This window comes from Molossus molossus, unplaced genomic scaffold, assembly GCF_014108415.1.
Source record: "Molossus molossus isolate mMolMol1 unplaced genomic scaffold, mMolMol1.p scaffold_m16_p_10, whole genome shotgun sequence".
Lineage (NCBI taxonomy): Eukaryota > Metazoa > Chordata > Mammalia > Chiroptera > Molossidae > Molossus > Molossus molossus.
In genome coordinates this window covers 97,833,073-97,905,161 of record NW_023425345.1, presented here as the reverse complement: position 1 = coordinate 97,905,161, position 72,089 = coordinate 97,833,073, and the positions used below count along the sequence as shown (strand labels likewise).

The following is a 72,089-nucleotide window of genomic DNA, read 5'->3' as shown; positions in this document are numbered from 1 at the left end:
CCACACCGGCCAGGCCAGGTCCACGATGTTTGGCTGCCAGTTCCTGTCTCTCGGCACTCCGAATGCTGTTGCCCGGCCCATTCCCTGGCTTTTGTGGAGGTTGTTGAGAAGTCTGCCGGCATTTCAAGTTTTCCTTTCTGGGTGATCTTTTTTCTCTGGTTCCTTTTGAAGCTTTCTCTGCATAGTTGATATTATGCCAATTCAATACAAAATGTCCAAATGTGGACTTATTTTTATTTGTACTGTGCACTAGAAATTTTCTTCAAATTTGTAAATTTTATATTTCATCATTTCTAGAAAATTCACAGTTGTTATCTCCTCAGATAGTGTCTCATCCTCATTCTCACTATTCTCTCCCCTTGGGACTCTAATTAGCTGTATGTGAAACTTTCTTGTTTTTCTGTGAACTTCCTTAATTCTTCTCATTTCCTTTTTATCTATATTACCTTCTGACTAATTTCTTCAGCTCTTTATTCTAGTTTAAAACTTTTTCCTTCACCGTGTCTTAACAACTATTTTATCTAGCTGTTGAGTCCTTCAACTCCACAAATATGTTGTTTGTTTCTAAAAATCCTCTTTGGTTCTTTTGAATGGTTCCTTACTTCTGACTCATTTTTGGGACTCCGTGTGGTTCTGTAAACATTTTATATTCCGTAAGTGAAAATTTTAATAGTTGAAGTTCTTGGGCTTCTAATCTGTTGTTTTTATTTCTGCTGATTCTCACCCAAGTGCGCTTGGTTAATTTCTGATAATGAGCCAATGTTTGGTGACTGCTAATCTGGGTGAAACTAAGGATCTAAACTGAGGCTGTTTCCTACCAAGTTCGCACCTCCTTTGCGTGGTGCTGGAGGTGCCTCTGTGGACAGCGCTCCCCTTAACCCTTTGGGAGGCGGAGCCTGAACCTCCCCGAGTTGCCACTCAGCCACTCACCGAGGAGAGGCTTGGTCGCACGCTGCAGGGCTGCTCTCTGCCTTTGTTTGCTGCGAGTCTTGGCCTGTTATACGTGTTCACTGCTCTCCGTTGCCATGTCAGTATTTTGTTTTGGTTTTGTCTCACGTTGTCTCTTTGACTTAAGTCCCCTCATTTTGAAGACTGCAGAAATGCAGTGAAAATTGTGTTATGCAGGAGCTATCATTTTCAACCAAGAAGGCCTTTCGGGGTATCTCACCTGCAAACAGCCCGCAGTGGATGTCTTGGTGATGTTTTGTTCTCTGGGTTCATAGCTATGCTCCTCATCACTGGGCTTGCCAAGAATCGAAATTCCCAGAGAAATGGAGGGTAATGTAAATTATTTTAAATGTAGAACATCTGGGTTAGAACATTTAAGTTACACTTTCTTGCTTAGAATGGACCCTCTGTATTTCAGAACTGGTTTGCTAACTGACTGATACACTATGCTGCTGAGACCGTGGGATCCAGTCAGGTTTGTTCTGCCTGAAGAGTGCGGAGAAACCTGTTACTGCTGCTGAGAAAGTTGCTCAAAATATCAATCATATTGAATGATGAGTTCATGATATAATCTCATGTAGAAAAGCTAACAATTGTAATCACAAGTCCTTCACTGATACGGCTGAATTGCTAAGGTTTTGCGACAACTGTGCTGTAGTAAACATCGCCATGGTTGACCTGCTAGCATGAGCTTGGGATTCTCATATTTATTACTCTGTAACTTCTCTCTCTGGGGCGAGATTGTATCCATTAATAGAATTCATTCACTGGATAGCACTCTTTTTCCCACAACACAGAACGTGATACCAAACAGCTGATGGGTCAGGTTTTGATAAAAGACTGGCTCGGCGGTCAAAGTGACAGATGTTTATAAGCCTATAACTGAGTCGAAAAGAATGAGTGTTGAGTGAATGTCTTGACTGAAAACATTAATTTGGATAGGAAATTATAGCCCATATGAAAAACAATCACACAAGTCTGAAAGTGTGTTAAAATCAGGTGTTCTGACCATATTTAAATACATTATTTTCTGAATTTCAGAACTTTATACTTCAGTAACAGCTTCTAAGATGTGAATACACGTTACAGCGGAAGCTACGAAAATGACCACTCCAACGCTGGAGCCAAGTAATTAGTACTTTCAGTTAATAAACTCCCTAGAATTAGCCAGAATTATATTGACTTATGTCATCTAGTAAATAGGATATTTATGTGAGCTTTTATACAGTTATTGCCAAAAGTCTGAGTGCTACCCACAGGAGACTGGAGAGAAGAAATGAGTTGGTTTAGCCAAGGATCAATAAAATACACATGCGTGAATCTGAAGTTAATGTCCAGGGATGAATCGGTTTGTACAAGTCTCCTTCCCAGCTCTGCAAGGGGCACCCCCTGGAGCTTCCTTCCCGTGACACTAAGAAAAAAGTAAATTCATTCGTCCTTATTTAAACACAGACATTATATCCTCCCGCACCTTTCAGTCATGTCAGCTTCAATTCCAAAGGCTGCAGAGTCGCACTAGATAAATCAAAGGTAAAACACACTGAATAAACTGTTTCAATCCTCTCCCTTTCTGCCTTTAGACACCAATAATGAACCAAGGATGCTGTTAACTGTTATTTATAATTATTAAGTTCTGAATTTTTTGTGTTAATATTTCAGAGTAATTTTGAAAAGCCTGACACAGAGGGATGATGATTCAACCTCTTAGCAATTTAAATCTGTTCTTAAGGCTTAATATTCCCACAGAAATCTAAACTGAGTTCTTTGAAATCTTGACATCTCCTCTTTCTCCAAAAATTATACTTTCATAGAACACATATTTAAACTTCAAATAAAGTTGCGATGGGCAATTCATGGTATCTAATTGTGCTTAAAATTCATGTTCAGAGTTTCAGGACTAGAGACTAGCATCCATCATCTTGACAGGAGAACACAAACTGTAAGAAAAAAATCATCACCCTGATTTTTATTTAAACGAAGTAAGACAATTTTGATCTAAAAGATTTGAAGGTTAGTGAAGAAAACAAAAAGATGTTTGAAATGTAAAAAAGATCTTGAAATACTTCTCATCTTTACTTCGTTCTCTTTGTTGCTCTCTTTTGGTTTGAAAAATACCATGAGAACACATCTAAATGTATCTGGAAAGTCTTGGGGAATTGAGCTCACTTGTTAAAAGAGAAAATAAATAACTACATAAAGTGATAAATAAAATATTTTCTATTCAAATTCCTTTTGAGTCTTTATTCCATCAAAGTTTGGAACGGAAGAGAGTACAATGAAAACCCCATCTCTTACAATTTGTGATGTAACAGCCTGTCATCACGAGACAGTTTTCCCATCAGTGTGGTTACGACACGACTAGTGAGAACATCTAAGAGGATCTGTATCATTCACTTACCAAATTCTCTTTCTAACTGTGTGTTCAGATCAGAACTATATCCTGTTTCATATGTCTAAACAGACATTTCACAACTAGTGATATATGTACTTTGACAACAAAATTCTCCAGTGTCCCTTTGTTGGAGTTTTTATGTTGATACTGGGAATTCTAGCTAACGTCCTTTTATGTACTTGAACGTGCACTAATTATGCTGTTTAGAAGCTGGTTTCAGGATGTAAGAACGCAATTAAGATTACATTTTTTCTAATAGGTGTGCAACACAGAATTGAAAGCAAGAATAAAATTTTCCACTTTGAAAAAAATATATAATTATGGAAGAAGTCAGGGAGCTTTATGATATTGTGGAAATGTCTCACAGTCAATAACTATTAAACATAAGGCCATATATTTTAATTCTATCTTTCTGTGTGTCATTTGAAAACATTTAAATGAATTTGAGTAGAAGTGTATTTGTCAGTAAACAGCTTTTTGTCACTTGCTTATTGCATAAAAAATAAGCTTGCAAAGAGTTTCGTCACCTAGTCAGTGTAAATCTATATCCCGTCATAGTTTAAGAACCCGTGTGTACGTTTGGATTTAAATAAGAGCAAATTGAACTACATGCTTGGAGGAGAGGAAATGTAATGTGATTTTTAAAACTAAAGCGTGTCTCATCTAAGACTACCAAAGTCTTATCTATGTCCCTCTGTACACACTATTGTGAAATGATAACCAAAAATACAACTGACGATTTAAATTAAAATGAAAGAAAAGCCACAAAAAGACAGTGACAAAACACTGTCTCCCCTTACGCCAGTGAAGTGAGCATGCTCAGCTCGTGGGGAGGCACCGAAGTTGCTCTCAGAACTCCTTCGGAGGTAGAAGGAGGACACGTCTAATAACTCAAGTGCTGTGAGCCTATTGCTGTTATTCTGGTACCAAGCCTCTCTTCCACCGCAGATTGATTGCAATGTTCCTTCTACTTCATTTCGTCGTTTTGCTAGACGTCAAAGGTAAGGCTGCCGCGTTCTCGCTGACACGAGTGCAAATGCAAAAAATCTAACCTTTTATCCAGTTTTATTATATTTGTAACACTCTCATTTCGGTGTTTGGTAATAGCCATGGGGTCTGCATGGTCGTGTTCATTGTCATTATCTCTAACTGTTCACAGTCTCGTCTCTGCACTTTCCACGTGCAGCACATCTTCCATGAAAGCTTGCCCTTGGATGTTATTGAAATTGTAGATAAATTGTTTTAAAAACAACGTTGAATATATCAATTATAATGGAGGAAAAAAATTTGTTGTGTGAGAAAAGAATGACAAATTAACAAGTTAAAATTGTTTTATGAAACTTCAACCTGTTGAAGTGTGTTCATAACATGTATGTAATTGTTAGTTGCTGTTTTATTGTAAATGTAGTTAAACTGAGAGCTACGAAGTCGCAGCCAAATCAAAGCTCAGTAGCTCTCCCAAAGAGCAAACCTATCTAAAATAAAATCATTAAAAACATATAAAAGTATACCATTTACATCATTCTCTTTTCTGTTTTTAACATTTTTATTTCAGCCAAACTGCTAATTTTCAAGTTAGTGGCATTTTAATTGTAAAGCTGAGAAAAAAATAACATTTAATCTTTACTTGGTTTAAAAATATAGAGAGACTTATTTTTATTTTCTGAGAAATTTATTTTAGGTTTTTTAAATATTCGATTTTAGTAAATGAATTCAATGGAATAATATTAATCAAAACAAAATGCAGTATTTATGATAAATTATTTGAGAACTTCAAACAAATAAAATATTTTAAAAATATTTACATTTTAGTTTGAATTTAAAATACTAAAACCATGTTTATAATTATTTTAAAACATTATTTTAATATACTTAGCACAATTTTTGTTTAGTATTTTCATCTCTCTTCCATGAAAATGTGTGTTATCCAAGGAGAAAAAAATACATGAACACCTTTAGTATGAAATACAGTTGTACAAAGCTGTCTATTTCTTTGAATTAAGGTCTTCCCTCAGAAGTTCATGTCCTATGCACATTTGTAATATTCCATTTTTTATTACTTTTTAAGAATAAATAGTTTAAAGATAACTTCTTGAATTCAACACAGTTTGTAGAGGTTATCTGTGCCCTTAAGAAAGTATTTAAAGTACAGGAATGCAATTATAGTTAACCAATTTTACTATAGTACTCTTTTACTAGTGGTAATATATATAACTGATTTGGCTTAGACAAACTAAAATTTTTATGAGATGAAAATATCTATTACTAAAATAATGTCCTAAGATTTACCACACTGTAATGGTGTTGTTTAAACTAAAAGGAAGGAAAAGAAATTTTAAACATAGATAAAATTTTTAGATAAAAATTTACTTTTTATCTAAGTAAATGCCATATTTCAGATTCATAGTACCAAACTGATAAGTATTGATTAATTGTAATCCCCTGGAAAATTTTACTTTCTAATTTTACATTACTTTTGTTTGCTAATTTAAACATTTATGTTTTAAATTATTTATTTGCAAAGTAGGCACATTAATCAATGTTTTGATATCTCACTCCTACTTACATAAATATAGTCATAATTTGCTATATAATTAGCAAAACATTTTACTTTCTTACAATAAAATTATGGATAATTAAGGCAGTGATACAATTTGTAATAAACAAATAAAAATAATTTAGAATTATGTAAGCTAAATTTAAATTAATATTTCTAATAGATTTTTAGGCTATATCTAAACAGAAAGAAATGTTAGAAATGGTATGATTTTTTTTCCCCCAGGCATAGATGACCCTTGAGTGCCTAAGGGGTGGATAATGTTGACTATTGCAAGGTATAGACACTAATTGATACGTAAAGATAAAATATTTTATCACTGTTTAACACGTATTTTATCATCAATTTATTCATTGAGTGAGTATCCTTGCTAACCAGCCTCAAGATGCCTCCAAAAAGAATTTTCTTGTGTGTGTGGACTAATTATGGACAATATTACAAACCAAAACATAGGCTTATATGGGAAATTAAAGCATGAAGTATGGAGAATGCTACTTGGTGACTAACAATTGCTACTTATTAAAATAATAGTTAACCTTGAAAAATGCAGTCATCCAGAAGGTCCTGAGCAGCGTTTGAAGTGAGCAGTATGTGACTGCCCCCTACTGGACAAGTTCAAACTTTCACTCTGGGACTTGATAAAACGTTTTCCAACTAAATTTTAATTTCACACAATTACATACATGCTGCTGATAGCTGTGAAAATCAATTATAACGCTGGTCCGTCATACTGAGAGGTCGAAGCGGCACCAGTAATGAAAAAGAAACTGTCCTGCTCGAGGTTGCATGGAGCCCGCTGTGAGGGAGGAAGAGACCGACCAGATACCCAGAAGTTAAAGCTATTGAGATGCACTCTCCAGAAGGCACTAACCAGCCACATCTCACAGCAGATGTTCATTCATTTGTTCATCTTATTGTGAATAAGTGTGACCACATGTAATAAAAGAGCTTAGGGACTCTTACTTGAAGTGACAAAATTGGCTGTTACTAGAATTTTAGAGACAAAATTGGGATGCTACTTTCAAATAACTTGATATTGAAATATCCCATTTTTATTCTAGAAAATTGTGCCTGAATAAAATTCAACTGAGAGTGGTTTTTGTGTACATAGTTATGTAATCATAGATGCACCGAGTTTTTAGGCGTACAATACATACATTTGAGAAGCCAGAATGATTGGGTTTCTTTGCTTGGAAAACATGAGTGTGCTTGTTTCACATGAGAAATAATAGTGGAATCAGAGACACAATTATTGGAAAATAAAAAATAACTCTCTTCCATGCTTTATCCACACGCAACCGTTTCTCAGCCATGTACTTCCAGTTGTTTGGTAGATACAGATAAAAATTAAGCCCTGGCCAGTTTGCCTCAGGCATTAGAGCATCCACTGCAGACCAGAGAGTCACGGGTTCAGTTCCCGCCAAGGGCACCTACCTCAGTTGCAGTTTGTCCCCGGCCCCAGTTGGGGTCATGTGGATGACAACCAGTTGATGTGTCTCTCTCACATCGATGTTTCTCTCTTTCTCCTCCTCCCTTTCTCCCTCCCACTCCATCTGAAAACAAAAATGCAAATATGTCCTCAGGTGAATTAAAAAAAAAAAATTGAACTTGCAGTAAACATTTTCTCACCAGGGCTGTATGGCTATTTTCTTTGCCCAGGAAAGTTCTGTGTAAATAAAATAGATGCTTAATAAGGAAAAGATAAATTTAATTCTCCCTTTCTCTAATTCCAGTTTATTTTATTTTTTAAATCCTCACCTGAAGATATTTTTCCATTTATCTTCAGATAGAGTGGGAGGAAGAAAGAGAGAGAGGTAAACATGGATGTGAGAGAGACACATCGACTGGTTGCCTCTCGCAAAACCCAGACCAGGGCTGAGGACCAAACCTGCAAACGAGGTACGTGCCCTGGACAAGAATCGATCCCCTAAGTCTTTGGTCTGTGGGCTGACCCTCCAATGGCTGAGCCAAATCAGCTAGGGCATATTTTTATTTTGTTATTAATCTTCACCTGAAGATATTTTTTTCCATTTATTTTTTTTTTTAGAGAATGTGGGAGGTGGGGAGAGACAGAGAAACATCCACGCAGAGAGACACATCCATCAGCTGCCTCCCACATGCACCCCAACAGGGGCCTGGGATTGAACCTGCAACCCAGTTACATGCCCTTGACCTGGAATCGAACCCATGGGCCAAGGCTCTAACCACTGAACCACGCCAACCAAGCCTCCAATTTATTTTTATTCAATCTATAAAGTTTTAAACTTTTTTTTTCAGTGATTATATTTTTCATTCCCATAATTTCAACAGATTTTAAAATTGTCATTCTGGCTTTATAAACTTCCATTCTTACTTAATTCATGATGTTCTTCCCTCCACTATTTCTTTGAGAATTTAGCCATCCAGATTTTAAACTGCTTTTGAAAGGCCCCCGGGGTCAGTTCTAACTTGGGAGGAGCCCAGACACTCCCGTGAAGCTGGAGGAATTTCTCTCTAGCATCTCCCTGGGAGTGATCTCTTAATTCCTCAACCGAGCCTGTTGGACTCTTCAGAACTGAGCCGTTAGTTTACATTAGCATCTCAGGGATTTTACGCTGTGGGCGATCAGTTCCAAAGCTCATGCCCAATCTGCTGGCCGTGGGCAAGGCGCAAGATTCGAATCGCAATCTTGGGGTCAGGCGCTGCTCCTTCACCCCACTCCTGCTCAGGGCTCAGTCAGCCTCTGCAGTGGGGCTGCAGGTGGGCCCTTGCTCAACAGGCGTGAGCCTAGCCCACGGCGCTCACCCAGCGTCAGCTCTGCCAGCAAGCGGGTCGCCTCCGCTCACAGCCGCAGCCTTTCCTGTGTTCTGTGCAGAGTTCTTCCAACGGTGAGCACAAAAAGCATAATATCAATCTTTCCTGGGTCTACGGAGAAGATATGTTGTGGGGAACATATTCAGGACTTGCTCACAGTACATCATCTTGACCCAGAAGCTAAGAAAAGGTAGATTTTATTCTTCAGCTTTTGCTTGATCAGAGACAAACATGAGAGGCCAGATACCTGGAACTGTGGAGTAAAGAGCTGTAACCTAAGCAGTTGGGGCAGGAGAAGCAGCAGAGAGGCAGGGAGGCTCCATTTAGGGGCTAGCAGACCTGTGTTCAAGTCGTGCATGCAATCGTCGAGTTTCTGAGAACCGCTTGTGCTGATGTTGAAAAACAGATTCTAAGACCCCAATCCCCAGAGTGGGCCATGGGACCCTGTACCCCAGGTGACCTGATGAACCTGTCTTACAGATCACACCTCTGTAAACACTGGTAGTGCAGTTAGCACATCAAAATATAAGCAGGCTTCTTTTCTATGAGTGCTGCCAATTAATTCCTTGTTACACTCTTTAGGTGTACCCGGCTTGCTAATGAAGTTCACCTGGATTGCTTAACATTAGTTCTACCTGAAAAGTTTCTTTTTCTTTTTTTAAATTTGGGGACAAGGCTCGGCTGGTGTGGCTCAGTGGTTGAGCATCAACTCATACACCAAGCGGTCACTGGTTCAATTCCAGGTCAGGGCACATGCCCAGGTTGTGGGCCCAATCCCCAGTCGGGGGCATGCAGGAGGCAGCCAATCGATGTTTCTCTCTCATCAATATTTCTGTCTCTCTCTCCCTCTCTCTTCCTCTCTTTCAAAAATCAATATAAATAAATAAATAAATAAATAAATAAATAAATAAATTTGAGGACAAATTAAGTATTTAGTGAGGGAATCACTGAAGTTACATTGTCTAATAATCAGAATACAGCCTCCTGATGGAGAATAGAATTTTTAAAAAGTATAATTAATATGCAAGCTATAAGATGTCTTGATGTTAATTCCCATTCCCTCCTTGAGAAATAAGAAGAAATTAGTAAAACTGTGACACCAATAGCTGGGAAAGAGTCTCTTCTGATTTGGAGCAAGATTCTCTTTCTCATATGTCAATTGTTTTCATTATCCACTATTTTGTTAAATTACGGTCCAGCTAGTGGACACTGGACTAGTCATTTGCCTATAGCGAGAGAACAGTGATAATTCAGGGTGCTCTCCCTTCCTCTCCCCCTCTCTATGTGTCTCTTTCTTATTTACATCTTGCCTGAGACTGTCTGTCCTAACCACACTGGCAAAACATAGAATACATATTGTTACAGATACGTCTACTCTAAATTTCTTTTTATGCAAATTTATAAAATACAAGAATCTTTCATTGTGCCTTTGAAGGCCACTGTAAACATATTCCTTCAAAAGCCTCAAATTCTGTCTAAAGATGAGATAAGTGAGTCTTTATGTGAACTTCCTCCTAGACAGGCAACCCATGCTGAATGTTACTGAGAAACTATTGCCTTGTTCCAAAGTCATTCCTTTATAGTTGTTTTCTTTGTTTAAAAAAATCATTTTACATTTTTAAATTACAGTTGACATACAATATTATATTAGTTTCAGGTGTACACCTCAGTGATTAGATATTATATAACTTATTAAGGGATCACCCCAATAAACCTCGTGCCCATCTGACACCATACTTAGTTATTAGAATATTATTGACTATTTTCCCTATGCTGTATTTTACATCCCCATGATTATTCTCTTACTACCAGTCTGTACTTCTTAATCCCTTCACTTTTTCACCCAACTTCCCAATCCCCCTCTCATCTAGCAACCATTAAAATTTTCTCTGTATCGATGAGTTTGTTTCTGTTCTGCTTGTTCATTTATTTTGTTTTGCTTTGTTTTTCAGATTCAATTGTTGATAAGTATGTATCTATTGCCATTTTATTGTTAATATTACTTACCTTTTTTTAATTTTTCTTCTTAAAGAAGATCATTTAACATTTCATGTAATACTGGTTTGGTTGTGATGAACTCCTTCAGCTTTTTATCATTTGGGAAGCTCTTCATCTGTCCTTTGATTTTAAATATATCTTTGCTGGGTAGAGTAATCTTGGTTATAGGTACTTGCTTTTCAACACTTTGAGTATTTCTTGTTACTCCCTTCTGGCCTGCAAAGTTTCTGTTGAGAAATCAGCTGACAGTCTTATGGGAGCTCCCTTGTAGGTAACTAATTGCTTGTCTCTTGCTGCTTTTAAGATTCTCTCTTTGTGTTTAAACTTTTGCATTTTAACTATGATGTATCTTGATGTGAGCCTCTTTGGGGTCATCTTGTTGGAACGTTATACTTCCTGGACTTGTATGTCTATTTCCTTCACTAGGTTAGGCAAGTTTACCATCACTATTTTTTCAGATAAATTTTCAATGTCTTGCTCTCTTGTCCTTTTGGCATCCCCATGATGCAAATGTTGGTATGCTTAAAGTTGTCCAAAAGGCTCCTTGCACTATCCTTATTTTTATAAATTTTTTGTTGTTGTTGGTCTTATTGGGTCTTTTTGCTTCCTTATATTCCAAATCACTGTTTTGATTCTTAGCTTTATCTACTCTACTGTTGATTCTCTGTAAATTATCTTTCATTTCAGTTAGTTTATCCTTAATTCTGACTGGGTTTTTTTTTATGGTTTTCATGTCCTTTCTTATGCTGTTGAAATTCTCTCTAAGTCCATCTACTCTTCCCCTAAATTCATTGAGCATCCTTATAACTAGTGTTTGAACTCTGCATCTAATAGATCACTTGTCTCCATTTTGTTTATTTTTTTTCCTGGAGTTTTGTTCTGTTCTTTCATTTGGGACACATTTCTTTGTCTCCTTATTTTGGTAGCCTCCCTGTGTTTATTTTTTATCTAGAGCTGCTGAATTCCTGGACTTGGTAGAGTGGCCTAATATAGTAGGTATCCTTCAAGGTCCAGTGGGACAGACTCCCCATTCACCTGAGCTGGGCATTCCAGGTGCACATGCCCAGTGGTCTGTGTACACCTTCATGTTGTAGTTGAGCCTTGATTACTGTTGGTATGACTATGAGAGGGATTTACCCTCAGGCTGATCCACTACAAGGACTGGTTGCAACCACCATGGAGGATAAGCTGTGCAGGGGCCCACCCCATGAAGCAGCTCTGATGCCTGCTGAATCCTCCCCTTGAGTCTGTCACTTGTGGAGGTGGTTGAGTGGTAAATGGTCTGAAGCTGTCCACCAGGAGCACTGTTTCTGGGGTCTCTCAGGAGGTGCAGGCCAAGGTCATCCGCTGTCTGTGTTCTGTCCAGGACCACCCAGCATGAGCTACAAAGCAATATGCAGTTGGCTGCTACTTGTGCTGGGCTTAAAGGTGCCCAGGAGGGGCCAAACTGTGAACCAAGGCCAGCTGCCACTAGCGCCTGTCCTAGAGTCACTTAGCAAGAGATACGGGCACACTAAAGCCAGGTGCTGCTTGTTTGAGAGGTTTTAGGAAGTCTGAAGCATGAGGCAAGAGAGGCTATTCCTATGAAAAAGCTATTAAAAATGGCTTGGATGGGCCCAAAAGTTGGTGTGGTGGGGTCTCAGGGAATCACCAAGGGAAAGTGAAGAGTGATAGCAAGATTGGTGGAGACTCAGATATGGTCCCCACCTGCTGGCTATGCCCACCTGCTGGCTATGCCCACCTGCTGGCTATGTTAGGGGGTAGTCTCAGAAAAGGAACAATGCCCTCTGTCAGCACATTTGTCTAGCAGAAAGCTTCCCTCCAGCTCTCACCCTAATGTTAGATGGCTCAGTTCCTCCCCATATGTCCCTGGTGCCTTTCAAGATGCTTTCCATCTCTGGAGCTCAGAGTGAGTGAGTCTGAGCAAGTCCATCTGCTGGCCCTTTAAGAGGAGCTGCTTGGGATTCCAGCAGCCCTCCATCTCACTCAGCCACAATTATCACTGGTTTTTACAGCCAAAAGTTATGGGGACTTGTCTTCTTGCCACTGTAACCCTGGGCTGGAGGGCTTGGTGTGTGGGGCTGGGACCCCTCGCTCCTCAGGGAGCAGCGCAGCCGCGATATCCCTCCTGATTTTTATCCACCACATGTGGGTGTGGGACCAGCCCGCTCTGGGTCTCCACCCCTCCTACCAGTCTCCATGGGCTGCCTCTTTATATCCTTAGTTGTAGGATTTTTGTTCAGCTAGATTTCAGGTGGCTGTTCTGTAGTTTAGTTGTATTTTTGATGTGGTTGTGGGAAGATGCGAGACTGCATTTACTTAGGCTGCCATCTTGTCCAGAAGCTTCTATGGTTGTTTTCTATTTCCCACTTAAAAATGCCACTCTTACTACAATAACGAAAGCAAAAATTATCTTCTGGGAGATGTAAGTTGCCCTTCCTAAGAGCACAGGATTTTGAAATGCTGTTTTTTAACCCATTATTTGTGTGAATTGCAAGATTTGTGCAAAGAGTAATGCTTGAGAAAATTACCTGTGGACACAGAGCACACAGTGTGATAAGCCAGTGCGGGCCACTTGACCACAGCCTACATGGAGTCCACCTGGGTTTTGGAAGACGCCTAACCACCTCTCCTCTCTAATGGTAGATAGCTTCAAGCAAAAATCTCAACATAAGAAACGGAAGCACTAATATAAGATAAAGGGGAAGAGGGAAGTGACTATAGAGCTCCTCTGTGTACCTACCACACTGACATCATATCCAATGTGTACACCCACAAGGGGCCTTTGATTCTGACATGGATTAGCACTGAAGTACCCATGTTCTCCCCACCTCCACACACAAGGATGTAGGTATATGTAGCCCAGTTATGGAAGCAACATTGCTATCTCTGAAAATGTTAATTAAGCTTAGATAACAATTTTGAGGCATATGGCATGTGCTAAAAATTGAGAACTTTTCCAGGCATTGGGAGAGCCAAAATTAATAACTTTCCTTCTATAAGTGGGACACAGTAAATTATGAGAAAAAGAAAAATATCTAAAATTATGCCCTGGCCAGTGTGGCTCAGCAGTAGAGCATTGACTGGCAGACCAATGAGTCTTGGGTTTGATTCCAGCCAAGGGTATGTACCTTGGTTGCAGTTCGTCCCCAGCCCTGGTCGGGGTCGTGCGGGAGGCAACCAGTCGATGAGTCCCTCTCATGTCGAGGTTTCTCTCTCTCCCTCTCTCTTTACCTAAACAGAAATAAAAAAATATCCTTAGGTGAGAGTTAAATATATTATATTTATTATATATATATTTTTTAGAGAATGTGGGAGGCGGGGAGAGAGAGACAGAGAAATATATATATATATATATATATATATATATATATATATATATTGCCATAACTACAACAATAGGAGGTATGTGCAAGACGCGTTGGAAAGAAAAAAGAATTGTTTTGGAGGGGATCAGAAAAATGTTCACAGAAATGACTTCTGAGATAAATAACAAAAAAAGGATGACGTGGGAAAGAAGGGCAATTGCATTTCACATGAAGAAATCAGCACAAGCTGAGTCTCGACGTCTTAGTACCGCAGATAGCAGGGCTGCCAGGAGTGCTCTGAAGACAGCAATCAATGTAAATGGCAAAGGAGAACTGCCCGTTGGCGATGGTTGATCTGAACGACTGTTCATTTTCAGTACTTTGTACTATGCCTTTGATGAAGAAACCACACTTTCTTCCCATTTGATTTTTCAAGGACATTTGTACTGTTTACAGTTTGGGACTGTTATAAATAATGCCTCTGTGCATATTCTTGTCTGCGTCACTTGGTGCTAATGTGCAGACATTTCTATGGACATGTCCTAGAAGGAAAACTGCTGACTCAGGAGGTTTGCAAGCTTCACATCTGGGTAATAATGACCAACCACTTGCCAAAGCAGTTGTTCCAATGAATGCTCAAACCACAACTTCACATCCTCACCACACAGTGTAGGATTGGTTGCTTTTAAATTCTTTCCATTCTGGTAATCTGTAGTGATAGTTCATTATAGTTTTAATTAGCATTTCTCTAATTATTAATTAGATGTAATACTTTTCAGATATTATTTGCTCATTTCAATATCTTCTTTTGTTTAATTTCTATGTAAGTCTCTTGCCTATTTTTCTATATACTATTCATCTTTTTATTATTAATTTGTAGAATGTATATGTTAATTAATGACCTTTTTTGCAAATGTCTTCTATTCTGAAACATGCCTTTGTACTTTTTTTTTTTAATCCTTTCCCGAGGATATTTTTCCATTCATTTTTAGATAGTAGAAGGGAGAGAGAGAGAAACATTGATGTGAGAGAAACACATCGATTGGTTGCCTCCTGTACAACTCTGACCTGGGCTGGGGATAGAAGCTGCAACCCAGGTATGTGCCTTGACCACAAATAAAACCTGTGACCCTTTGGTCCATGTGCTGACACTCTAACAGCTGAGCCAAACCAGCCAGGGCTAGTTTTTCTTTTTTAAACAAAAGTTCTTAATTTTAATACAGCCTAATTTAGCTCTTTTCCATTATAATTAATGCTGTTGTTTTTTGGTTTTTGTATTCTCCTTAAAATGTCTATCCCAAAGCAATAAAATATTCTCCTATAATATCTTACAGAAACTCTGTCGTATATCTCATATTTAGGTCTATAATCCTCCTAACATCAACTGTCCCTCACTGTTGTCAATTGATCATAAATCAGATATTTGTATGTGTGTCTGTCTTTTTCTGGACTTCCTATTCAGTTCCATTGGTCTATTTTTTCTTATCTTTGCACCAATAGCATATGGTCTGAATTATTGTTCCTTAATAGTAAAGTCTCAATATACAGACAGGGTCTCTCACATTGTTCTCATCTTTAAGCCGGACCTGGCTCTTTGACCACTTGCCATTTTTAGAAACAATTTATCCATTTCTACACACTCATGTGCACTCCTGGATTTTACTGTGATTGCTTTCAACTGAGAGATCTCTTTAGAGGAAGAATGACCATCTTTAAAATATTAAGTCTACATTTATTTCTCTTTAATATAAAAAATAATTTTATATACTTTGCATAAATCTCTTGCAGATTTTTATCAGATTTTTTCCTAAATATCTGACACTGTTGATGATACAGAAAAAGTGTGTTTTAAATTGATTTCATAGAAACTTGGCTAAACTCACTAATTCTAATAACTTGTTAGCTTGGATTTTTATGTCACAATCATATCATTCATGAACAATGATGGTTTTGCTTCTTCTCTTCTAACATGTATACCATTGATTGACTTGCCTTGCCTTACTGTGTGTGCTAAGTTCTCCAAGTGGCATGTTGAGAAGATGCAATAGAAGTGGCATTGCTGGTCCCGTTCCCAGTCTTAGCCAGAGCGCCTTAAAAAATGTCACTGTCAGGTGCACTATATGCTATGGTTTTATGGATATCATTAATTAAATCTAGTAAATTACCTTCTATTGTTAGTTTGCATGGTTATTTTTTGTTGTTGTTGACAGTATTACAGATGCCCCCCTTTTTCCTCCCCATTACATGGTTATTTAAAAGTCAAGGTCTGATAGTTCCATCTCTGGAGCCCCTGTCATAAGCAAAGGTAAAGACAAGTGACAAAATGTGAGAAGATATTTGTGAGTTATAGAACACAGGACTAAACTCCTTAAAGAATTCTGTTAACAGCCCTGGCTGGTGTGCACAGTGGTTGGAGCATTGTTCCGTGCACCAAAGGGTCTCGGGTTTGATTCCTGGGTTTCGGGTTTTATCCCTGGCCCTGGCTGGGGGGGTGAACAGGAGGCAACCAACTGATGTGTATCTCTTGCATCAATGTTTCTCTCTCTCTTCCTCTCTCTCTTTCCTCTCTCTCTCTTTCTCTTCCCCTCTCTCCCTCCCTTCTACTTTCTCTAAAAAAATCAGAGGAAAAAGTATCCTTGGGTAAGAATTAACAACAACAACAACAACACACACACACACACATACACACACACAGAGAACTCTGGTAATGTTGCCAGGTCCAGTTTTCTCACACACCTTTCCAAACACTGTGCCCCAGGCATGGCTGTCAGGAACAAAAGTTGACCAGCCTGTGAGCATGAATGAGTGTGTGAGCTCTTCATAAAGCTAAATGTACTCTTTTCAAGGACTATCTTTTCTTTGGTGGACATGCTCTCTCTATTTTAACAATAATATTTTTCTAATAAATTGTTATAATACATGGTAAAAGTTTTTTAATGCTCTTATTTGACAATCTTAAATATTAGTAACTTTTTGCTAGTCCCTCTAAATTCTTTAATTGATTTGATTGTTCTAAGAAACCTCTGACCTAATGTATATGGGTGACATTCAGGGTAATGACAGAGAAAAAAAAAGCCAGTGCATTAAGGAGATAAGCAGAAGGTGGACCTTTATTTTTATTTAGTTTTTTAAATATATATTTTCATAGATACATTTTTTGTTTATTTTTAAAATATGTTTTTATTGGGTTTTCAGAGAGAGAGGAAGGGAGAGAGAGAGATAGAAACATCAATGTGAGAAAGAAACATCTATCGGCTGCCTCCTGCACGCCCCCTACCGGGGATCCAGCCCACAACCCGGGCATGTGCCCTGACCAGGAGTCAAACTGGGACCTCTCAGTCCATGGGACGACGCTCAATCCACTGAGCCACACTGACGGGGCAGGAGGGGGACCTTTAGAAAATATGGAGAAGGAAGAAGTAAATCCGGCAGTGAGGTACCACAAAGCCAAGGGAAAAAGAGGTTTCAACTTGGCAACCGGCTGATTCAAATGCGGCCGAGAACTGAGTGAAATAGAGACTATAGAACACCTATTGCATTTAGTAACAGAGAGATCGGCGGCTCTGGGTGAAGAATGTGAGCGGAGCAGCAAGGCCAAGGCTGAATGCTGTGAATTGAGGAGGGAAAGGGTGGGAGGAGGTGCAGACCAAGGTACATTTTTTCAAAATTTGACTTTGAAGGGAGAAATGTGTTTCGGTTCTAGTGCAGATATAGGATTTGCGTTGATTCGTTGCTTAGTTGGTTGGTTGCTTGGTTTGTTTGTTTTGAAGATGGGAGCAAATTGAATAAGATTAATGCTAATAGAAAACCCGGTGGAGGGACAGGGATTTTGGAAATGTAAGAGATAAAGGAAATGATTAATGGAGAGGGATTCTGAGAAGAGGGAGTTAAATGGGATTCTGTAGAATACAGATGGAAGGCTTCGCTGCAGCAGGAAGGTGACCTTCACACTTTGTGCAGCTTGAGGGATGGGTCAGGGCCCCAGTCAGGGACTGTGTGGCTTCCGCACAGCTCCGCATCAGTAGTCTCTGTGAGTCGTGCCCACTTCTGAGAGGCACACCCTTCCCAGTCGCAAGCATGCAGGTCAATTCGGAAGGCAATGGGACTAGAATTTGAAAGAACTACCATCAATCAGAAGAACAGCCAGGGAAAGTCCGTTGAGACAGAGCAGTTAATGAATCAGATTAGGAGAGAGGGGGCCAAGGGACAAAGGTAGCACCCTCTCTGCTCTCCACATCTCCTGTGCCAAGGTCCCATCAGGCTTCACCTGTCTCTTTCCTGGTCACCCTTCCCAAGTTCTTCTTCCTTCACCCACCAGAGCGTTCGTTCTCTGAGCTCATTGTGCTAGGGCAGATTTTAGGAAGAAGGTAGTCTCTCAAACTCATGCAGAACAAGATAGGCTCTAAATGCTAAGATAAAAACAACAACAAGATTTTAGCCTGAATGAGTGCTTTCTTCAGCTTTGTGCAGCACTGGTAGAGAACCAGAGAAAGAGAGAGAGACTTGCACAGCTCCGAGGATTCTCGAACTCAGACCTAAAAGGTAGTTCTCAGCTGTTATTTTCCAATAACACAAGGAAGGGACTGGTAGACAGTACAAGTTCTTGAGCAGCAGTCTGGTTGGCTTCAAAGGCTATAAAAGAGTCATTTTAAAATCCCTTTGCAGAGACATGTCCAGAATGCTGATCAGAAGAAAGAAGAAGAAAGACTATATTACTGAGCAATTTTTTTTCATGTGTTCCAACCCTCCCTTAGCTGTGTGTTTGGCAGGGGTCCCATAGACATCACTGCAAAAGCTATCAACCTAGCTTTTATGAAGGCTCTTCCATGTTTATAATCCCCAAGATTCCATAAAACAATTTCTTTCCACGTTCACAGACAGCAGGAAGCATGGACAGCAGATCATGCTTTCTATAGATGACTATGATTTCATTTTCAGTAAGGCTAAATGCAGCAGGGGTTCTTAATTATTTTTTTAAGTTATATAATGACTGAACAGATGAGAGTATACAGACCAAACAATGCCTAGTTATCAACATAAATACATAAGCCTGCAACTTTGGGAAGTTTACATCTTGAAAGAGGCTCTTTTTTCAATTCCTCTTATATTCCTTACTGACTCATTCATTCAGTCATTAAAATCATTATTGAGCACCAAGTAAGTACCAGGCACTAAACTGAACAATGGGGGTTTAGAATACAGAGGGCAGGGAGTAGGGGATAAGTTACATTTCCTTATTTTCCTACCACATAAAATGTATACTTAGGAAGACATTCTCAGATGAAAGATGGGGAATTAGGAGAAATGCAATCAACCATTTCTATTTGTACATGGTCAGCCCTTCCCCCCCCTCCCCTCACCCATACTGATGACACGTGACCCCCTATTTTTCAGTGAGAAGAACACAATCGAAACCCCTTCTGTCTGAGACAACGCATTGCTTGTCTCCCTCCGAGGGAGTCTGCATCTGTTAAGTAGACATTTATTTGGGTGCACCCCTCAGATTACTCTAGGTTCCCTTCATGATAACCCCATAAGAAAACACAATCTACAGCCTTCAAGAAATCTTACCCAGCCTCAGCTTTCTACTTCAAAATTGTCTTTAATCGAATATCTAATCACCTCTTTTGGATCTTTCAGAAAATGTTGATATTTCATATTGTGAACACATTTTCATTGCTTATTTATTACTTACAACTCTCCCATTAGGTTTCCAAAGAGATTTGAGTCTGCTTAAGATAGAAACTGCATATGTCATATGGTTTTTAAGATAGAATAGAATGAAGAAGTAGGGGAAGCTTTATGGTAGTCTCTAATTTTTCTTTCATAGAAAGTTACATAAAGAATCATGCAATGCACCCTGGCTGGTTTGGCTCAGTGGTTAGAGTGTTGGCCCATAGACCAAAGAGTCGTGGGTTCAATTCCGGTCAAGGGCATGTACCTCGGTTGCGGTTGGTCCCTGGCTCTGGTCAGGGTTGTGTAGGAGGCAACCGGTCGATGTGTCTCTCTCACATCGATGTTTCTCTCTCTCTCCCTCCCACTTTATCTGAGGATAAATGAGGGACAAAATATCCTTAGGTGAGAATTTTCTTTAAAAGAAAGACAGAAGCATGCAATGCTGAGGCACAGAAGCTCACCTTGGACACTAGGGCTTCCTTCTTAAAGTTCTTTGTTCTAACCTTGTGTTGAGCTTGCCCGTGTGTCAACATTCACCAAAGGGTCACCATGGGCTCGGCACTACCCAGTACTTCACAAGCATTAACTGATCTCGCTCCTGAAACACACCCACTGGGGGGATATTATCATCAACTTTATTTTAAATATCGGAAAACTCAAATTTAAAGAGGTTTAAGCAGCTTGCTCCATGGTCGCACGGCTAGTGCGCGGCCGAGGTGTGCTCATGCAGCCAGGTCTGATGGGCTCCAGGGCACTGTGTTGCCAATGAATAGCTTTACTTCTTTTAATTTTTAAATTTCATTAAATGTATCGAGGTGGAATTGGTTCATAAGAATACATGTGTCACGGGTACAGCTCTATAATACAGCCCCTGCATGTTGCATTGTGTCCACTTCCCAGAGTCTGGTCTCCACGTCCGTGACCCCCCGCCCTCTTCTACCTCCCACTCCCTTGGTGACCACCGTCCTGTTGTCTGTGCCTGAGTGTGCTGGTTTCTTTTGTTTGTTGTTTTCTGCTTTATACCCCACATATGAGTGAAATCATCAATATTGAGCAACATCCCATGAGCAGATGGATCATGAGTTCAACTTAGTAGCCTGCGATCCCTTTTCAAGTGACTAAGATAGACTGGCAATGATCAGAGTACATCCCACATAGTAAAAGCAAGTGATAGTTGAAGAAATTTTGCTTACAGTCTATGTGTGGAGTTTGTATGTTGAACTGTGGTACACAATTTATTTCTATCTTTAAAAATGTCAAGGCTGTTGCACGAAAATATACTGACCCTCCTCACTCACTCATGTTCCGAATATAGGAGTACCGCTAGTGTTCATAAATCTGCTCCCTCCAGAAATCTTTACAAGAAAGAAGTTAAGAGATTTCAAAGTCCATGACTCAGTATACACGTCCCGTGGGAAGAGCCTTCACAAGCCAACCCCCGGAGCAGAAAGAGTCTTCCATAAATAGTCAGACCTGACTGCTCTGAGGCATACTTGCTGATAGTAAATCATTTATCCACCGCTGCAGCAACAGCAGAGAAAATATGTTTTGCTTTTGTAAGAACAAAAATCCAGACGGTTTCAGAAAAGCATCTGAGGGCCACAGGCCCCACTCAGGGAAGACCTACCGCTTCTGGGGAGGGTGCGCACCGCCTCAGCTGGCTGAGCCCTCCACAGGCCCAGACTCCCCTCTTCTATGAGTTTGCCAGGATTTCAGGGCCACCATGACTAAAGGACTAAAGCCCAAGTGATCCAATGCTCCACTCACCCTCTAACGATGTCACTGAAAGCTTAACATGAACTTGTAACTCACACAGGGTTTTAGGCCAAAACTCACACTCCCGCCCTAAAACAATGGCTCTGTTTCTTAAACAATGAGGGCCAGCAGGCTTCGCCCACTGTAGGCGAACTTGGTGGTCAGCCTGCTGGGAGAACACCTCTCTCCAAGGCAGCATTTCCTTAAAGGGCCGGGCTCTCCCACGGGTATTTCCCCAAGATCCAGAGTCAAGGTACTTTCGCATTTTCAGTCTCCATTTCTTCATCTTTACGTGCAGATAATAACACCAACCACACCAAGTTGCTATTAAAGAAAAGAATTAGGAGACACCCAGCACAAAGATTTGTCCTTCATCCTTCTGCCACATTAAGCACACTGTCTCGCCGACCAAGGCAATTCCTAGCCGCAATGCCAGCCTACGGTGGTGTGATTAGCGACGCTTTGGCCACATCCCTCACTCCTTTCGATTAGCCAAACTGAACTGACCACCCTGAGTCTACACTCTTCTCAATCAGTGTCAGTGCGGGTTCATGTTGCACTCCTTTTTGAAAATACGTGACTCCCACCATTCCACTGACGTGTGCAAAGAACACAGCTCTTTATTGCCTGGAACGTACCCTTTCAGAATTGCAAGAGTGTCTCTCACATCTAAGTTTCTGGAATTTCCTGGTCATCTTATCCCCAGATATGGTAACCCTGTAAAGGTTATCTTTCCTTTCTGCCTTCCCTGATTTAATGTGGCAGTTCTTCAACTCTCATCTTCTCATATGTGCTGCCCAAGAAGACAATTCTTAATCCATCCTCACAGGGGACTGATGCTTCTGGAAGTGCAGGTCCTCGCCCAGCTGCTGTCCTCACGGACAGTGGTTACGGCGGGCTGTGGAGTCAGGGGGGCGACTCAGGTCTGCCCTTTGGGCTTTCCAGACAGATGTCTGGAACATAAAGGGTATTATCACGCACACAAAGATCTGTCTCAGGAATGCTTAGATAAACCACTGCGCCAACCACCTGGCACACAGTGAGCTCAACGAGATATTGTTACTTACTATTGTCTCATTATCCAAATGTGGTTCCGAATTTCTCTCTAATTTAAACTTATATTGTCCTTTTCATATGTATGTTTTATTATAAGTCACCTCAAATCCTTCTTGTAAAAGGTTAGTAAGCAAATAAATTATTCAATTTGAGCCCAGCCAGTGTGGCTCAGTGGATTGAGCGTCATCCCATGGACTGAGAGGTCCCGGATTGATTCCCAGTCAGGGCACATGCCCGGGTTGCAGGCTCGATCCCGGGTAGGGCGTGTGCAGGAGGGAGCCGATCAATGTTTCTGTCTCTCTCTCTTCCTAAAAAAAAAATAAAAAAGAATGAGAAAAACATATTGAATCCATCAGTTTGATTCTGTGAGCTCAAGGTTTTGCTTTTCTGTTTCTACGAATGGACCATTGCTTTGGTATTGGTTACTATAGACTTCCTGAAGTGACTCCAAAATGAGCCTTCTTCCATTCTTGGTGTAGCTGGCGTTAGGTATGATCACAGTTGTTTAAAATGTTCTAGTGAAGAATACTGTGCACAGAAATTGTGCATTTAGAATAACACCAGACAAACTCAATTCACGGTTCCTGTGAAAATTGAAGGGGGCACCATGGAAAGTCCGGCCACATCACCATGTCCTGCTGTCACCTGAGATCCGCACGCCTCTCTCGCACAGGCTTCGCGCTGACCGAAGGCAGCACAATCACTCCCGTGTGCCCAGAAGGATACTTCCCCTGTGGGAACCTGACCAAGTGCTTGCCGCGCTCTTTCCACTGCGACGGCGTGAACGACTGTGGGGACGGGGCGGACGAGGACAACTGCGGTAAGGACTCCGCCCTCGGGAGGTGCACCCCGCCTGTGAGCCCCCAAGCCGTGGGGGACTTGGGTCACAATGTTAACAAACTGGGAGAGATGGTTGGGTATTCTGTAGGGAATCCCTTTGTGACACAAATCATCGCTCCCCAATGTGTTGATGGTAATTACCTGAGCTTTCATATACAGAGCTTCCTTAAAATAGAAATGCAGTATTATAAAGTGTTATCTTTGGTAAAAAATTTAAATTACATTTTAAATTCTACTTGGCTATTCAGGTTTTGGTTTCTTATGACTACCTCATTCTAGGTTGGTAACTGGTTTGTGCGAATGGACCTGCCTAGAGAGCTCATGGGTTAGTGCCCACGGTGTGCCAGGTGCTCGCAAAGCCACCGGGACCCCGCAGGCTCGAAGCTCACATGGACCATGTGATCAAGGAGGATGACACACTCATACATAAATGAATTAAATCATTTCAGAGTGATAGTCATGAAGTACATAAAACCGCATAATGGCTAGAAAGTGACTCGGAGGGAGGGCTACTGCAAAGACATGACCAAAGAAACCCTCTCTGAGATGACGACGTTTGAACTGAGGATGAGGTGGAAAGAGAGAAACCACGACACATCCTGGAGGAAACAATTTCCATGTAAAGACCCTGAGGTTGCATAAAATAAGACAATGTGTTTGTCAAAAAAAGCAGCATGGCTTGAGCAGAGTGATCAAGAATATAAAGGGTAAATGATTCAGCAGAGATCCGATTATGAAGGGTTGTACAGCGATTTTAGGTCTGTATATTGAGACTACAAATATTATCTAATCTAACCTGTGCATTTGCTTCTCAAAGAGATCGATGCCAAGAGAAGATGATGTGTCTAGTTAGTCATGGGGTAGACACTCGGACGCAATCTGAATCTGAAAGAATCCTGTGTGTTTTCTACCACACAGAACTGCCACTTGTAGACACCGCCCAGCTAGCAGTCAGAGTGGCACAGCCAAGTCCAGGGATGTGAGCATCTGTCTCTAGAATCTGCTCTCCCGCCCCTGGTATCCACACCTCCTGTGGGTCCCTCCCACCCGTACCTTAGGGTGCAGTTAAGGACCTGGGAGCTTGGCTGACCCTGCCAGGCTTCCCACCCTGAAGCTCCACCACCAGCCTAGGACAAGGACCTTTCTCTGTTGCTATAACACCTTGGTGTTACCTGTGTGACCACGGTATGGACTGTCTTGCCTTTTCACTATGCTTCTCTCACTAGATATGAACTCCTCAAGGCAAGTTGTTTGTGTCTTGTTTGTGTGTCACCAGAGCCTAGAACAATAAAGTACATAGTAGGTGCTCAATCCGTGCTCAGTGATGGGGCAGTTCACTAGAGGTCAAGGTCAAGCCAGTCAGATTCTTGGCTTTTACCCCTTCACTGCATGGGAATCAGTGATGGTGTGTGTTTATCTATCTCATGAATATGTTCTGAACACAAAATAAATAATCCCTGTAAAGACAGCAAGTAGAATCGTTATAAGAACCAGTGAGGATATTAATAAGAAATAGAACTAAATTAAAGATTGCAGGGATCAAAGGGAACTTTGGGCCACTATTTACATTTATTTTTTTTATTAGTTTATTTATTAATTTATTGGGATGACATTGGTTAATAAAATGATACAGGTATACAATTCTACAGCACATCATCTGTGTATTATACTGTGTGTTCCTCACCTCAAGTCTCCCTCCATTCATCCTTCTACCTCCTCCATCCCCTTCCCTCTGGCAACCACCATACTGTTGTCTGTGTCCACGAGTCTTTCTTTTTTTTCTTTGCTTATTCCCTTCACTCTCCTCACCCAGCCCCCAATCTCCTCCCCTCTGACAGCTGTCCGTCTGTTCTCTGTACCCATGAGTCTGTCTCCACTTTACTTTTCTATTTGTATGAACTTTGGTATCATACATTTAATGCATATCTTATCATGATAACAGCATTTGCTAAAGTAATGGTTCTTCAAAATCGGTCCTTCTTCTTTAAAAATATAATTTTATTGCAAAAAAGGAGAGAAAGAAACTTGGCAAATACACATCACAGTCTCTAAAAAATTGATAAAATGTTATTTCTTTCAGTAAGACTAGACAGCCTTTATTAAAAGGGACTTTGTTTTGCTTTATTAAAAACATCAGGTGACATGAATATTATCAGAACTCATTACATCTATCAACTACATGCCTACATATCCATATGCAGAAGTTTGCATGTGACAAAATAAAATTCAGATTCTATTTTCTTCTGAGGGCCTCAAAATTAAGATCAAACTTAAAAATGCCAGCATTGGAAATAGGTGACATTTTTCAAGATGTGTATAAAATTACTGTATATTTTTACTATATATTTTATGACACATACATTTGAAATATTTATTATTTCAGAAAAGAGAGAAACTACAAATGTCTGCCTAGCTTTTTCTTCCTTACCCTCAATGTTCTCATTCTGTCCCTTAAGCCAGTTAACTGATTTCATTATCAAATTCTTCGACTTTTGTTTTGTACTTTGACATTCAATTTGCAGCATAACTGACACATCCATCACCATTTTGCAGGGGACACTAGTGGATGGGCGACTATATTTGGCACAATCCATGGAAATGCTGACGAAGTGACTTTCGCACCGGAGTGCTGTAAGTGGCATTGGTTGAGCAGCTCCAGGTGGTTTGCGGTCACAGAGTTATCTGGGGAGGGTGGTCAATTCCCTGTAGATTTCCATTTCAGTTCAGTCTATTTCAGGGTCACACTGTCCACTGGATGCCCAGGGACTAAAAAGCAAAGAGACAAACACAACATGTTCCATTCATGCTCATTTTCTGTATTAGTCTCTGATTGCAAGAATATACAGGTGTGGAATAATTATGACAAGTAATACAGATCTTACTTCTTTTCATTCGTTTCTTCACACCAACTGCTTTTCAGCCCCTGTGTTAGGCACTGAGAGTCCAATAATGAGATGTGGCCCCAGCCCACAGATGCCTCACATTGTAGTAGGAAAGACAGATTCTTTAAGACACAGGAATGGTACAGTATTAGTGCAAAACTAGGGAATGGTGCTTGCCTAAGGAAATGTGGAAATCCCTTGGAAGAAAGGGTGGCTCTGTCATGGATGGGGAAAGCCCCAGAGAGAAGATGACATTGAGATGAACTTGGAAGTCCTTGGCTGGAGGGAAGGGTCAGAGGGAAGAGAGTGAGCAGGGGAGCAAGATCAGCAAAACCCTGAGGTGGGAGGGTGCAGAGCATGCTTCCCGTGCCTTTCACAGGGTGCTGAATGGGTGGTGGGGGGACAGCAGGAGCTGAACTGGAAGGGTAGGGCCTGCCCAGAAAATGCTTCAGCTGCACACTTTGGAGCTTGGCCTCTATCCTAGAGACAAAATTGTGTCTGTGTGTGTACATATATGACATATATGACATGATATTACATATAATTACATAATATAGGTACACACATAGACATAATTGTGTAGGTGTATGTATAATCAAATACAACACTCACAGTATATTATGTACTTTGTAATACCAGGTTCTAGTGACCACTTATCATATACTTTATTACAAACAAATATATCATACATAAAAGTTAGAAATTAAAAAGAGCAAATTACAAGATTAGAGATAAATGTCACTGAGAGTTTTGATATTTTCTTCCTGAGCCACACCCCTTTGTGGCAATCACTGCTGTACTCGTGGGCAACCATGGGGGCTGGGAGCCTGCTTTTCTTTAATGAAGAGGGAAAGGCACACGGCAAGCAGTGTGTGTGACAATGATGTTCCCGTCAGAGCTGTAGAGGTGGACTGGAATGGTTATTCTCCAGCTGGGACAACACCCCAGCCCTCAGAGGGCATCTGACCATGTTTGAAGACATTTTTGGTTGTCACAGCTGGAGGGAGGTGGGTTGCTACTGGCATCTAGTGGGCAGAGGCCACAGGTGCTGCTGAGCACCCTGCAGTGCACGGGACAGCCCCCAGCAGCAGACAGTGAGCTGCTCCGAATGTCAGCCTTGCCGAGGCCGAGGACAAAGAGAGGTGACAGAGACACGGGTCATGTTTCGTGCACTGCTCTGGACTGAGGCTAGAATCCGAGCTGGGCAATACCACCGGGAAGAGTGAGGGGAGAGACTCAGAGGCATTTCAGAAGAGGACTCCGCCAAGCTGGGGTGAGACGGGCCTGCGGGGCAGGTGTTCTCCTCACGGTTCTCTTCGGCTGAGGCCCAGCCTGGGCTCCACCACGTCCTTTCGTGGACAAATACGTGTCCGACCACAGGCTTTCAGTCTGAATAACGCTGCTCTCAATCTCAACAAACACTGAAGCACACAGTCCCAAGTAGTGTTTAGGAAGTTGAACTAATTAGCACGAAGTTACAAACGGCATAGAATAGTCTCTAAAACTTGATACACTGGCAGCATCTTGTGAATTAAGCAGGTGCCCAACACAAGTTTCCTGAATTGACGAAAAGTCAGTAAAATTGATTTTTAAAATCGAGTCTGGATAAAAGTAATCTAAAATAAGCAGATCAATTACAGAAAACTTATAGTCAGATTTAAATGAATAATAATAAAGCTGAAATTTTGAAAATAACTCTGATTTTCTTAGCTCCACCAAAACAGCCACAGAATTAGAGGCAAAATCAAATGCTCCATAAATGTGTGTTCTTCCCACGCCCCCCCCCCCCCAAATACACATGTGCACACACGCGGTTGTCCCATGAGCCACCGGCCTGGTTTCACCCTAGATTTCTCCTCCTCTATGTCATTATGTGAATGACTGTGAGGCTCCTCGGGAGCAGGTTCTGCAGCCTGCTTTGCCTTCGGAGCGCTTGGGGAGAGGGCCCTGCGGTGTCCTTGGCTTGGTAGCAGCTCTGCGTCCCTTACCTTCCACTTCAACTTCACAGCAATGAGAACCAAACACTGACTTGGTTGACTGTAATAAGGCACGGTGGTGGCTACCGCAGAACCTGCATCTAACTGTCCTCTAAGAGGAGTTTGAAAGGGGAAAATAAGGGACGAGACAAACCAAAGAACTGATCAGCGTTTATGTGCAGCCACCAACCCGGACGCTCGGCTGGGGAGGCAGGGGCGGTGGGAGCGGAAGGAGGGGTCAGCGGGGGAAAGGAGGACTTCTGTAATACTTCCGACGATAAAAAACATAAAATTAAAAAATAAAAAGGGAAAATAATTGAATCTCATTTTAATCAATAAGCGTTTGCTTGAGGAGCCGCTTTGAGCCATTTGATGAAATTGAATTGACTCAATTACACAAATAAAAGATTTACTCCAATATACTAACCTTCCTCATTGAGGAGAACGTAATCTTGTTTCACTATAACTTTTTTTTGCTATTTAAACATTTCTATGGTTTCTTTCTAATCACTTGTTGAATGCCTCTGGAAAGACCCCCGGGAGGGTGAACCAGGATGGAAACCACACTAGTCGGTGTGTGACTACAAGAGAATTGTTATTTGCTTTGGTTATGGGACTGAATTAGTCATTATCAGCATGTAAATGTTACACATTCAGAGAAGAGAGAGCAGTGGCAGTTATTGGAGATGGAGTCACAACTGAAGCGTGTCCTGCCTGTGTTCGGCCCCCAGTCCTGACCCAGCACCCGCGGCGCTGTGACTGTCGAGGGACGGAGCTGGAGTGCGTGAACGCCGGCCTCAGGTCCGTGCCGCCCACCTCCGGCAACGTGACGCTCCTGTGAGTACGGGTCGCAGTGCAATGACGTGCCCCTGAGGTCACTGGAAGAGTGTGCAGCCTGGCCTGATCTCTCCTCGTTCTGTTCTGTGCTATTGTATGTTAAACTGAGCAGCCGTCGGGGAATCCTGCATGCCGCTTCTCCAGGGAGCGATGTCTTAAATGCTGTCTGTTAGCTTAGCCAAGGTAGCCTGTAGCTCACACATGCCTGTGGTTTGGGGTTCTTCTCTCTTACTTTATGATTTATGTATTGTTGCTAGTAGGTTAGTCCTACGTGATTAAAAATCAACATGAAGAAAAGGGGGAGTATGCACTTGTTGCACCTCCTTTTTATTTATTTTCCTTTCTTGATTTTAGAGAGAGAGGAAGGGAGAGGGAGAGAGAGATAGAAACATTGATGAGTGAGAACATCGACTGGCTGCCTCCTGCCTGCCCCCCACTGGGCATCGTCCCCAACCTGGGCATGTGCCCTGACCGGGAATTGAACCGGCGACCTTTTGGTGCATGGGTCGATGCTCAACCACTGAGCCACACCGGCCGGACTGTACCTCCTTTATAAAGTGGTCATTTGTTCCAAGTACGCAGGTATAGAGAGCCACGGAGCTGGCATGTCACAATCATGCACATGTGTGTACTTTGCATAACGTTTGGAGAGTCTCTGGAATTTGCTGTCATACCACAATTTGGGCATGTGTGAGCTGGTTGGGACTTTTGTTGTTTTGGAGTCATGTTTTTTGTTGTGTTTCTTTAAATTATCCAGACAGTAAACGACAAAACGAAATCACCCGAGATGTTCCAGTCTATTATGCTCACTGGCTAAACTGGTCTAATGCTTGCAAGCTGTTTTAATTTTGCACTCTGGACTTTTTGTTATTACGTGAGAATGTCTTCATTCACTAAGGTCCTTTCCAAAGAGGACTGGCGTGGGGGCCCTCAGAGGTCTCTTCTCAGCATGCAGCATCCAGAGAAGAGTTTGGTTGGTCATAAACCCTTACTGACATCTGCTTTGTATGTTATTTTAGGTCTCTTAAGAAAAACAAAATTCGCAGTCTTCCAGATAAAGTTTTCATCAAATACACAGCACTTAGAAAGATGTAAGTAGCTATTAAGAGTGTTTTAATGGGAAAATCCTTGTGGGGTTTTGTTTAAGTTGTTTTTGATCTAAAAGTAAAATGAAATATGAACTTGATTACCTTTAGCATTCAATTTATTTATCTAAATGTAATTAATATTGGAGAATAAAGCATTAAATGTATATTATCTTTCCATTTTATAATTTAGAGTGAACTGATTTAATCAAAACAGTTTTGGAGTTACATTGGAGTTCAAACGAAACAACTCAATCACAAAACACACAGTTGTGTGCTTTTACTCCAAGTCATTTGCAAAACAACCTTGAAGATTCAAGGCACTAAATGTGCCTTTAACTTGGAAGAAGAGTGTTAGCACAGAAACACTGACAAGAAAGATCCCATCATTTAAAACGCAGGGCCCTAGGATAACAACTCTCCCGGGATGACGGGAGAAAACGTGTCTAGTGAAGCGTTGATATTCGCAGGTCTGAGGAAGAAAATGTTAGTAAACAGGGCATAGCCAGCAGGGAAGAGGGGCTAGTCAGCGAGAGGCGAAGTGCCACCATGCGTCCAGCACTGTCCCAGAAAGAAAACCGGGGTCTAGGAGATGTGATCCCTGAGACCGTCTCTATTGAGGGCGGGATGGATGGTCCAACTCCACCGCAACCTCCGTGAACTAGCTTTTGGCACCAACCCTATCAAAACAGAATGACCTTTGCTTTGTTCAACAAGCCACCTTTCATGACTACATTAACTTCCCAAGTAACTCATGCTGAAGTACTTGAGAAGTTTCCTTGGATAAGGACTAAGAGCACTCCCATGAGTGTAATGGGGCAACATTTCTTTGAATAAAGAAACTGGGAATATTCAACCTGAGGGCTTGATAGCTGTGTGTCAGTCCCTCTGAGCCTGTCACTCTGGGATGACGAAGAGATCGAGTTTGACACTTGCCACAGGGTGATCTTTAGACTCACCCCTTTCAACAGCATGGAGGGACCCGGAGAGTGTTACACTAATCAAATAAGCCAGTTAGACAAAGACAAGTATTGTATGATCTCACTTATATGTAGAATTTAATGAACAAAATAAACTGATGAACAAAATAGGTCCAGAGACATGGAAATATGGAACAGACTGACAGACCTCAGAGGGAAGGAGGGAAGGGGTGAGAAGGGATTAGCCAAAGAACTACATGCATATATTCAGAGCCAATGGACACAGACAGTAGTGCAGTGAGGGCCTGGGTGGGTGCAGGAGTGGGGTGGAGAGGGTCAATGCAGTGGAGGGTAATGGGGGGGGGACATCTGTAGTACTTTCAACAATAAAGATAGATCATAAATAAGTGTAACTTGTAAGGTAATGCCGTAGGGGCCCTCGGCAGTACCATCATCTAATTGTTTGGTTCTTTAGCATTCAGCATGGAGGAAAAGTTTCCAGAACTGTAAAATATGTTAAAATCTAGGAATAAACATCATCTGATCCTTTGCTGATACTGAACAAACACACTTGGTTTGAAACACCATCAACAGTTCTGTGCTGTTTGTGAAAGTGGGTCCAGAATTCCTCATTCGAGAAAGGAAGTCGCTGAAGGGAGGCAGGACCTTGTGTGGCCATGGTAACCACGCTGGGGTTAGATCACAGCCTCTGGAAATCCCGTCTGCTGCCAGGACCTGCGGCCTCATCCTGGAGCTTGCGGTCACATGGTCCTCACCCCCAGGAGCAGCTACGCCTGGGTTCTGGGTTCCAGACTCTAGAAGCAGTCCTCCAGAAATTCTTAGAATCCCAGCTTGTTCATTCCAAGGATCAGTAACGTCCCCGGGCTGCCGGAATAAGGCTCTGGCAGAAAGGAAAGGAAAAGATTCATGCTTTAGAGCAGCCGTCTCAATTTTGTTATCTAGAGTCAGAGCAAGTTTTATGAATTTCTAATAAAATCTTATTATTCATAAGGTAATGTACTACAGTCTGCGGTGGTTAAATCACTTACCTAGATCTACAACTAGTTCATGGAAAAGCCAGAATTAGAGCCCATCTCCTCTGATGCTCAGTACAGTGTTTATTTTATAATAACCAGAAATCTCAAGATAGAATTGTCCTAGCATCTAACTGGATCTTCTACCAACACGATCTGTCCTGCCCCATGCAGAACTCCCTCCCTATACCTGTTGTCTCATAATTTGAGGGAAGCTAACTTCGGGGGTGGGGGGGGCAGAGAGATGACTGGAGGATCAAGCAAAGAGAATTACAATTAGACTTCTCAAGATAAGTTCTTTCCTGGACCACTGAGCCATAGCTTTTTTCTACATCAATACTTATCCCTTGTGGTGTCTGCTAGCCCACTGAAGAGAAGAATATGGAAGAACTAGCTTTGATCAGTCAGACTCCGGTTTTTCTTAGTGAAAGAAGTAGAAATCAATGTTAATGGCCCAGATCAGCTGGAAACTTCTCCAAGTAAATGTTTGACTCGACTTCGTCCGAGAAAAGTTAGTACAACATCACAACCTGACATCTCCCAGCAGGGGTTCTCCTGGTGCAAGTTATTTGATGCTCTCTTGGCAAAATGATCCGCCCGCCCCGAGACCCAGACAACAGAGATGATAAGACTCCCACCAAGAATCATGCACTAAGTGTCTGTTATATGCAAGGGACAGCGCAGGGGATAAGCACAATTCCTTATGTTTGTATATCACTTTTTAAAATTGAGAAAGAGTTCCAGCACTTGGGACTCTGATTTGGAGTTTGATCCTCAGAGTCTGTCAGGTAGGGCAGATACCATTGGATTCCCTTCAGAAACAGGGAGACCCGCCCTTGGAGAAGGGAGGCCATTTGCCCAAAGTCCGTCCGTTGGCAAGTATTGAGCTTGGCCTCAAAGCCAAACCTCTGACTGTGGTCGTTTGGAAGTTCACTGACACAGTCTGGTCTCAGAACATTGCTATGATCGATGAAAACGTCCAGTGACCAAACTCTAATTTCCAGGTAATGCGGGTTCTTTACAAGCATTATTCGGACACCCTGCAGCAGCTCATAAGCTCGGCAATCCTTCCTTGAAACCTCTCTCCCTCCTTTCCTCACACCTTCTCCTGAACTCCCAGAAGTCTCGCCCGGGCTCAGGCAAGCCCTTGACCCTCCGGTCCTTCTGCTCCTAGCTTTTCTTCCCGATTCTGCATTCCCATAGCCTCCACAACCAAAGTACAAAACCCAAACCATCCCGAGGCCAAGAAGACCCCCGGGGGACACCCCGAGCTCCTGGTAGCCGGCAGCAGGAGAGAAGATGCCAGCCCCCCACGGTCATTCATTCTCTCAACAAATCTGTGTTGATACCTGTGAGGTGCCAGGCTCTGAAGATACAGCAGAAAACACCCGTGAAAAGCCCTCTCCTCACGGAGCGTAACCCCCATGGAGGAAGGTGGATGAGAAAATACAGAGTGTGCTAGATGGTGACTGGGCTGTGGAGAACAGTAAACCAGGAAGGCAACTAACGGGCCCGGAGGGAAAGGGTTTCGAGCAATAAGCTAATAAACTCTGTCCTGCCTCCTAACCCTCTCCCTGCCCTGGCATCTCCAAGGCGCCCCTGTTCTGAGACTCCCCGGGGACTGACAGGCGCTCTCCCGGTGGCCTTCCCCGTGCCTCTCACATGTCTAAGTGTGGCAGTCACCCTGCAGCCCGCCGCGCGTCCTTTCTGCAAGCAGCCTGGACACCGCGGTCCTTCCCCAGGAGGCCGGTTGCGGGTCTGTGCCCATCGGCTCACACCCGCCTGGTGTGCAGCACTGAGAACGAACAACAGGATCGGCGGCTGCAGGGCAGAACGGAGGGAGCCGGCAACACGCACTTCCCTTCGAAACTCCACAGGCGCTAAAAGCACACTTGCTGTTTTGGTGGCTACTTCATACCCTTGACCCCCAGGGATCTGTTCTCGGAAGTTCCCAAGTCTGTGTCGGGTGCGGCCAGGGTTTGCGAGCTGCTGGGTCCCTCCGCGCATCCCTGCCCAGTCTCCTGCCGCTGGATTCAGCTTTTCTTACCAGGTGTGAAGGTCTTTCTGGACCATCCACCATCATTCACTGTTCCTCCCAGCATTCTGTCATTTGAAAATAAGATGAACCATCTTTACCCACGTCATGGAATAAAATTCTAAAAAGGACAATTGTCTTCCAAGACCCCTTCACCATCATCCTTCAGAAAGTGTGTATCTTTATTTTTGTCCATAAAAACATTATAAAGCCACTCTGTCAGCGCCTGGTAAACACATCAGCAGTGTTGACCACACACTGTTGTCTGATCACTCTCTCAAAGAAAACCAAGTTGGTCTGCCTGTCCTGTTCCTCCTGAACTAGCCTGTCCCCTCTCGCTGAGGCGCTGACAAAGCAGGCCTGTGACAGCTTGTCCTTGCCTCTCTCCCAGAACCAACATCCAGCCCGTCAATTGCTGCTTATGAAATCTACTGCTTCTCTTTCTGAAAAATCAAAATTGCATTTGCCGTCTTTAATTTTCCAACTGCTGCTCCTTTGTCCAGATTCCTCAGTAATTGATCATGACTTGCTGTTCTCATTTCCGTGCTTCTCCGTTTCGAGGAGAAATCTTCCAAATCATAGGACGTGAACTGATTTTGATTAGCATGTTCTACATCTTAGGCTTTCGTGTCTCCTGCCCTCTATCCCTTCTACTCCCTTCAGTCTGCCATCATCTTCATTGAGAAGACAGGAGCTAGGTAGGAGTTGAGTTTTCCCTAACATTTTCTTATGCCTAAACTATAACTAGAAATACATTGATTGCCCACAGTATTCCTCACTGTCTGAGTTCAGAACGTGTCAGGTCATTTTTCAGCGTTGATTCTATTTCTGTAACCCCTCCCATTCATCCTTGGGTTTTGAAGAAAGCCCTCACCGACCAGCATTCCCTCCCCCGAGCTGGATGGTCCTTCTGGTTCTCGCATGTATGAGGTACCACCGCCGCCACCACCCCTCACTGCTGCATGGGTTGAAACATGCGTGAAGAGCAATGAGTACTTGTTGAGGGAACGCGTGCAGGAACGACAGGTAGGACGAAGGAGAGGTGGGGAGCATCTCCAGCAGGGAGACCAGCTAGCAGAAGCAGAAGCACAAAGGATATCGGGAAGAGAGTGACCAGGGCAGTTGTCCACGGGAAACAATGGCGCATATGCTGGAGAGATCACTGAATCACGATTGTAGGGCCTTTGAATGCCAGGCTACAGAATCTGAGTTTCATTCTGTCTGACCAGGGCGAGGGCACGTATAAATTTGTGCTTTAGATGGTTTTGAGTTAAAGTTCATACTCATTCTTAAGTTGTTTTGGAATATATCCTAGGAAATAGCAAGTTCAACATTAAGTGAGTCTCTCTGGTCTGAAACACTCTAAGTGTTCACAGTGGAGACGAGGTCATTTAAACATCCAGAAGAATGAACTCCTCACGCAAAGTGAAACTTTAATTGCCAGGCGAGTAAGTGTTGCTCAACTTGTCTGTATGCTTTTGTATTGATTTGTTTATTTATTTTAATGTTTAAAAATATCAAGGCTTTCTAACTTTGGGAAGAAACAATTTAAGACGACCCTTCGGAAAAATAAAGTAGAATTTATGAGACTGACTAGAATATTTTCTCACTGCTACCGTGGAAACCACCAGCCATTCTCTTCCTCGTTGTAACACAAGCCTTATATAATTTAGGAATTCCTTCTTGAGCTGGTTCTTGTTCAAGGCAATCATTGGCAACAAATGAAATTCAGTGAGTCACCAGGCTCATGAATCTACCATGTTGCGTTAAAAAAAAATAGCCTATAAACATGCATGTCATTGAAGCATATATTTGCTTTAGTTTCAGGTACATAAATTCCTGATGTTTCTGCTTGAAAACTCCTGACAGCGGAAACAGCAGGAATTCATGAACCAGTAAGTTATTCTTAGAAAAGCTGTTCAACATGAAGTATTTTAAATGGACTCCTATCTTCACTCTGACTAAAAAGAGAACACTACTTGCCAAATCGCTATGTTTCCAAATTTCCCTGGATATTCACCAAGCTAGTATTCTGCAAATTGAGTGGATATTAGAGGATCAAGTTAAAATTTAGCACCTGAGTGAGACAGGGCACTTGGGACCCCAGTCCGCTCTGGAGAGCCAGCGAGCAGACTAATCGACTAGAAGCTCCTTGTTACGTCCAGAGTTGGAGTCTTACCTCTTGGCAGTGAAGGCAGGTGGGCTGCATACATCTGGTGAGTTATGCAGCTCAGAAGCACAAGGTCAAGTGCTGGCCGTGGTCCAGTCAGTGGAGCATCACCCGGTATACCAGAAGGTTGCACGTTTGTTTCCGGGTCAGGGCACATACCTACGCTGCCAGCCAGATCCCTGGTCAAGGAGCATATGGGAGATAATGGGATTGATGTTTCTCTTTCACATCGATGCTTCTCTCTTTCTCATACCCTTGGGTGAGGATTAAAATAAATAAATGAAAGCACAATTCATGACTGCACTCATGTCTTCAAGATTGACAACATGTGGGTAAATTGTGCATTGCCTTTTTGAGTAAATGATCACAGATAAAATGTAAATAGAGCCCTGGCCATTTTTGTTCAGTGGTTAGAGCATCAGCCAGTGGATTAAAGAGTCACAGGTTCAATTCTGGCAAAGGGCACGTACCTCAGTTGTGAAATGTCCCCAGCCCTGGTTGGGGTCGTGCGGGAGGCGCCCACTTGATGAGTCCCTTTCACGTCAATGTTTCTCTCTCTCTTCCTCCCTTTCTCTCACTCTATCTGAAGATCAAAGAAAAAAAATATTCTCAGTAAAAATTTTTTTAAAAATGTAAATAGAACCAGTTAGGCGGTAAATTTTATATTTAAGAGGAACTTGAACATGCCCATACTATAGTATTATATTCTTTTTCTATTTTTATTTGCTATCATAACATAATTTATCAGACTGACTTTCATTACATCACTTCAAGGGCTCATAAAATGCTGCAACAGATAGTGATCTGTTTGGGCTCATTCTATTCATACAAGAATTTTTAAATATGTTTTTATTGGTTTTAGAGAGAGGTAGAGGGAAATGAAGAGACAGAGAGAAACATCCATGAGAGAGAACATCCATCGACCGCTTCCTGCACATTCCACCCCTGGGGATCGAGCCCCAACCCTGGCATGTGCCCTGACCAGGAATCGAACCTGTGACCTCCCAGTGCATGGGATAATCAACTGAGCCACACTGGCCGGGCTCATAGAATAAACCAAAAGCAGAATTTATGCTGCACTGTGAAGGGTCTCCTCACAGAAATGGTGCAGGGGAGGGGGCATTGGACTGCCACCCAGTCTCACCAGGTTTCAGATTTACTTTGTAGGATTGAAATTCATGTTTTGTGTATCATTATGGATGTAAAGCATGTGCTCTGTAGTGCCAACCTTTTCCACATGGGGAAAATGACAATCTTTGTCCAACATTCGGGGAACGCTGGGTTTTATTGATAACTGGAAGCTGATCTTGACTTGACCTAGCTACCCAGAGGGTTGAGGGCATCAATATCCTAGCACACCCATGACACATTTGTGACTCACAGGCTTTGCTAGGTAATAACTGTGGTATAAGCAGATTCAGAGTACAGCTAAGATCCCAGTGAGTACGTGTCTTACCAACAGTTTGGCAGTGAAGTATTATAACAATTTAAAAAGTGTTGTGTAATATTTTAGAAACCAAATCAAGCCCAAATAAGAGCTAAAGAAGCTATTTAATAGACCACGTAGCCATTAGTTACTATTATTTGTGTATATATTTTCTGCCCCTAAAGACCTTTGGTAAATATGAATTCAAGGCTAACCTCTCGTTGTATAATGAGTGCAGGAAATGGAGATTATTTACTTAGATACTCCTGACAATGCTCTTATTGAATCCATACTAAATTGCTAAATTGCTCCGGAGGTTAAGTAAATCGTGACCTGTGAGTTGAACCTCGGGCACCTTGTCAACTTGCCCTGTGCTTCTCCCTCTGCACCTCAACATAGAAAAGAACAAAATTGGCCCTCTTCTTCTTCTCGTGGGAAAAGAACAAAAAGAAATGAGGAGCCTGAGGTGGAACTTGGCTGGTTTCCCATGATGAGCACCCCTGCAGGTCAGAGCAGGAGAGCTGGCTGGCATGGCCCCCCTTTGCAGAAACAAGTTCCCTCCGCATGTCACACCAGAGTTCACTGGTACAAGCCAGAGACGCCCCAGCCCCACTGCATGGGTGCTGCAGGGTCAGCAGGCATCGGCCAGGTTCACTGCCTTCCGTCCTTGGCAACGCCTTCACCTCCTCGTGTGGGAGGGAGACTGGGGATGTCATAACCCAAGTTCACCAATGTCTTTAGAAAAAAGAGTGGATCACATATTCAACAACCTGATGAAGCACACAAACCACAGTCATGTGACTCTTCTATCTTCTTCCCACAGATTCCTTCAGCATAACTGCATCAGACACATATCCAGGAAAGCATTTGTTGGATTACATAACCTGCAAATACTGTGAGTAACCTTTTCATAATTGTACTCTTAGCACAAGTTTAAGTAGGGATTAAAAAGATAGAATGGTACGTTTGAAAGGTTTGACTTAATTGTAGAGAAACGAGAAGCTAGGTTATTCCAAAGTGCTTAGATAAGTTACTACACTGAAAGAATTATGAAAGGTTCTAGCTTTAACAGAAGACAGAGATGGAGGCTCTCCTTAACCTTGAACTCAAGTTGGGATCATTTCCACAATATTTTAGCATTTTATTTTTTCTGACCCATTCTAACTTACCCATATGCTTTCTTAAAATGCTGGTCTACTAAGGATGTGACCAAAAAGGACAAGTGCAAAAATCACCCCCTCCCCAATATTTATTCTACTCTTATTTTGTAACAAAACATCCCAACACACTATGCTGGGCCACTGTCCTAGTCCTGACCACAGTGTTGCACACACTGGGCTTGTGGTTATCTGTGTCCCCCGGTATCACCTGTATTGCCCCTCTGGGCAGCATTTCCCCCTCAAGAAAATGCCCATCTTCATGGTTATCACCAGTGGCTCATAGTCTAATGTATGGAACTGCATGCTGTTCGCAGATATCTCAGCCACAACTGCATCACCGCCCTCAGGCCTGGGCTGTTCAAGGACCTACACCAGCTGGCTTGGCTGTAAGTGTTCCGGCGTTTCTGGCCCCGGAAAGGACCCCGGTCCTAACGATACCTGTCAGTGTGCACAGTGCCATCTATTTGTGTGTCGTGTTTACTATACTTTTCTTTCCAGTTGTCACGTAATCTGGAGCACTTTACCCAAGCAGCTCAGATACGCGCTGAGGCAGCTGTGAGGGAAAAGCTGGTGTCATGTGCTCTCCGAGGCCTTCCGAGCCCAGGCCCGGCCTTGTGAAGGCTTCTATCTGCCCAGGGTTCACCTGTGGCCACGATTCTCACCTCAAAAATACTGGCATTTGGCCCCAGATAAGTCTCTGATAGGGAGATGGGGGATGTCCTGTATGTATTAGGACATTTAACCACCTCTGTGGCCTCTACCTCACTAGACGCCAGTAGTTCTTGCCCCCAGAGTATGACAACCAAACATGTGTCCAGACACTCCCAAATGTCACCTGGGAGAGAAAGTGTCCTCATGGAAAATCACTGACCTAGAAAGTAAGCAAGTTAAGGACTGTTTGGGTTTCCAGAGCATTCATAGGAAAGCCTGATGCAGGGTGGTTGGTGGGTGTTACCACTTTCCAAGTGAGCCAGAGCCTCGCCGCAAGGGGTCTGACGTCAACGTCTATGTTTCATCAGGAAAATGAGCAAAGGGCAGTGAGAAGGGCTGTGTCTGTGCTCATTTTCATAGGTCAGCCTGGTCTCATGGAAAGAGCGAGGCCTCAGCTTCATCCACACCCTGTGTGCACTGGGGCCCCAGGCTTAATGTTGCAGGTGACTTTCTTAATCATTTCCTCACCTGTTCGCTGAAATCATAATTCCTTCTCCAGAGCCATGTTGTGAGGACTGGCTCCCATAACATGTGTGAAGGGCCTCAGTCATTGCCCCTGGCATAGGGTAGGTGCTCCATGTCGCTCCCTTCTCCAGACCCTCAAGGACCTCTGGGAATAAGAAGAAATGGTACCTAACCTCAGTGCAACAGGAGAAAGGAAGGAAGGGTTCCCTCTAGGAAATACCAGATGTACTTAAAAACAGCAATTTGAATATGTAGATATTTTCATTCTTTCACCCTCTACGCACTTGAAGAGTTTGTTGCTACAAACATTGTTAAGTACGTCATGTAAACACTGTGAGCCTATGAAACCATGTGTGGTTTCCTAAAAGCTTTTTTTCCATTAATTCATTCTTTAGTCAAGGAGTGGGTCACAGCATTTAGGGATTCCAAGTGAACCAATAAATAACAAGAGCAGCTTGTGTGGGACCCACGAGACCAGAGGTGAAGGGTAAAACTCGGGTTCCTAAGGCCACCAAGATAGGCTTTCTCCCTGCTGGGATGGGCTCTTGGTGAAAGAGCTGCCTTGTCCACAATGTGAGGGGAAATCTCTCCAGGGAGGGAGTGAGCCCAGTGTGAAGAAACAGGAAGGGAGACAGCAGGTGTTGGGTGAAGGCAGGATTGTCACGGGCCTTGTAATTCTTCCTGGTTTTGCTTCAAACATGTCTCTGACATTGGAAATGCTTGTGATGTGTTTTGTCAGAATTCTGGATGACAATCCAATAACCAGCATTTCACAGCAGCTATTCACTGGATTAAATTCCTTGTTTTTCCTGTAAGTATTCATCTCCCTTCAACACATCTGTCTACACATCGCAATGACATCTGACACCAGTTAACAAAAAGAACTTGAGAAAAAAAAAAAGCCCACTAGCTAATTTTTATTAGCCAAAACCTCTTCTGTATTTCCAGTCACAATTACTGTCGCTACTTCCTGGCCAGGGCTCAGGTATATTTCTAGCCGATCAGTTGATTTATTTTGGATCTTCTTTCATTTCTTTTATTCCTAAGGCATGTTCGTATTTGCAGTGGTTGACCAAATGTTCATTTTTATCTTCTAACTACATTTTATTTTTGTTAATCTTCACCTGAGAATATTTCTCCTTGGATTTATAATAAGAAAGAAAGGGAGAGAGAGAAATTTCAATGTGAGATAAACACATCAATTGGTTGCCTCCTACACTCTCCCCGTTCAGGGCCAGGGTTGAACCTGCAGCCCAGGTATGTGTTCTTGACTGAAAATCAAACCCACGACCCTTTGGTGCGCGAGCGGATGCTCTAACCACTGAACTCACTGGCCAGAGCTATCTTCTAACTACATTTACATTGGATAGACTCTCCTAGGAGTTTAGCCCCAACTACACTAACAGTGGGAATATGCCTCTACCCAGCAAGAGTTACTGAAATTGCCAAAATCTTTGTCCTCATGACAATAATTACATTGTCACTGATTAATAATAGAGTAGGAGGACCTATCAGCCCAGGCCTATCTTGTCCCTTTGCAGTTACTCATGTAACATCATCACTTCTCCATCGGTCAGCAGGAACCACAATAACTCAAATTCACTGAGCAGCTTCACTTGCCCATGAGTTGTTTTCTTTGCCCAAAGGTCCCCTACAGGCTGGATCCCATGTGACTCTTTACTATGTACATGATTAATGTTTCCCTTAAGAAGGATCTTTGGATGTGCGATGCTGGAAATGATTGCAAATTTGCAGTTCACAAGAAAAATTATCATGAACTTCAAAATTATCACCTATATATTTTGTTTCATCTCATGAAATTAAACTGTAAACTATTTATTTCTCAGTTATAGGTCATGCTGATACATTTCTAGTTTCTTCAACATGAGTCCCTTTTCCATGTCATGCACATATCTAGACAGTATTTGGAAGAGGAAATTATATTTAGTCTTCATCCTAACATATCAATTTTAGCATACATGTTTCCACACTGCAGAAATACTAAAAACTGTTCTTAAAGTGGCATACTGTTGTTTCTTTTTTAAAGTTTTATTTTTTAATTTAAGAATAGTTAGTCTACAATCTTATATTGGTTACACTAGTTCCAGGTGTACGACATTAATTAACATCTTTTTCTGTGTAAAGGTCTATGGTTAATAACTGCTTAGAAGCCCTTCCCAAGCAGATGTGTGTCCAGGTGCCTCAACTAAACTGGATGTGAGTACGCATGTAGGCCTTGGTTTGTTATTTGCACAGATTAAGGAAACTAGCCCTGAGGTTTATTCACAATTATATTAAATATCCATCTATGCTCATCTCTCCAAAACCAAAATCTGATCCTGTTACTTTTTGGTTTAAAATCTTTTGAGAATTCCAATGGGTATGAGGGTAAAGTTCATACTTCCCCCTTGAGCACTAGGGTCCCATCGTCTTCCCGGCTTCACCCATCTGGTCTCTCTCCCTGCCTTGTTCTTAGTATGCCTTCCTTCCACATGCACCAGCAGTCACCTCCCAACTTCTGTGCTCAGAGCAGTACCTGACAGCGTACAAGTCCAGTAAATGGTAGCTACTGATATTATGGGGCAATATTAGGATGATTACTAGCATGTTATACAGCACTAACAATTACTAAATGTTGGGCCGCCCTTTCCTCAATTTTATTCAATTCTAACATCAGTTAAAAGGAGAAAAGAAGCATACTATGAATCATACTAACCCTGCAATAATTACGAGGGAAGCATGAAAATTGGAACAAAGTAAAATTAAAACTCAGAACAGTTATATTAAAAAAAAAAGTGCCTCTAGAGGGGAGAGAAAAATGGCAGCAGAGTGAATGGAAGCTACACAGACCATCTCCCAGGACCAAACTGGATTTACAATGCAAATAAAGACAAATCATCAGGAAAGGGCAACCTAAAGGCAGATTGGGGGACCACATAACCAGGGACACTGATTCAATCCTGGTAGGCTTGCGAGGATGCGAGAGGGGGCCGGGAGCCCATGGTCCGCAGCGGCTTGGGCTGGGACCAGGGGACTCGGCTGGAAGCTGCTGTCGCCTTGGCTGCCTCCCGCGACCGTAGCTGGGTCCTGTGGCCTCCGCTGGGTGCTATGCCCTCGGCTGGGTCCTGCGAACTCAGCTGGGTGCTACGCCCTCAGATGGTGTCACAGCCTCAGCCACCCTTGGCTGGAAGCAGCGCCCTCGGGTTAAAACTCCCAGGGGGCTCCACGACGCAGAGTCTGGACAGAGGCTAAATTGGCAGCAGCCACTCAACTTGGGGTCCGGCAGAGGGAAGGCAGACTGGACTGGAACTGTGTGGGGACACTCGGGATTTGGAGGGTGCTCAGAGCTTTTGCTGAGTACAGCCACACAGGACTGTGGTCATCTTACTCCTTCCAGGGCCCTGGGGAGAGGCGGCGGCCCCTCCCTTGGAGATTCAACCCCACCTGTTGGCTATTGAAATGCTAATTGAGGCCCATTAACAACCAGCATCTGCCCCACCTCGGGAAATCCTCTTACACTGAGCACCTGAGGGAGTTTTTCAGGCAACTCAGAAACCAAGGGTCTTCAGGTGACCTCTACAAATAGCCTCAAGGCAAAAAAAGCTAGAGGATAACTACCATTCCCTGGGCTAGCAACTCTAACCAGCAAAGTTAAGACTTGACAGTGGTGTTCAAAGTGGGTCCGCCCTGCCTCATCCAAACCCAGAAGAGGGAGCCACAAACAGCAGAACACCAACACCCACAGGGAAAATTTGGCAGACTCCAGAGCCCACTGTGATAGCCAAAATGGTGAAAAACAGAAACAAAAGCCAAATGAAAGAACAAGAGACCTCTACCAAAGATGAGATAAATGAGGAACAGTTAAGCAAGTTAACAGAACTAGAATTCAGAGCCATGATCTTGAGGAAGCTGAACAGCATGCGTAAGGACATAGAGATGCTAAAAATAAGCCAATTGGAATTTAAAAACCACCAAGAAGAGATAAAAAATGACATATCAGAAATGAAAAACACATTGGAGGGTCTAAAAAGCAGAGTAGAGGAAGCTGAGGACCAGATCAGTGAATTAGAAAACAGGGTAGAAAAAAATCAGAAAACCAAAAGGAAAAAAACTATTTAAAAACAGGAAGACAGATTAAGAGAACTGTGGGACAACTGGAAAAGTAATAATATTTGCATCATAGGAGTCCCCAAAGAAGAAGGAAATGAGCAAGGGTTAGAGAATATATTCAAAGAAATAGTGACAGAAGATTTTCCTAATTTGGTGAAGAAAGAAGGCATTCAAGTTCAAGAAGCACAGAGAGCCCCAAGTAAGAAAAACCCAAACAGGTCCATTCCAAGACACATAGTAATCAAACTGCCAAATATTAAAGACCAAGAGAGAATGCTAAAAGCAGCAAGAGATAAGCAACAGGTTACCTACAAAGGAAACACCATAAGGCTCTCAGCTGACTTCTCAACAGAAACACTACAGGCCAGAAGGGAATGGCATGAAGTAATCAAGGTCATGAAAAACAAAGATCTGAATCCAAGACTACTCTAACCAGCAAGGCTATCATTCAAAATAGAAAGTCAAATAAAGAGCTTCTCAGACAAAAAAAAAGGCTAAGGGAATACATTAGCACCAAACCAGCACTGCAAGAAATGTTAAAAGGACTGCTGTAATTAGCAGGAGAAATGGGAAAAAAATAGGACCACACTAAACAAAAATGGCAATAAATAAGTACATATCAATAATCACCTTAAATGTAAATGGCTTGAATGCTCCCATAAAAAGACACAGAGTAGCTGATTGGATAAGAAAGCATGACTCATCTATATATTGTTTACAAAAGACCCACCCCACAACAAAAGATTCACATAGATTGAAAGTAAAGGGATGGAGCCCTGGCCAGTTTGGCTCAGCGGTTAGAGCGTCGGCCTGCGGTCGGGAGAGACCCGGCTTTGGTTCCCGCTAAGGGCACGTACTTCGGTTGCAGTTTGTCCCCGGCCCTGGTTGGTCGTGCGGGTGGCAGCCACTCGATGTGTCCCTTCACGTCGATGTTTCTCTCTCTCCCTTCCTCTCTCTCCCTCCCACTCTATCTGTACAAAAAATGGAAAAATATCCTCAGGTGAGGATAAAAAAAAAAAAGAAAGTAAAGGGATGGAAAAAAATCTTCCAAGCAAACAGAAAGAAAAAAAAGGCTGGGGTAGCAATACTCATATCTGATCAAATAGATTTCAAAATGAAGGCCATAACTAGAGACAAAGAAGGCCACTACATAATATTGAAAGGATCTATCCAACAGGAAGATATAACCTTGATAAACATATATGCACCCAATATAGGATCACCAAAATATATTAAAAATCTTCTGAAGGGCTTCCAAGGAGAAATCAATAGCAATACAATCATAGCAGGGGACTTCAACACCCCACTGACATCACTGGATAGATCCTCTAGATAAAAAATTAGCTAGGAAACAGAGACTCAAAATGAAGCACTAGACCAAATGGATTTAATAGATATCTACAGAGAATTACACCCCAAAACTACAGAATTCACGTTCTTCTCAAGTGCACATGGGACATTCTCAAAGATAGACCACATGTTAGGGCACAAACTAAGTCTCTACAAGTTCAAGAAGACTGAAATCATATCAAGCATCTTCTCAGATCACAATAGCATGAAACTAGAAATCAATTGCAAGAAGAACATACAAAAACATTTGAGCACATTGAAGCTAAATAGCATGTTATTAAACAATGAATGGGTCACAAAGGAGATCAAGGAAGAAATAAAAAACTTTCTGAAAACCAATGAAAATGAAGACACAATAACACAAAATCTATGGGACACAGCAAAAGCATTTCTGAGAGGGAAGTTCATAGCACTACAGGCCTACCTCAAAAAACAAGAAAAATCTCTAATAGACTATCTAACCTTACAACTTAAAGAACTAGGGAGTAAAAAAAAGAAAACCCCAGAGCAAGTAGGAGGAAGGAAATAGTAAGGATCAGAGCAGAAACAAACAACATAGAGACCAAAAAACAATTCAAAGGATCAATGAAATAAAGAACTGGTTTTTCGAAAAGATAAACAAGAGTGATGGACCCTTAGCTAGACTCGCCAAGAAACAAAGAGAGAAAACCCAAATACACAAAATCAGAAATAAAAGAAGAGAAGTAACAACTGACACCACAGAAATACAAAAGGTCATTAAAAACTACTATGAACAATTATATGGCAAAAAATTCGACAATCTAAGCGAAATGGACAAATTTTTAGAAACACATAGTCTCCCAAAACTGGACCAGGAAGAGATAGAACAATTGAACAGACCAATAACAACATAAGAAATTGAAGATGTAATCAAGACTCTCCCAGCAAACAAAAGCCCAGGCCCGGATGGCTTGGAGGGGAAGTTTTACCAATCATTCAAAGAACAACTAACATCCATTCTCCTCAAACTATTTCAAAAAATTCAAGATGAAGGAAAACTTCCAAACTCATTGTATGAAGCCAGCATAATTCTAATTCCAAAACCAGATAAGGACACAACAAAGAAAGAAAACTACACGCCAATATCCCGGATGAACATGCCAAAATCTTGAACAAAATACTAGGAAATCGGATCCAGCAATACACCAAAAAAATTATCCACCATGACCAAGTGGGACTCATCCCAGGGATGCAAGGCTGGTACAAGATTCGCAAATCAATAAACGTGATACACCACATAAATAAAATGAAGAATAAAAACCACATGAGCATATCAATAGATGCCGAAAAAGCTTTGACAAAATCCAGCATCTATTTCTGATAAAAACACTCATCAATGTGGGAATAGAGGGATCATATCTAGATATAATAAAGGCCATATATGAAAGACCTACAGCCAACATCATACTCAATGGGCAAAAACAAAGAGCTTTTCTCTTAATAATAGGAACAAGGCAAGGATGCCCACTTTCACCACTCTTTTTTAAAATAGTACTGGATGTCTTAGCCACAGCAATCAAACGGGAAGAAAAAATAAAAGGGATCCAAATTCGAAAAGAGGGAGTAAAACTGTCATTATTTGCAGATGACATGATACTATATGTAGAAAACCCCAAAGACTCCACAAAAGTTTACTATACTTAATAAATGAATTTGGCAAAGTAGCAGGATTCAAAATTAATGTCAAAAAATGGATGGCATTCTTATACACCAATGATGAACTCACAGAAAGAGAAACTAAGAAAACAATCCCATTTACCATTGTGACAAAAAAATTAAGATACCTAGGAATAAACTTAACCAACGAAATAAAGGACCTATTCACGGAATACTACAGGTCATTGAAAAAAGAAATAAAGGAAGATATAAAAAAGTGGAAGCACATACCCCGTTCATGGATTGGAAGAATTAACATCATTAAAATGCCCATATTACCCAAAGCAATCTATAGATTCAATGCAATCCCCATCAAAATACCAATGGCATACTTCACAGAATTAGAACAATTACTTCAAAAGTTTATATGGAACCAAAAAATACCTCAAATAGCCATAGCAATCTTGAAAAGGAAAAACAAAGTTGGAGGGAATCACATTACCAGATTTCAGTTTATACTACAAAGCCACTGTAATCAAAACAGCCTGGTCTGACACAAGAACAGGCATTTAGACCAGTGGAACAGAACAGAGAACCCAGAAATCGACCCAAGGCAATATGCTCAATTAATATTTGACAAAGGTGGCAAGAGCATATAGTGGAGTAAGGAAAGCCTCTTTAATAAATGGTGCTGGGAAAATTGGACAGCTACATGCAGAAAAATGAAACTAGACCATCAACTTATACCCTACACAAGAATAAACTCAAGATGGATAAAAGACTTAACTGTGACTCATGAATCCATAAAAATCCAGAAGACACTGTAGGCAACAAAATTTCAGACATCATACGCAGCAGAATTTTCACTGATATATCACCTAAGGCAACAGAAACAAAGGAGAAAATGAACACATTGGACTACATCAAACTCAAAAGCTTCTGCACAGCGAAACATACAATCATCAAAACGGAAAGGCTACCCACTGTATGGGAGAGCATAATTGCCAATGATATATCAGATAAGGGGTGAATTTCCAATATATATAGAATGCTCATACAACTCAATAAAAGGAAGACAAATAATTCAATTAAAAAAATGAGCAGAGGAACTAAATAGACAACTTTCCAAACAAGACATACAAATGGCTAAGAGACATATGAAGAAATGCTCATCATCCCTAATTATCAGAGAGATGCAAATTAAAGCAACAATGAGGTATCACCTCACACCTGTCAGAATGGCCACCATCAACAAATCATCAAACAAGTGTTGGCGAGGGTGTGGAGAAAAGGGGACTCTAGTACACTGCTGGTGGGAATTCAGACTGGTGCATCCACTATGGAAAACACTATGGTGTTCCCCCCAAAATTTCAAAATTGAACTGCCATTTGACCCAGTGATCCCACTTCTAGCAATATACCTCAAGAAGCCTGAAACACCGATCAGAAAGAACATATGTATCCCCATGTTTGTAGCAGCACTATTTACAATATCTGAGATCTAGAAACAGCCCAAGTGTTCATCAGTAAACGAATGGATAAAAAAGCAGTGGTACATATACACAATGGAGTATTATGCAGCTGTAAGAACAAAAGATCACTTATCTTTTGAGATGACATGGAGGGACCTAGAAAGTATTATCCTAAGCGCAACAAGCTAAGCTGAAATAGACAAATACCACATGATCTCACTTATTTGTGCAATATAATGAACGTAACAGTCTGAGGTATAGGGTAGCCCCAGAGATGTGGAAATAGGGTACAGACTGACAACCCTCAAAAGAGGGAGTGGTAGGATGAGGGAAAAGATAAACCACAGAACTTACATATGTGTATGCATAAGCAATGGACATGGACAACAAAGCTGGTGACAGGGTGGCAGGTATGGGGAGGAGGGTGTCAATGGGGTAAAAAAGGACAAATATCTGTAACATAAATAAAAATAAATAAATTAATTAATTTAAAAACAAAACAAAAAAAAAGTGCCTCTAGACATATAATTTGTGTCAAAATATTCAAAATGTTTCTTCTCCATGCCTTTCAGGGACTTGGAAGGGAACAGAATAAAGTATCTTACGAATTCCACCTTTCTGTCGTGCGATGCGCTCACTGTGCTGTAAGTATGCCATGGACTGTGGTCAATGAGGGCATGCCCAATAGATTTGAAAATCAAAAGAAAATATTGACAAGGAACTTTAAAGCAGGATCTTAGTTACAGCCCTGGTCTGAAGCTGCAGCGCTAGAAAATGCACACATGCTGTGATTGATTTCCAAGGGGTCCAAGCCTGTAGCTGCCACCATGTAGGTCTTCTGCTGCTCCCCTTGTTTCTGAGGACAGTCACTATCTCTGTGCCCCCCCCCCCCCACCACTGAGCTGGTTTCTAAAGCCCTGGTCTCAGACATGAGATAATGCATGTGAAAGTGGTTAGCTATCCAGGGGTTGTTGCTGCAGGGACACCTATCACGTGATGTCTTTTTCTCTCTAAAAACATTTTTTTAAATTGTATTAAAAAAAAATCTGTGTTCTGATGGGCCAATGGTGAATCTAATCTGATTGCCGACAATGATTTTTATGGGGGCTGGAAGGCAGATGTGTTGGTTCATTGACACATTTGCACTAGAAAATTCAAAATCACATGCATTTTGGTTTTGTTTTATTCATTGTTTCCCATATAGAGTCAACACCAGTCCTGTTGGCTGGTTGGTTGGATGAGTGATGGGAAAAGAAAACTGGGTGTCTGTCCATTGGTAGTCACGTAACTGCTTTTTTCCCAACAAACTAAGAGTGAAGACTTGCCAGGCTGCACCTTCATCCATCACATGCAGATAAGCATGTTCAATGTGCAAAGAGACTACCCTGCTCAGGAGATGCACGGAATGCATTTCCTTTCTCATGGATAATGAGGGAGAACATTGGAAAGCTCAACCAAGTTCATCAACAGCTTTTGAGTCACTTTCATACTCATTATCGCCCATGCAGCACCTCGGGAAAGCAGGTGGCGGCTGACCCCCACTTTCTGCCCTTTCCCTTAGAGGAGTCCATTTACAGACAAAGTGAATATAAAACCACTCTGACCCACCACATTTAAAATGTGGTTGTGGCCCCAGAAACTACTGCGAGATTGTTACAAGCTTTCTTCTTTCTGGCCTTCTCCTAAGGAACATGTCTTAGACGAGGGTCCTCTCCAAGCCTTCGGGAGAATGATTACAGGGTCCAAATCTGATATTATGCATGTGTATTTGGGAAGAAGCCCATTCTATAATCATGAAAATCCAAACAAAGTGCAGTTTTATAGATCACACTAAACACCTCAAACTACTATGAGAGCATTTCCTAGAGAGGACGTGTGGACAGTCTCAGTGAGAAAGCCCAGCCCTACTTCCACACCAGAGTCCACCTCACTGCGAGACTTCCACAGAGGCTTAGGGAACCCCACCTGCATCCATGGCCTGTCCCAGAGAGAACGGGTTACTGCGGCAGACACAACCCAACAGTGCTGACTCTCACCATGTCTTACAGGTTTCTGCCTAGAAATCAAATTGATTTTGTTCCAGAGAAGACATTTTCTTCATTAAAAAATTTAGGAGAACTGTAAGTAGCGTTGTCTACTAGGAAAATATGATTGCTTCTTCCAAGATGGTAATCTAACTGACTAGTGAGACTGCTTTTCCACTAGTAGCAATCAAATTTCTGTAGACTGCTGGAGACTCAAATTCCATTGAGAAGACCAGCATTACCCTGAAGTCGAATGCAAATTAAAATTAGACAGTGAGCCTAATATGGATTTCGCCCACTCTAATTTCCCTGCCTGATTTCTTTGGGTGATTTTATGTATATGTGTGCTTGGGAAGAAACAAATTTTTATAGTTCCTAAACCCAGGGATCATTATCTCCAATGGCTAAAGCATGATTAATTCTCAGTAAATGCTTGCAGAATGGTAACTGACTGAATGAAATAACATTAACTACAACCAAACAAAGGAACAAAGATGCCTGTCATTTCTTGAGAAATGATAACTTCTAGAGCTGAGGAAGCAAACACTGAAGTCAGGAATGAGGTTTAGGTTCATTGAAAAATATTTAGAGAGCTTATGGACCTTTTTCTGTTCAAATATATGTTTTGTAGATCTAAGCCTTTGAAAAAGCATCTGCTTGCTATTAATTCATTGTCACCTGGTTAGTTGTGCATTGGTGCATTGGAGGAAGTTAAAATTATGTTATATGACAAATAGTGGCAATTAGGGCAGAGAGCTCCTCCCTGTGATTTAAGGTCTAAACAGACATTAGTTCTTTTCTTTAAAAAAAATTATTTTTCTTTATTGATTTCAGAGGGAGAGAGAGATGGAAACATTAATGAGAGAGAACATCAATTGGCTGCCTCCTGCATGCCCCCCACTAGGGATGGGCCCACAACCTGGGCATGTGCCCTAATGGGGAATCAAACCAGCAACCTCTTGGTTCATGGGTCAATGTGCATTCACTGAGCCACACCGGCTGGGTGGACATTAATTTCTTAATTAACCTCTCACCCATTCATTGTACCTTTTTTGACATCCTGAAATGACTGGGGAAAATAACTCAGTAAGAGTCATTTGAAAGCCCTGGCCAGTGTGGCTCAGTTGGTTGGAGCATAGCTCTGTGCACTGAAATGAGACGGGATCAGTTGCCAACAGGGCACGTACCTGGTTTGAGGGTTCGGTCCTCGATGGGGACTCACACGGGAGGCAACTGATGAATATTTCTCTTTCTATCTCTCAACCTTCCTTTCTCTCTAAAAATGAAAAAAGAGAATAATTTGACAAATAAGTCATAAATGATTAAGATACTTCAATGTATTTCATGAGTATCATAAGCCAAATCCAAAAATATTTATTAAGTGCCTAGTGTGTGCAAGGCACTGCAGTGGAACTAAGAGTATCATCATTTTATGGCAAAAACTTAAGGGCAGCTCACTCAGAAGAGCTCGCTCCTTTCTCCAAGGGGCATTCTGGTCAGATCTTAGGTGATGGGCGCAGACCTGGGTTACGGGTTGGTGAGGTGGGGGAGCTCAGGGCAAATGGGGTGGCCTTTACATACAAATTCAAGAAACTGGTATGGAGTCCACATTTTGAAAAATTTTCTAATCTTCCTCTTATCCTATACTTAGGCAGAGCCTCCCCTCACCCCAATAAAAGAACTCAATTAACAGACACTAGCTTGCTTCTTTAAGACCACCAGGAATAATCTGTTTCAATCCACATTGCATCAGTAAGAACAAAGAAATTCAGGAGTTACTAGATTTCACGTGAATAAGGCATCTATTTCCTGTGTTTACAAAATGGTTAGCTCATTTTACTGTGCCTTCCCCATGCCAAGCCCACTGGGAGAGGGATAAGCACGTGTCTGTGAGGCCACTGAAGTCCTTTCCCCCCAGAAGGCTGCCCTTTCTTTTTCTAGGTGTTCAAGATCATAGCCGTCTTGCTCCACTCTCAGGCTTCCCGACCCGGGTATACCCGGGCTTTCCTTCTGCTGTGACCCCAGTGTGCTCCTCCCAGCTAGAGTCCGGGGCAGAATCCCAGCAGGCAGGACCTCCACACTTGGACACCACAACAGCCTTCAGAGCAATCTCCTAAAATAAACAAGCCTTACCCCACGGCCAGTGTCTTCCCCTAGACTCACCCTCTTAGTGGCACCAGCATCATTCCTGGCAGCCAGGCTCAAGCCTGCTCCCTTTCCCTGTAACTCCCTGGACACCTCATGTCCTCCAGACCCTAAGCCCTGCCAGTGCCCTTCCTTGAACCCTCATCATCTGGTCCGGGGTCAGAGCCTTCTGCTAGGTTCCCTTCTCTGACTCTGGCTTCTCAGTCTAACTTTCATGCTTCTAACAGACTCATATCATCCCATAACCTATAGCATATGATGCCACTATCCTGCTTAATATTCTCCCTCCTTGTTTCATGCTGTTTAGCAAAGTCCTGGACATCATTCTCAAACGTTAATGTTCAAAAGAACCAAAGCTCTGGCTTTAAATGCACGGCTCTTCCTCCCGTAGCCCCCGGACTGCCCATGTGATTGTTCCCGACAGGCACTAGGAATGTATGAGCATCCTCCTCAATCTGATGCCTGGGTTTGTCTCTAGAAAATGCTGCCTTGGAAAGTATTCATGGCCCTTCCATTTTGTCTGTGTGAGCTTTTCCAGGCCTCCCCTCCCCTCCAGGACTTCCTCTCCTCCACCACATTGGACTACTTGCTGACTCCTGACGGATTGACTTCAGAGCATCTTTTTCTCTGATCCTGTTCCAGTTAACCCTCCACTGAAAAGCTGCTCTCCTTTTGTCCACTTATGACAATCATCCAGCTTTGTTCAGACACTTTCTAATTTCCCAGGCCAAGTTCAAGGACTCCTTCTTCTGTTTCTTATCTGTACTTCTGTAACAGCACTTGTTTCACTCTTTCCTTGTTTATAATCAAGCTGCTTGCTCTCATTTTAAGCTTCTTTAGAGAAAGAGCTAAGTCTTAGGTATTTGTAGTTCTCCCACATCCACCAGCAGTTCCAGAGCATCAAAAGTAGGTAAGATTTTTTGTTGGATTTTTAGGCAGTTTCACGTGTTTTGGTTTAACATCTTCTCTGGCTCAGAACAATATTTTGAACTCTTAAGAATTCCTGATTCCACCCTGGCTAGTGTGGCTCAGTGGTAGAAAAATGGCCAGTGCACCAAAGCATCACAGGTTTGATTTCCCATCAACGGTATGCACCTGGGTTGCAGGTTTGATCCCCGGCTTGGGTTGGGACATGTGCAGAGGCAACCAATCCATGTGTCTCTCTCACATCAATGTTTCTTCCTCTCCCTCTCTCTATTTTTCTCTCTCTCTCCCCCTCCCTTCCTCTCTTCCATTCTGTCTAAAAATCAATGGAAAAAATATCCTCAGGTGTGGATTAACAAACAAGAAAATTCTGATTCCTTCTGATCAAAGCAAACCTCTTTCCTCATTCTGCAGAAACACTTCCCTATGATTCTTTCTGGATCAGACAGTCCTTTATATTTAGTTTTAAAGTCTCAGTTTCTCATAAAAAATACTACCATATAAAAATAGATGAAAATGTGTGACCTTACCCATTCAAGGTTATCCTGACAGATACAGTGCACACAACAATGCTGTCTTAGTTGGAATGTATAATAAATAGAAGGCATAGATCTTGACCTCAGAAAGCTTAGAGTTGAATAAACATGATGTCACATATATGAACCAAGTAGGATTACAAAACAGTGAACTGTAGACGCACAAAGAGTACCTAAAACAGGAAACTAATCAAACTAGATACTGAAGCCAGGGTGGGAATGTGTTGGAAAGGGACTGAGAAGAAATTCCAGACAGAACTGGTTGAGCCAAATGTCACATGTCTGAAAGTGACGGAAAACCTATCCATTTGGCCGACTCACATGACCTGGTTGTATAACAAGTTATCTATCAAGTTGCTTAAACTGAATCATATTCTCTGTTACATCAAGTGCGATGATGACAATTGAGAGGAGTAATAACTCTTTCATTTATTTCCAATGTAATTGCTTTGGATTTTTACTGTCACCAACAGGGACCTGTCTGGCAATATGATAACAGAGCTACCCGCCCACATTTTCAAAGACCTGAAGCTTCTGCAAAAACTGTAAGTTCTTACCACGGCCATCAGCTTTAAGTGGCAGCATCTTAAGCATCCAAAATGATAACATCCTGTCCCTTCCTTCCTTCTTCCCTCTGATGGAACAAAGGAACCTGTCGTCAAACCCTCTCTTGCATCTCCACAAGAACCAGTTCGAAGGCCTGCAACAACTTCAGTCTCTGTAAGTGAACTATGTTGATGATTATTTTAGTGGGCGCACTTCACTTAGAAATACAGCTGATTCATATGGGAAACCTCATCCTACAGTGTTTATAGAGAATTAAATTTGCAGTTGTTTTGTTATTCAACCTTTGGAGAAGAGCAGATTATGGAAGACTTGCCGCTTCTTCCCTTTTCCCTTCCCTGCAGCAGCCAACTTGCTGTCAGTCCACAGAGCTTTTATGGTTCAGTCAGTGCAGGAAACAAATATGCCACAAAGCTGAATATTCAGACAATTCATTTTGTTTAGTATTTTAAAACTTCAAATGTATTAGGTGGTAAATGGTGTCAAGACCCCTGGCATCACCTTTTGTTGTACATGATCGTGCGCCGTGTTACCCAGGCTCAGCTAAAGCCTTTCTTCATTCAACCCCAAAGACCAAGACTGAATGTCACTTTTCATTCATGCTCAATCGTTTTCTATTGGAAATGAATGTAAGGTGAAGGTTCTCCCTCCATGGTGTTAGCGAGCATCCACTGATGTAAAGGACTGGTTGTTGCTCTCAAGAAGCTAGAATATTAAAAATCAAATATACATAATACATGGTTTTTAAATATAAGAACAGACAGAATGTGCACAAACAGACTCTTCCTTCACTCACCACAAATGGAATTCTGAAAGGCAAAATATCGAGTTACCAGGTAGCGTCTTTCTGAAAAGTCAAGGTTGTAACTATTTACTTCGAACTTTTCTTTCTACATTTCTTTTCTTTCTTTATTGCCTCATTTCTTCTTCTTCTTTTTCATCCCCTAAAGCTTCCTTTCCATTTTTATTTCACATTTACTAGCCACCAACTTGTTTCTAGTACTTGCTGTCTTTAGCACTCGGGATATAATGGTTTCTGCTCTTTTGGAAACTATAGTTTATTATTCAAATAATCACACTATCCATGCAAAATTAAAACTGTGATAAGTCCAGGAGAAAGCTGGAGAGCCAAGGAAATAAGAGGGAAATGCTGTAGAAGGACTCAGCATGCCCTGCAGGAGGGGCTGTGAGGACTCAGGGCCTCTGATGACCGAAGGGCGAGGTGCTTCCTCTGTGAAAGACACAGTGGGTGAAGGAAACTCAGGACCATGTCAAGAAATCCTTATTCTGATTTGTCCAAAAGGAATGGAGTGAGAATCCAACACCTTTCACAGTAAACCTTAAAAGTGAAAGGTTTCTATCATTTTGCTTGTCCTCTCTCCATCTGTGGCTCCTGAGAACAGGCATACTCCCTTAATCCGTGCCATCCCAACGAGGTCTTCAAAGAATCCATATTTGAAGAAGCATCTGAATAAATGAGGAGCAGGAGGTTATCACTGGAGCCCTCTGAGGACATCTTCTGGGGACAGAAAACTTAAAGGATCATGCTTCCCACTGTTGTCTTAGGAAACAGTGGTCCAGAAATGGAGCTCTTCTAACTGCTTCCCTGACTCCCCCATAAAGACACATAGGCCAGAAAAAAAAAAAAAAAAAGAAAACTGTATTTGAATCCAGATCCTCACAAATGCACTTAGTGATGTCCTCTGGCTGGACACTGCAGCCCCTGTCAGAAATGTTCCAACGCACAGGCCATGGTTTCTAAAATGGAGCTGTCAAGCCCATGTCCTAACCACGCAAGTCACCACTGCCATTTTTAAAAATGTGTTTCTATTGAATATTTAGAGATAGAGGAAGGGAAAGAAAAACATAGATCAGCTGCCTCCTGCACGCCCCCTACTGGGCATGGAGCCCACAACCAGGGCATGTGCCCTGACTGGGAATCGAACGGGACCTCTCAGCCCATGGAACAGTGCTCAGTCCACTGAGCCACACCGGCTGGGCACCACTGCTGTTTTTAAACCAAAGAAATAAATGATTGTGTTGTATTAGAATGTAATTCTGCATATGAAGTGACAAAATGAGCTCCTACATACAAGAGGCATAAAGAAAGAGGGCAGTTTTCTAAGATGACTTACTGTGAAATGCTCATCCTACTCTGAACCGGTGACAGAGGGTTTTGAAAGGTGATATTTAGAAAGCACAAAGAATGCAATTAGTAAAATGTGAAACCCTAACACCCACAACCTGTTGTGCCTGTTTTCCAGAGACCTGGAAAGGATAGAGATTCCAAATATAAACACACGCATGTTTCAGCCCATGAGGAATCTTTCTCACATGTATGTATGTACGAAAGAATGGAGAAGACCGCATGGTGGGATGTCACAGATGTTCTAGTGCAAACTGTCTCATGTGTCACTGAATGTGTTTTTGTGCAACAAAAGTCTTTTTATTGAGAACTTTTTAATTTTGTCACCTTTGGTCCCTGTTCAAATAGAAGTCAATATTATGATGTGCCGACATGAATGACACGTCTCTCTGGAAACATGCTGTTTATCCAATTGAGGCCCAATAAGAAATCAGGGTCCCAGAGTGCCACACATTATACAAGATGAAGTCACTGGCTCAATGGCACTCAGGAGACCTGGGAACATTAATTCACCTCTCATGAGTGAGCAGTCGGCTGCTCTAGGAGTTGAGCCCTTAGGAAGAAAGGTGCTTACATAAATTCCAGGTGTTGTTACTGTTACTAAGTGCACTTCACAATGGAGGTAATTCATCTTTATAGTAGTTTTTGGTAAATCACTTAAATATTTTTCACTAAAGTGCACTGTGTAAGTTGTGTTAATATATGTGTGTTTATGACATGATCATTTCTTTATCAAATGTGTAACCTCTGTGTTCATGATTTTAAAAATTAACCATTATTATTCACAACAATAGGGAGAATTCGAAGTAAGCTTACAAGTTGGGTGCAGCAAGTGGCTGAAATGGTGGGTGTGAAGGTGCTGTTTTGGGAAACATTCCATCTGTCTGTGCCATAGTTGTGGTTACTCAAGGACACGTGTTCGGTGCACACCCACCTGGTTTCCACAGTTTCTTTACGGGCCACCAGTAGATAAGGGTTTAAGGAGGCTCTCACTTCCTTGTTACAGGCCGAGTGCGAGGTCTTAGCACAGAGAGATTCAACCATTTTAGAACCAGAAAGAGAACCTTAGGTTGAGGTCAAGAGGACTCAACAACTAACAGAACATGTGTCCACGTAGGTCCCTACAAAGTGGCCTGATTCTCCTTTTATCTTCCTTGTCCACACTTATTGAAACACTTTCACCCCGTAAACCATCCCTTCTACCCACCAACAGTCACAGTGGGAGGTGAGGCTGGACCACTGGGAGACCCTAGCTGGCTCTACCCGAAGACACTGCTCATAATTCCTGAAAGACCAAGAGGTCACGTGCATGCCAGGGACTCCAGGGAAGGAAGGGAAAACAGGACAGTTACGTCAAGTGCCTTCCATTGGGTAGATGATATGGGGAAGCTAGACTGTCAGCTGCTAGGGGGCAGGGACTGCCTCCCACTTTTCTACCTGCACCCCAGCACTAACTCACACGTCATTCATTAGCTCATCTAAGAAGTGTTCCCTGAGTACTTCCCCTGTGCCAGGCACTGTTCTAGATCTGCAGGATGGCCAGGTAACACAAGTATCTGCCCCATGGAGACTTCAGAGCCAGAAAGCAAATATATAAACAAACAAATGCTCTGAACAAACAAGTCAGTAAATGCTCTGAAAACAAGTACAGCAGAATGAAGGGATAGAGGAAAAATGAGAGTGGGCCACAGAGAAGTCAGATGACCTGACATTCTAGTGGACATTGACAGAGGGAGGGGGCAGCCCTGAATATCCAAGGGAAGAGGAAAGAATCTTCCAGGCAGAGGGAAAAGCAAAGGCATCATACTGAGAGGAGGGTGAGCTGGCTTATCTGAGGGTTAGAAGGGGCCAGTGTGTCTGGGTGGAGTGAGGCAGGAAGCCCAGGAGGAAGGAGCATCTGGTGGCCAGGGGTCCCATCATGGTGGCCTTGAAGCTGTGGGAAAATCAAGCTTTGTTTAATTTGCTGGTTTACCAACTGGATGGAGGAAAATAAAAATATTTGGAAGAAAAGAGATGAACTAAAACAGGTGGTTACAAGAATACAAAACTAGAATGAGTTCAATGGGAGAAAACCCTAAGCATACAGGTTTGGGGAAGGGCAAAAGGCACGTGACCTCCTCAGTTCAGACGCTTGACCATTCCACACACCTGGGTCATAAACAGATTGATCACAAACAAACTGGTTTTCCTCTAGAAACTAAGTTTTTCTAGTCCCTGGGAATAAATCTGTGTTTCAGGCAGCTGCTTTTTCTCCTAGCTCCAGTGACAATGAGTTTTCCTAGTCTCAGAGACCCTCCCTTTCTGCCAGGGATAAGAAGCTAGTTTAAGTGAGTATACTTAAAACTAAGTACAAAACAGGAATGTTCGTAGTGAGCTACCATAGGTCCTTTGCACCCCAAACCCAAGCCCCTGACAATTTGTCAAGATCAACTTAACAATGACAATCTACTTTTTATAACACCCTAGAGAATAATCCAATGTGACAGAGAAGTCACATTCTCACGTCTTCCTCTGATTCACCTCAGACAAGTCATGGATTTCTATGTTTTTTAGGTTCATTTTCTTTTAATATGTTTTTATTGATTTTTTAGAGAGAGATAGAAAATCAATGTGAGAGAAAAATATCTATCAGCTGCCTCCTGCATGCTCCCTACTGGGGATTGAGCCTGCAACTCGGGCATGTGCCCTGACTGGGAATCAAACCGGGACCTCTCAGTCCATGGGATGGTGCTCAATCCACTGAGCCACACCAGATGTGCTAGATTTGTGTTTTAAAAGCATCCTGAGTAGATTAACGTCTATTTCATGAAGAACACTTAAATTACATAATCTTTATTAAACAAAACAGAGAGACCTAGTGAGGCTGCGTACCTAACAGAGCTGCAGCCCTACTGGGATCGCAGCTGTGGTTTCTGTGTCATTGCTGTAAAGTGACTCTGTTTTTCCCTTTGACTTTAGTTATTTCAAAAACTTTCGATACTGCTCCTATGCTCCCCATGTCCGAATATGTGTGCCCCTGACTGACGGCATTTCTTCACTTGAGGACCTCTTGGCTAACAATATCCTCAGAATATTTGTCTGGGTTATAGCTTTCATAACCTGCTCTGGAAACCTTTTTGTCATTGGCATGAGATCTTTCATTAAAGCAGAAAACACGACTCACGCCATGTCCATCAAAATCCTTTGCTGTAAGTATGTTTCCTAATCCTACATAAGTCTGGGATATCTTCTGTGAGCTGTAAACTAGGTAGATACTGGCCTTCAACCAATGGCATTTAAATTATATTTGTTGCGCAATTTTTTTAAAATACGGTGCTATTATCTTTGGCTACTCTGTTCTAGATTGTATGAGTTTTCAGGAAACTAGTACCCACTCCTGGGGGTTATGTCTTAGAAATGGGGTAACAGGGAGCTCAAGAGTCAAGGAATGAATTCTGGAGGACAGATTGTGGGTTATAAACTAAACTTTGTTTAACCCTCAAATACAGTAACACCCATGTTACTCAAGCCCAGAAAATGATTCTTTTTATTAACCATGTAATACTTGTTTATTATTTACAAACTAGTCCCCTCATTTTCCCCCGCCAATTTTTTTTTTTAAGTTATAAAACTAAGATGTAGCATGGTACTTAGAAATAGTATACCTTTTGAAGTGCATTGGCTTCTAGGTACTGTTGTAGGTGTTTCTATTAGTTCATTCAACAGAGGATGAAGGAAGGAGACCTAATCAGGAAACTGAAACAGGAATTCTGGGAACTACCACCTACCTGTGTCCATTCCTGAACAGGTGCGGACTGCCTGATGGGTGTGTATTTGTTTCTCGTTGGCTTTTCCGACCTGAAGTACCGCGGGCAGTACCAGAAGTACGCGCTGGTGTGGACGGGCAGCGTGCAGTGCCGCCTCATGGGCGCCCTGGCCATGCTGTCCACGGAAGCCTCTGTCCTGCTGCTCACATACTTGACGCTGGAGAAGTTCCTGGTCATTGTCTTTCCCTTCAGTAACATTCGTCCCGGAAAACGGCAGACCTCGGCCATCCTCCTTGGCATCTGGATTGTGGGATTTTTAATAGCTGTGATCCCATTTTGGAATGAGGATTATTTTGGAAACTTTTATGGAAAAAATGGAGTATGCTTCCCACTTTATTATGATCAAGCCGAAGATACCGGGAGCAAAGGGTATTCTCTTGGAATTTTCCTAGGTAAATTATATTTTTCATTTTCTGGACAAATGTTATTTTGATAAAAAAAAAAAATACCACAAATTTTAGCAAAGGTCTATATATTCATTTGAGAAAGTCAACAAATATAGACAAGACTCTGTTCATTTTAAAAACAGTTCTTGCTGTGTATTTACAGAATTTCTTATTAAACTTTTTATTATAAAGATTTTATATGAAGAAAACGTCCTGTCAATGTCTATGGATGGTTTTCATGGCCTTTAGACCTTTGACTTCATGTCCACATGTACAGATTGCGAGCTGGAGGGATTCCAGGTCACTAGGTCAATCTCGCACCATTTCGTGAACTCATCTTGTTTTACAGTCTAGATATGAGTTAAATGACAATAATAAGGTTCTGGAAACTCACTTATGGGAGACTATCTGAGTGCAAATTCCAGGAAGGTTTATTGCCTTTGGTCAATGCTGCTTGAGAGTTAATGTAAGGATAACTGATGAAACTTCACCTTTCAGGTTTCTCAGAAAAGAAAACCATATGTTCTCTGTTACAAATGAAAGAGAAGCTTAGTCTTTTAAGGCTAAAAACCTTTTTTTTTTAAAAAATCATCTAATAGGTATCTTGGTTGCCTAAAATTAAAACCATTCCCAAGTTGTCTCTTTAGGGGAGTTTCCTCTTCTCATCTTTTTCTCATGCCTAAAGGTGAATAAATGCTATTATTCTTTCTTTTTCACAAGTATTTTTCATCAAAATATGCTTTCTGTGTCTTTCAATCTCTCAACCCACTGCTACCACCTTCCTTTAAAAACCCTACCACCTGAACCTGAATTACATCAGCCCTGATGGCCCTAGTGTCCCGTGGGCCTTCTCTCTCACTCACGTGGTCAGTGGCACTGTTTCCGCTCCTGCTCCTTGAGGACTGAAAGACTGTGTGCGCCCTGCTCAGAGCCCGCCAATGACACCATGCCGCTACCAAGGTCACGTTTAAATCAGTCACTTAAAGCCCATCACAAAGTGGCCCTGCCACTGGGCCCAGCTCTTCTCCACCTATCCCTTCTCTTCTTTCTCTGAAAAATAAAACACACTTGCACCCTTTTAATAATACTCCTCACACACTACCTTGTTTTATAGCTATGTTTCATGGATATGTGCCTCCTAGGATGTTGTAAGATGTGCCCAGTATCGGTGCACTTCACAGAGAGCTTCCATCACACATACGCTCACACGCACGTGCTATGTTACATCACGTTACATTCATTGAGCCCACATGAATTTATGAAGCACTTATAGGCCAAACATCACTCGGCGTCCTGGAGCTACAACAGATCGTCCCTCACAGAGCTGCAGCCAGAAACGAGCATGGAAATGAGTAAACGCATCCTTATGTCAGAGGCTGACATGCATGGAGGAGGAGTCCAGCATGTTCCAGGAGCCCTAGACCTGGCCCCAGGGGAGGCTCCCCGGTGGAAATGATCCAAACAGGCCCACAGGAGCAGGAGGCATTGGTGAAGTGAAGGCGCAGGCTGTGTTCAGGAAAAGACGGAGGACGGAGACGCCTAAAGCCAGGGAATAGGCCCAGATGAAGGCGAATGGCGTTCAGAGTTTATAGTTAAGGTGTGGGTCAGCTAAAAGGGTGTTAGCACCTGGGATATAGTCTGGATAGATAAAGAGATAGCTCGCTCGCTCTCTCTCTGGAGTCCTAGAGCCCTTTTCTGCTTAAAGAATATAAGAACACACAATTTTTTAAATTAATTTTAGAATTTAAAATTTTAGAATTTAATTTTTAGAATAAATTAGATTTAGAGAAAAAGAGTAGCAGGGATGGGACAATTTCCCTGTGCCCATCACCCAGTGTCTCCCGCCATTGGCATCGCACATTGTCGTGGAGCCTTCGAAACATGTACCTGCTGCTTCCTGTAAGTCAGCTTTCAGAACTCGTACCGGAGGGTCATCTCCAATAGTCGTTTATTTTAGTCTCAACTTTCCGGCAAGAGGCCTGCGATAAATCAATCCTTAGAAATGTTCTTGTATGGATTTATAATGAGATTCTGTAAAAAATAAAAAGTGTTGAATAAAAACAATAGAACACTTTGAATTTATAGTATTTTCCCTGAGACATCACAAGTCTTCCATGCAGCCTAAGTCAGATGAACACTTTTTAACAACTTTGATGCATGCAGATGCTGTGTTTACCATGGAGTATCAGAGGATCACTCAGGATTCTTACTGTAGCAAGAAAACAGCAAAGTGACCAGCCGTCAGCATTGCATGGCCCTTCTTCTGAGCATATTTAATTTTGAAAGAATCATTCATACAGCTGAATTTTTAACTTTTTTCTTGTTTCCTAAAACAAGTCTACAATGTATTGAATTTTAGTTTAAATTACTATAAGCAATATGAAGAAAAATAAACAAATAAAGAACATGGTGCTTTTGTTCTATGTATTATTTTTATATTATACCAAAATAACATGAGGACTAATGTTTCTAAGGCTATTACCTTCCTGATATTCCTAGGTTATCTTATTTATATTTATAAAAGAATGGGATCATACTTCTTTTTTGAGATGTACATATGATTATTGTATGCATTTGTACACATAAATTTGCAGAGCAAATAGCTCTTAAAGACAAAAGTAGCTTTTTTCCTGCTTTAAAAAACTAAAATATACGTTGTGGTACCCCAAGCTGAATTTCAGAAGTCTAGAGTTCTTCCTAAAGGCTTATGTATTTGAAATCTCTTTCTGATCAGGCAAACCTGACTCCATCAGCTTATTCCAGCTCACGCCCTTGAAGTCAGGGTGTTGGCCGAGACCACTAGCTGATGGAGAGAGAGCTCCTTGCCCCGCGCCTCAGTACCAGTCTCTTCACTGCCGACGGGTGCCCTCGAGATGCTAAGAGCTGTGCTTTTCCCAGCAGGTGTGAACTTGCTGGCGTTTCTCATCATGGTCTTTTCCTATGGTGTTATGTTCTGCTCCATTCAAAGAACAGCCTTGCACACTTCGGAAGTGAGGAGCCGCCTCCGGAGAGAGGTGGCTGTGGCGAACCGCTTCTTGATCATCGTGTGCTCTGATGCCATCTGCTGGATTCCTGTGTTTGTCATCAAAATCCTTTCCCTCCTCCGCGTGGAGGTACCAGGTCAGTGCCTTCTGTTCTTCCCGAGCACAGTGCCTTCTGATGCCCTGTGTTTGATGAGGTCAGAACACAGTGCTTCACAATTCTCCACAAATTCTCCAGAAATACCCGCAAATTTAACACAAATGGTTATTTCTTCCCTCCGAGTTTTATACTCAGTATTCTAAGACAGTATTCGAAGGCAGTGGTACAATCTAGACAAGAATAATCAAAATAAAAAACAGGAGAGAAAAACAAAGTCATAGGGTCTTGCTTCTACTTGCGGGGGGTAATGGTTCTTAACCAAGAGTATATATGAGAAATAAAAATATTCATGCCCAGGTTCTCCCCAGGCCTCAGAATTTAGTCCATCGGGGCTAAGGCCTCTACAGGGGTGGTCTGAAAAGGGCCCCCGTGGTTCTGAGGTGCACGTCCCTGATTAAGAAGAGTGGGTCTATGTCATGGTCCTGGCCAAACGGTCATCACACCGAGCTCTCCAGGGCATTAGGTGCTCCGTGGAAGGGGCCTCATCCAAGAGGCCAGGTTCCCCATTTACTCTCCCACTCAACCAGAGAAGAGCACCTCCTCAGTAGTTAGGATTTTACTCAAAGCTCATTCTGGGACCTAGAAATCAGACCCATCTAGGGGCCACCCAGGGCTTTCGCCCGACTCTGAAACACTTTTGGGATCATGTTAAACTCACTGTTTCAGGCTTTTGCAAACCTACAAGGGGAGTTTATTCAGGGCAGGAACTGTGTCTTTGTCATCTTGGGACACCACTTTGGAGCACGAGGTTGACCTGTCTGAAGCACTTATAAAAGAGTGAAAACTGTGCAAGAAACAACTATGTCCCTCTGGCTTGTGCACAACGTCTGAAGGACCCTGTCAAATGCCTGGCTGTAAAAGACACATGACAGCCACAGAATCCCCTCAGCCCATTAGCTTAGTCTCCCAGTAGGGCACAGATGTCCCTCAACCATGGAAGAAGTGAAGATCAGGACTAATGGGAAGCTTGACTAAATGGCAAGAGCAAAAGCCATAAGAAAATGTGAGATTACTCGGGAAATCAGCTGTATGTGAAGAGCAGAGTTAATTAACTATTTACTGGTGACAGATGCACCTTGATGAAGTCTCAGTATACCAGAACCTCCCACACCTCTCCATTGTTGTCTTAACATTTCAAATTCAACCGGACTTAAATGTTCTTTGGCCTTTGTTGCTCATGAAATAAAGTCTCAGTGCTGGGATTAGCATTAAGACTTTTCTTCCTCCTGACCCACCTTCATATATTCTGTGATCCAGGCCCATTCGAATTATTGGGCTTTTAAAAAAAACTTCTTTTATGCCTTGCCTTTGCTGAAGCTGTTCCTTCCACCTGAATTATGTTTTCAGCCTGTAAGACTCCAGCCTACCAAACACCGCTCTTATCCTCCAAGGTTTAAAGCGAGCGCTCCCTTGTCCATTGTCCCAGTTCAGACCTGCGCCGACCCACTCCCATCCAACCCACTGCTGCAACAGCCATTCCATTTTGTCACAGTTCATTCATTAGCCTCATGTGAATGGCCTCATGTCAGCATTACTATTAATATATCTATGAGTAGGGAGTAGGGACCATGCCTTATTTATCTATGCACTGTATTTTAACACAGTATTATTAAATAAATGCTTTTTTTTATTATTAATTTTAGAGAGAGAGGAAGTGAGAAGGAGAGAGAGAGAAACGTCAATGAGAGGGAACATCGATTGGCTGCCTCCTGCATGCCCTCCACTGGGGATCAGGCCCACAACCTGGGCATGTGCCCTGACCGGGAATCGAACCGGCGACCTCTTGGTGCATGGGTCCATGCTCAACCACTGAGCCACACCAGCTGGACAATAAATGCTTTTTCAACTACAGATGCTCAGCTAGCCCCACGTTTCTCTCACAGAGAACTCTATGGCATCGTCCCCAGTCTAGTCTACTAGCCTTTGAGAGGTTTCACACAAAAGCAACACATTAGGTCTGGAGACGCACTGGGTTTGGCCTTCAGATTGCCAGACTCCCTTTGCACAGGACCGCTGGGATCTGAGGGCCGTAAGGCCTCCAGGACTGAGGTTAAAACCAACGTCCAACCTGACCCTGGACCAGCAGTTTCCTGAACACTGTTCTACTGATTAAAAAGTATTTCCTCACTTTCGTATTTTTCTATAAAGGCAAGAAACACACATTATATATGAATGTATAGTTTAGGAGGTATTTTTACCTATTTCCTCTCAGTTAGCCTCACAACAACCTACAGAGCAGTTAATGACATTCATAACAGTTAATTGGTAGAATCTCACATTTATGGCTCTGACACTCTTCCATCAAAGGGATTGCAATCTGGTGAGAGAGAACTCATGTGGATGAGGTAGCCCCTCAGAAACGGCAAGGACTCCAAAGTGTTATGAAGACATTAAGGAAAACCTCTGCTCTCCACACTTTGTTTCCTTCTCCAGACACAGTCACCTCCTGGGTCGTGGTTTTCTTCCTGCCCGTGAACAGCGCCTTGAACCCAGTGCTTTACACACTCACCACCAGCTCCTTCAAGGACAAGCTGCAGCAGCTGCTGCACAGGCATCGGAGGAAATCGGTTTCCCAAACTCAAAAAACAAGTTTGTCTGCATCCATTGTATGGACAGATGACTCCTCTTCCCTGAAACTTGGGGTTTTGAACAAAGTAACTTTTGGGGACAGTATAACAAAACCGATGTCCTGGTAATGGCTGGGATCCCTGGACTCCCAAGGACAGCCTGGTAACCAGTGCTGCGTTTGGAAGGTGACTCTGCAACGCTTCCGTCTTCGCCACAGCGAAGCTCCTGCACGGAGAGCACAGCAGCTCGGCTTCGGGCCCTGCGGCCCCACGGCAGCCACGCTCTCGGGCAGCTGTGGTGGGAACCGGGCCTGAGATCTCTCCTCCCTCCAGTCCTGAAGGGAGAGGGGAATCCATACACAGAGGCGGAGGTGCAGGTGGTCTCCACCTGCTCTGCTACCAAGCTCCAGTGAATGCCCACAGGTTGGCACTGCATGGTCTGCTTTGAAATTGAGTTGCACTGTCCATGAAATAAAAACATTGACACATCAAATTCCAGTGTGGCCAGAGTAACCTAAGCCTACTATCTCTTTTCTTGCTTTTTTAAATGAAATGATTAACATCCCGCTGAACAGTTAGTAAAGGATTTCTGAGATGTTCACCCACCTCAAGTCCTGCACTATGGAGGCCGGTGGAGTATTAACTTTGGAAAAAAAAAACATCATACAAGGTTGCCAGTCAAACATTGACCAGAGAGGCACACCGCCAAGGCCTAGCGCTGTTCACCTCCTCGGCCTTCATTTAATGTCAGCAGTGCTGAGATAGCAAACAAGGCATTTGTTTTAAGGTCACCCAGGCCACAAAGGAAAATCAGGCACTCCAACCACCCAAAACTACATTTTAATACTGTTTAAGTATATTTTCTTTACAGCATATCTCTATTGCTGGTAAGTCCTGACTTCAGAGGACACACAGATGAGAGGTATTAAAGGAGATTTTAGAATAGTGGTTTGGCCCTGGTTGGTTTGGCTCAGCAGTTAGGGCATCGGCCCTCAGACTGAAGGGTTTTGGGTTTGATTCCTGGTCAAGGGTACATGGCTGGGTTGCAGGTTCCATTCATGTCACCCGACTGGGTCCAGGCGGGAGGTGACCAGTCAATGTATCTCTTTCACATTGATGTTTCTCTCTCTCTCTCTCTCCCTTCCTCCCTTTTACTCTATCTGAAATATCAATAAAAAATATCTTTGGCTGAAAATTAAAATAAATAATAAAATAAAGAATAGTGGTTTGATGGAACCATATGCTCATTCAGGTAAATTCTCATTAATTGTAACAAAAAGGCCCGTCATTTTGGATTTGTTTTTTGACAATAAAAACTACTTGTGAAGGCCTGAATATGTTTTTATACTGAAAGTTTGTATGTGAAAAAAAAAACTCAGGTAAATAAAATTATATTTCACAATTGTATAAATATTATTTTAAATTTAACAAAGACCAGGGAGAGGGGTTATGTTGCTCCTATTAGAGAACAGAGTTAGGAAACAGCACCTCAGGAATAAGACATGTGACATTGTTTTTTCTCTTTCTCCTTTTGCCAAAGCATGAGGCAATAGCTAATTTCTTCATGGCTCACCTCGTGCTGCGTGCCTTTAATGAGATGAAGTGTAAGTAGCTGACTGAGAACACTAGTGTTTCTTATTAAGTGGGAGGCCTTTCATTCAGTAGCATCCAGGAAAGGACAAATCCCAGTTTCTGTGTCACAGTTGTCCTGGTAATTGACTTGTTACTGCTTAATATTGACTAAAACCATTATGTGAGTTCCTTTATTTTGATCAAGTGAGATATTTCTTATATCACTGAAATCTTCCCCTTAGGATTCTACACATAACGTTCCTATCCATTGACTAGACTGTCCTTTTCCCTGTAGTTTCAAACTTAATACATCCGTGGTCCCTACTAATGGATAGAATAAAAAATAACGTATTTATGATTAGTCACTTCTTAATGTGTTTTATCTATTCATAGACATTTTATTAAGTGCTCTTTGCCAATCCTTGATCATTATAAGATGCATTTCCTAATACATATCCCCAAAACAGGGGCATACATAAGAAATGAACCTCAGACATAGAATATCTCAATCTTGGTACCAATGAGTACCAAGCGCGACCCATGGGCCGAGCCTCTGGACACGATGTCTGTGCTCTCACTGTGCAGCAGAGGACGTGAGGAGAAGCACAAGGTCAGGTGGGTCGGGGAAGTGGGCACCAGAGGTCACAGAAATATGAAGCCATCTGCTGGTCAGCGCCTGCCAAGAAACGGTGTCAGATTGAATTCTAATAGCTTAGTGGCTTTCAATCAGTTGGCTGAAATTCTGTTTATGCAAAATGGAAGATGAATATTTAATAATTATTATATTTATTTCTGCACCAGGAGAGTAGAATAAAATTAGACTATTCTTTTAAATGGCTCTTCAGGAAGAGATCTTGAAACCCTTGAGAAATACTTCTTAAAGCCCTGGGAGATGATTGGCACCTATTACTCAAAGTATTTCATTATAATAGTCTCCAGGTAATGTTTCCTCATGACAATACGGGAGAAATAAATTACAAATGAAGAAACAGAAAACGACAAGGCCCAGTGACAGAATGACAGCTCTCTAGGAATGGGAACCTCCTGCTGTCGGAAGAGCCAGGCATGACAAATGGTGACACCTCTTACCTCGAGGACTGGAGAAAACTCATAAATAGTTGGAGTTATAAACTTAGAACTAGTTTAAATAGGAGAAGAAATTATTTTTAGACTGTCTGGGAACCAATAAGACTCACCTATTGGCCAGTTCTCTGAGCGCATGGTGCTGGGGGCTGGACTAAGAAGTGGGTTTGCAATGGAAGCTGCACACTGTCCTGCTGCAGACAACACACATTTAAAGGCAAAGGAAATACAGGGTCAAAAGTCAGGGGCCGGGGCTGTGGTTCCAGTTCAGCTATCAACTACGTACACGACCTCAGACAAATTACCTTTAAGTGACTTCCATTCTGTGTCTCGGAGCTTCCTTAACCTCTATCACATAAACTGTGTCTTGTCCCATTTCTGGGAAGATCCATCATGTGGATTAAACCACCTGCTAAAGGTCCACATGGATTAAAAATCTGAAAGTTTACATAATGTTCAAGGAACATTCAATTTTCAACTTCTCTTTTTTATTTCTACCTTTTTTTATGTTGTTATTCAAATGATTTCTTTAAAGCCTCAAAGTTTTGTCCTGAAAAAAAAAAAAAAGTTTTGTCCTGAATAGGGGCTAGCTCTGAACCCACACCACAGTGGCTTTGATGTAGATTCATAATCACGTCTCTGCCACCACAAGCCCTGCCCTTCGCCCTACCACTGTGGGTCCCAGCCATCCTGTGAGCCCTGCCCTGCTCTTTGTCAGCTAATACGAAAACCACTGGATAATAATGTGTGACTCTAAAGGCATACAACTGTTAACAAAGTGAGTCACTCCAAAAAAGTACACATCTAAATTTCTCTTGCCCGACTGGTGTGGCTCAATGGTTGAGCGTCAACCCAGGCACCAAGAGGTCACTGATTCTATTCCTGGTCAGGGCACATGCCCAGGTTGTGCACCTGATGCCCAGTGGGGAACATGCAGGAGGCAGCCAATCGATGTTCTCTCTCATCAATGTTCCTCTCTCTCCCTCACTCTCCCTAAAAAGAAATCAATAAAAAAAATTAAATGCCTGTTACCATTCATTTATTTATTTAGTCATCCAGTCAATCAGTCAACAAACAAGCTGATGCAGCTACCTGGAGCCAGGCATAGTGCTGTTCAACAAGGTCATCTCCAAGGGCAGGTAATTCACACTCCAGGGAACAGCCTTGGCAAGACACCTGGGGGTTTCTTTAGCGTTGCCTTCAGGGATCAAGCCCCACAGATGCACCTGTCTCATCACGTTTATTCACAGAACACTCCTCTTCATTTCAGTATTGTTCTCCTCTCTACTTTTCTTCCTTCTTTCTTCAAACTTTCTGTTGACCTTTCTTGCTCTTTTTCTCTTGCTCTGTCCCTGCACACACACACACACACACACACACACACACACACACACACACTTTCTTGGTCTCCTTTTAAATTTGCTTTATGGTTTCCTCTTTTCTGTCCTAGTTCTCTCTTTTTGTTTTTCCTCTCCGTCTGTCTGACTCTTTGTCCCTCTGACTTCTCTCTGTCTCTGTCTCATCTCTCCCTGGAGAGGCAGTGTTTGGGGAGCAGATGTAAGGCTGGAGTGAGTCCAAATGAAGATGAACCCTCCTGCTCAGTACATCAGGAAGTAGACTGATTGATTACGTTTATTTGTATGCTCTCAGCTGGCTGTGAGTGCCCTAAACCGCTTAGGTCTCACCGTCTGACCACCATCATATAACAACAGAATAATAATAGAAACATCCTACCTCTGAACAGTGCTTCCCAGACTGCCCCAGGCATTCACACAGCCTTTATTTTGCTGGAGGTCAGGCGTTATCGATTCCCAAGTGCATGCTCTTGCAGACATGTACATATACATAAATACCTCACAATGTTGGCATTAATATATGTGGCAGCCTCACCTCTCTGGGTCATTACAAAGTTAAAAAGATAAACACATCACTTTAAAGGCCTTTAAGGAACTAAGGACAAAACAGTTGTCAGTGATTCATAAATTAAAACTCAGAAGTGGAATGATGCATAAAAGGAAGCACCATTTGAGTCCGACATTCATTCAGAGATGTGTATTGAGTGCCCTTTATGTCAGGCAGTATTCTAGGTAATAGAAACTAGTATTGAACACATGGATCAGAAAATAGTACCCGTCTTAATGAAACTTACATTCTTGGGGAGTTGGTGGGTGGGACAGAGGGGAGAAACAATAACCAAGGGAAAGAGCACAACACATAGTGTCCTACAGGGGGAGAAGTTGTTTGGAAAAAATAAATTAGGAAGTGGGAGAGTTAATGCCAAAGAAGGGGCAGTGGCCATGGACCCCTCAATAAGAGGTAACACGTGAGTAAAGAGTCTGATGTCACCATTTCTCCTTTGTTTGCTTATCTTTAAAATGGAAAAGATAATGATAACTATCCTACAAGATGATTGAGTTTTAAGTGAACAAATGTATATTTAAGCACACAGACTGAATTTCATTAATTACTCAATGAATAGTAGATATATGTCTTAATCTCATAAATATCACTCATCAAAGAAATGCTTATATATTCAGAACCCATTTTCTATCATTCACATATAATTTTAGCAAGATTTCTTTTCTTATTTCTAAACTCAGAGAAGATGGTAAGAAAATATGT

General features: G+C 42.1%; 1 protein-coding gene across 1 annotated transcript; it reads left to right on the top strand.

The window, feature by feature from the left end:
* The first annotated feature begins 23,113 nt into the window (after nucleotides 1-23,113).
* RXFP2 (relaxin family peptide receptor 2) lies at nucleotides 23,114-66,941 on the top strand. The gene is made up of 17 exons (XM_036251560.1): nucleotides 23,114-23,303; nucleotides 25,877-25,954; nucleotides 28,913-29,018; nucleotides 30,038-30,109; nucleotides 38,512-38,583; nucleotides 39,163-39,234; nucleotides 40,764-40,835; nucleotides 42,170-42,241; nucleotides 49,146-49,217; nucleotides 50,622-50,693; nucleotides 54,676-54,747; nucleotides 54,851-54,922; nucleotides 57,031-57,102; nucleotides 59,871-60,100; nucleotides 60,700-61,110; nucleotides 64,006-64,224; nucleotides 66,679-66,941. Exons 1-17 carry the CDS (start codon nucleotides 23,114-23,116, stop codon nucleotides 66,939-66,941), a joined length of 2,217 nt encoding a protein of 738 aa, XP_036107453.1.
* The last annotated feature ends 5,148 nt before the right edge of the window (nucleotides 66,942-72,089 follow it).

What these genes read in the sequence shown, in the direction of transcription:
- RXFP2 (XM_036251560.1), top strand. Translation starts at nt 23,114, where the DNA reads ATGTCCTGCTGTCACCTGAGATCCGCACGCCTCTCTCGCACAGGCTTC. An exon ending in TTAAAAAATTTAGGAGAACT is followed by an intron (nt 50,694 to 54,675) that starts GTAAGTAGCGTT and finishes TGTCACCAACAG; the next exon opens with GGACCTGTCTGGCAATATGA. An exon ending in TTCTCTTGGAATTTTCCTAG is followed by an intron (nt 61,111 to 64,005) that starts GTAAATTATATT and finishes TTTTCCCAGCAG; the next exon opens with GTGTGAACTTGCTGGCGTTT.